This window comes from Prunus dulcis, chromosome 6, assembly GCF_902201215.1.
Source record: "Prunus dulcis chromosome 6, ALMONDv2, whole genome shotgun sequence".
NCBI lineage: Eukaryota > Viridiplantae > Streptophyta > Magnoliopsida > Rosales > Rosaceae > Prunus > Prunus dulcis.
This window is the reverse complement of record NC_047655.1, coordinates 23,769,828-23,836,314: the sequence shown is the minus strand read 5'-3', so window position 1 is coordinate 23,836,314 and position 66,487 is coordinate 23,769,828. Positions and strand designations below refer to the sequence as shown.

Below are 66,487 nucleotides of genomic sequence, written 5' to 3'. Positions count from 1 at the left end.
AGGGTCCTAAACCTACTTCATTATAGTATACGTATGAGTCCGAATCTGCATGATTTAGGCAACTTTAATACTAATTAAGCAGACTAGTTTACAAATTTCTCTCTAATTAGTACTGCCCCATGAATCCAACCGCCCTAATCAACACCTTAAGCAGGTAGATTATCCTTAAATATGTCTACCTATGCAAGTAGCTTGACCTAAATGAGGTCCAAGCCTAGGCCTAGGTCTAGGCCACACTATCAACCCTGACAATAAATTAAAACAAAGTTTGACACAGTGCTACAATCATGCAATTAAAGTATATCTCAAATTCTTTTTTTCTTTTTTTGAATTATTTATTTCCATTTTCTTACCAAGCTTTTTTTTGGGTTGTGTTGATTAAAAAATTTTGAAAAATAGGAGCTATTACAGGTGCACAAACCCAAGGTGCAGTGCTAAGAAGCAAGTTGAGAGGTCCAGTGAGGACCCAGACACACTCATCATCACCTATGAAGGGCTCCACTTACACTTTGCCTACCCATTTTTCCCACTCAACAACCAGGCCCAGAACACCAGCCCACCTATGAAGAAGCCTAGGAACAAAACCTCACAGCCACGCACAGAAGACCGTGAACATGAAGCCCAAGAGAGCCCGCGAAGCATTACCCCTGACCCGGACCCGGATCTGCAGCCCGGCCCATTCCCCGACCAACATCAAGAATTTGTTGAAAAAGAGCCGAGCACACAAGGGTTGCTTCAAGATGTGGTGCCATTTATGATTAGGAACCCTAATCCATCAAGTGCTTCTTCAAATTCTTCTTGTTCCTCCTACCAGTCGTCTCCAACATCTCCTTCTTCTCTATCATGGGCTACTTCGTATTTCGATGTTGGTTTTAATCATAGCTGTGGATGAATGAATTCATATTGTTATAGTCTAATCATCGTAGTTAATTATTATATATGTGAAATATACAAGGAGGTACAATAATGATATGTATGTTAAAGTCCCATGTAGATTTTATTGTCGATATCATAAGGCAATAAAGAATGTTTCAAACTACAAGTAGTAGATAAGTATTGATTAAGTTAATTTTGTGTTATGTTATGTAACTTATGCTATTTGAAGCCCAAAAAAAAAAAAAAAAATAACTTAAGTAACCACACCAAATTTGTCTATTCATGTTTAAAGTACGACAAGGGTGAGAAGCTAGTTTTGAAGTGCATTTTCTATATAGCCACATTTTTTATTTTGGCACCCCTTCATGTATTGTGAGATGAGGGTGTAAAGGAGTCGAGAGAGTTATTTTAGGAGTGGCAAAATCTAAATATATTTTTCTATTTTTGAAAATTATAATACCATCTTCAGGCTCCAAAACTCGAAGAAGCACTACATATTGACAAAAGTAACCTCACTAATTTCATACCCCATGTCCCATAACCAAGGGCGAATTGGTAATTCAATAATAAAGAAGGCGGTTTCTGATTCTGGGCACGAAATCATTCCCTTTCTCCGCCTCTGCTCCTTCAGTCCCACACCATCCTAATTCCGGTAACCCCTCGTTCGCTCTCTCTTTCTTTCCAGCCCTATCAAATTTTCGCACCTGAATTTTTTCTCGGAAACCAAACAGACCCGCAAAGCTCTCTCTAGGGTTTCAAAAGCACCGTTTTCTACCCGATACGATCCTCAAGGCTCGATACAATGGTTTTCTCAAGCATCGGACGCTCGCTTTCCCACTCGGCTCGTTCTAAATTCAAAAGAGTGATAATATCACAAAAAACCTTATTTTTAAATCTCTTCTCTAAATTTATTTCTTGTTGGTTGATGAAGTTTGATATTTTGCTGTGTAGAACGTGATTTCGGGTACTTACAACGGAAGGACTACATTTCTGCACGAAACGGTGCCACTCGGAAATGCGTGCATTTCAGGCGTTGATGGCGAGCTAGGGCTTCTGAGGGGATATTTGACTTATAATGGAGCTGGGAAGCAGCTCGTCTCTAATACGTACTTGTCGAATTTTAAGTCTTTTCTCACAAACCCTAGAATTCGTCGCTTCTTCTCCAGCCGAGGGCACGAGAAGAAAAGTAAGGTTCTATGCCCAAACGTTAAAGAAAAATGTTTGATTCGTAATGTATTTATGTATGGATTTTACAGTTGTTTATTCTTTCAGATTATGAAAATTATTATCCAAAAAATAAGAAGGAAATTCCAAAAGGGGATGGGCAGAAATCCGGGTCCAAAGGTGTGTCACATATTTAGTAATTGTAGGTTTTTTTTTTTTTTTTTTTTTTTCCAATTAATGTGTTTTGAGTGAGTGCAACATTATTTTACTGTACTCATTAGTTTCAGTTTTCTTCAGAGGGCTCAAATGCAGGTGATCAGGGGAATCCCCGGGAATTTTTTATTCCTTGGCATCAGATTATCGGTCCCATTATGTTCCTTGGCTTTGTTTTCACATCAATATTACTTAATCCTCAACAAGCGAAGGAGGTAATCAATATGATTACAGCAACTAGTTGTTGAATAGATGGATAGGTTGGTTAAGGTCGCTGTGTATGTGAATTGCAATCTATTTTCTTGTGCTAGATAACATTTGTTTTGTTGGCATCTTCATGCATTCTTCTTGTTGGTGCTAACGAAATGTTGTTGCATTATGTTCACCTTTATATACTGTTGAGGATTTCTGCACTTGGGACTTAGAAAGATTCATATGGTTTGCGGGCTTCCGTGCATTTTAGATAAATTCTATTCTGTTGCATTCATGTCAGAAAGCATAAGTATTATGCATATAGTATTTCTTCAACACAGTGAGTATGAAGTAGCATCTTGTAGGCCATCTGCCAAACAAGTTCTAGTAACCTAGCCATTTCATGCTGTTATGTTATCCGAAAAACTGCTTGGAGGATCATTTGATTCTATAGTTTGTTAAAGATTAAGGATTTATGATATTAATACTTGTGGTTTTGCATTTCTCCCTACAACTATGGAGAAATTTTTTATCTGATTTTCTTTAATTATTTCTGTCTAAGCTGATTGGTATATTTCCCAGATAAGTTTCCAAGAATTTAAAAACAAACTACTTGAACCTGGGTTGGTGGATCACATTGAAGTTGCAAACAAATCAGTTGCGAAAGTGTATGTAAGGAGCTCCCCACATGATAGGAAACAGAGTGGCGATGATGCTGTAAAGGGACCTGCTGATGGTTCTTCCACAGGAGGAAATACAACCCAGTATAAATATTATTTTAACATAGGGAGTGTTGAATCTTTTGAGGAAAAGTTGGAGGAAGCCCAAGAAGCTTTAGGGTTTGACCGTCATGATTTTGTTCCTGTAATTTATGTATCCCAAATAAATTGGTTCCAAGAGTTGATGAGGTATGGGCCAACGGCGTTGCTTCTGGGAGCCCTTTGGTTTATGAGCCGAAAAATGCCTAGCATTGGTGGTCCAGGTGGAAAAGGTGGCCGAGGAATATTCAATATAGGGAAAGCGCAGATCACAAAATTGGATAAGAATGCCAAAAACAAGGTTAAGTATGCATTTCATTTACTTGTGTTTTCCTTCATCATATTTATTGTCTTAGTATTAAAATGAAACCTAAACTGAATTATTTACAACAATTACATTCATGCCCACATTATGATTCAGGTTTTTTTTAAAGATGTAGCTGGCTGTGATGAGGCTAAGCAAGAAATAATGGAGTTTGTGCACTTTCTAAAGAATCCTAAGAAATACGAGGAGTTGGGAGCAAAAATTCCAAAAGGTGCTCTTCTTGTTGGCCCTCCTGGAACAGGAAAGACGCTTCTTGCAAAGGCAACTGCAGGTGAATCTAGGGTGCCTTTTCTATCTATATCTGGTTCAGATTTTATGGAAATGTTTGTTGGTGTTGGGCCATCAAGGGTTCGAAGCTTATTTCAAGAGGCAAGACAGTGCGCACCCAGTATAATATTTATTGATGAGATTGATGCAATTGGCCGAGCTAGAGGGCGTGGAGGCTTTTCAGGTGGCCATGACGAGCGTGAAAGTACTCTCAATCAATTACTTGTGGAAATGGATGGATTTGGAACCACTGCTGGAGTTGTTGTACTTGCTGGCACCAATAGGCCAGATATTCTAGATAAAGCACTCTTGAGGCCTGGTCGGTTTGACCGTCAAATTACTATTGATAAACCAGACATCAAAGGTCGTAACCAGATTTTTCAAATATATCTGAACAAGCTCAAGTTGGATTTGGAACCATCATATTACTCAGAGAGACTTGCTGCTCTCACTCCTGGATTTGCTGGAGCAGACATAGCAAATGTCTGCAACGAAGCTGCCTTGATTGCTGCAAGGAATGAGAGCCCAAAGATCACCATGAAACATTTTGAGGCAGCTATAGACAGGGTGATAGGTGGTCTAGAGAAGAAGAACAAGGTATCTGTTGCCACTGCATGACATTCTGCGTAGTTGTTGACTTCTTTATGACTCAAAGATTACTGAGTATTAGAAAGGTTTTGTATGGAGCTACCGAGATATTTAAAGCTTTACTGGTTTCTTTATGCAGGTAGTAAGCAAGCTGGAAAGACGGACTGTTGCTTACCATGAATCTGGTCATGCTGTTGCTGGTTGGTTCCTGGAACATGCAGAACCTTTGCTTAAAGTAACTATTGTTCCGCGTGGTACTGCAGCACTGGGGTTTGCTCAGTATGTTCCCAATGAAAATCTTCTTATGACCAAAGAGCAGCTCTTTGACATGACATGCATGACCCTTGGTGGTCGAGCTGCTGAGCAGGTAAAGCTCTCTTTCTTTCCCAAAGTTTCTGAATGAGTAAGTCGGGATATGAATCATATGATTAGATTTATTAAAGAATGAGGCTTATATGCTCCCACCATCCCTCCTTCCTCATTGAGACTGACTTATTTATGGTTTAGCTTCAACTCTAGAAAGTTACAAAGGCACTTTAGCATGGTATATCACTCGTTCAATTCAAATATGGCGAATGCAACTGAAACATGAAGTTGTTTAAATTTCTGAGAATGCCATCTTGGCAACCAAGCAACCATAAACTTTTAATAGTGAATGCCGAAAGTATGTGATGTATTTTGTTATTTAAATCTTTTGCATGAAATGATTCATAAGTAATGACTCCAGTTGTGTTGTAATGTTCAAGTAGTTTGTGACTGCAGACTTGTTTTATTTAACAATAATTATCATAAAATGATCAAGCACAATGCTGTAGACTCAAAAGGTGACGTTTACAAAATCTCATTGAGGGACCTTTTGTAGCTCTCAAAACCGAGGGGTCAAAGCTTCTCTGTTCTTGAACTTATTTCCTTTTGAATCTTTACATAGAAAGGTGTTCACATTCTCGAATCGTCAACAACTCTTCCATTAGTGTGCATGTATGTGTATGTTGTGCAATAATCTGTTTGTGGATGCCATCAGTTATTAAGTAAGATTTGTTAATATAGAAAACATGCCTAAAATCTTTGACTATACATCTTAGTCTGCGATTTGATAGAGACAAAAAAATTGTGGCTGGTTTTGCATGATGAGGCTCCTGTAGCTAGAAAGTTGAAGTCGTGGCATTGCTATGATGGCACAACATTTTAATTATAAAACGAAGGGCATCTTTGCAACATTTGAGAATTTATCAGCTGACTTTTATTGAGTCACTAACTGTTGCGATACTCTTGGAGTAGGTATTGTTGGGGAAGATTTCTACTGGAGCACAGAATGACTTGGAGAAAGTGACCAAAATGACTTATGCCCAAGTTGCAGTGTATGGCTTCAGCGACAAGGTGGGTCTTCTTTCTTTTCCTCAAAGGGATGATGCATTTGAGATGGCCAAGCCCTACAGCAGCAAGACCGGTGCAATAATCGACAGTGAAGTTAGAGAATGGGTGGCCAAAGCATATGTCCGCACCATTGAGCTGATAGAGGAGCACAAAGAGCAAATAGGACAGATCGCAGAGCTGTTGCTGGAAAAGGAGGTCCTTCACCAAGATGACTTGGTTCGAGTATTGGGAGAGCGCCCATTTAAGTCAAACGAGCCCACAAACTATGACAGATTCAAGGAAGGGTTCCAAGAAGAAGATAAGGAGCCTAAAGAGACCACTGAGGGTGGGAATGTGGACGATGGTCGGTCGCCACCCATTCAACCAGATGTTGTGCCTGCATAGTTGATTGATTTCATGGGGATTTTTGTTCATATAAAATGATATTTGTTGAAAGACTGGCTTCTTTGTTAGAACTGATTGTGAACTTCTTTGTATATCCAAATAACATATTAGGTACGTTTATCATCTGTTTCCCACATACAATTTCTTACTTGTTTTCTTTTTAAAGCCGTACTCTAGAGATGCATAGTATTAATCCCGCACTCAATACTCAATACTCTCAGTCTCTTTTTTTGGGGTCTCGTTTGTACAACAATAAAAATATAAATCTAAAGAGAAGGCATTCAAACTCTAGCGATCCTAGGAATAATTAAAATCAAAAGAAAAGTTTCTTCAACCCTAAGCTTCACATCAAGTCTCGATGACTCAACCTCGATCACCACGACTCAATGCCTTATATACTCGTGGTTCGTGGAAGGCCTGAATATCGACCTATAGTCCTCGGCTAAAAACCTTGGGCCTCGAAGAAGCTCGTAGTTTAAAGCTTATGACGTGAGATACTTAAGACCTAAGGTTTAAGACATGACACAGAATCTAGGCATGGTCTTAGGTCATTGAAGAAATTGGTGTCATGTTTCATGGAGGAGGAGCGACAGGCGGTAGTACACTTTGTTTGGTTTAGTTTTGTTCTTTTCTTTGGAATGAAAGGTCAGTCATTTTCGAAGCATCTTTCATTGTGAATACATGATGATTCTGACCATATAGGACTTTGTTGCTTTCTCCTTTATTTAGTGGGAAATGGACGAATGCTCTTTTTTAAATTACTTGGGTTGGGGGAACCGACTTTACATCTAGATTGTGATGTTCAGCTCACATACAAAACCAACTGCCTCCCCATACAGCTGTTTTACCCTTTTACTTTGGACCTCTCAACAGTAAAAAAAATAAAAATTACCAAGTTTCAATTCAAATTAATTGATTAATTAGTTTCCTAAGTGTGATTATGATTTGGATCATTAACAACTAACACGCACATTTGCCAGTAGGCAGCCACATTTGACCTCAGTAAAAATATATAAAATCGATGAGGGATCAAAAGTACTGCATTTGTTTTTCTGAGAACCACCCAACTAGAACTAGTACATATGCATGAATCATGATAGCTGTTGTGTGGGGCTTCCATTTTCTTGGGATTTTGAAGATCGATAGTAGGCCGTTGATTGGCTACCTAGAGATAGAGAATCATAATGGACAAGACTAGTTTCCCTTTGTGCCTAAGAAAGGCCTCGTTGAAATCCAAACACTAATGGCCTCCTTGTTGGAAAGCAAACAAGGCTGCTTATATAATTCATCACCAATAATGGGCTGGTAATGTCTTATCCCACAATTTGACATCACATGGTACTTTATGCATCAACGTGTACCTAACTCTTCGCCTATTTATTACATCAATTATTGTAACCAATTTAGATGACTAATATATGATGCATCGACGCATATATAATTTATTGTGTACTTATTACATTAATTATTATAGTGGATTTAGCTGGTCAATTTTGTGACGTGAAATCACACTATTAACCTTATTAGAGAGCATCTATATGAAAGATAATCACATCTAGGACTAAATGATGGCTGTGTTGAGGGAAATGGAATGGTTCAAATCCTTATAGCCATTATCTTGTCGAAGCACATCCTATGGTTTGCGACGTCCACAACATTATGCTCGAAATTGCCCAACATATATTTGACTATATGATCTACCAAACCCCAACTATCAAAGTTGGGCACTTCTCTCAAATTCCCAACAATTATTGGAGGATTAAATAAATGGGTTTTTCTTCTTATTTGATAGTTTTTTTTTTTTAATGTTTAAAACTTTCATTGTTTATTAGAGGAGAAAGTTTCTTCTTATTAATAATTTTTTGGTGGAACCAATCCTACCTCAACTGAATTTATTTTGTTATTATATGGTGAATTGGTCATACAAAACCAATCACATGTTTGAGTTTGTTTTCACGTTCGGATCTCTATATCATCATGAATTCTTATAATGCGTCTAGTTATATATAATATTTCTCTAAAACCCAACATTTTAATTTTTTATATATTAAGATAATACGACTCTGTATGATATGAGAGAAAACTAGGTACGCATATCGCTTTGAAATGAAGTAGGCTAGTTGTCTACGTCTAGCTCCGTTCATCTAATGGAGAAAGAGACAATAATTAGCCTATTCAAGAGCAAAATATAATAAAAACACACCATCCAGATTGGTTGTGATTATGCAAAGCTGCTCTTCCAATTGCCTAAATATATTAGGTAAAAGCTTGACCCCGATGTCACCTCTCAAATATTAAAATCTTTGTTTTTTTAATTTTATTTCATACTTTAAACAAAACAATAAACTGTTTTGGAAATGGGAGGCCTTTCGCTATTGATTTTGCCGTACAAAACTTTGCATGTGAATCTATGATGGATGTATAAGGCCAATTAATCTAAGAGCTAGACCCAGATATTTTGCAGATGCTACCATTATTGAGTTTGTACGTTCATACACTGTACCAATCTCAATGTATGGAGATAAATTAGTGTGCGGAAATATTATTGTGCTCTTCAACATTGTCACGCTTGTCACGAGAGAGGAAGCTAATTTTTTTTATTTTTAATGTACACTAGTACACATAAAGTATCCGAACTCTAATTATATGTCAAGGAACAAAACACCCTCTAAACCATGTTTGACTTTATGCAAAAAAAAAAATCTGAAAATCCCAACAACTCCTAGATCGACTGCATAAAAACCAATGCAACAGTAAAATATTGACTGCCAGATCATGATTCTTACAACTCTCCGTTGCTGTTGCTTTCTCCTAAACAACCTCACCAACTGGAGGCTAGGGGTCCAAATAATAATACTATTATAAATCATAGTATATTAGCAGTAATAACAACAATACAAGGGTCTTGGTCACGGCCAGCCCAGGTAGTTCAAATAATTGAGGGGAAAGAGTCAGAAATGGTTCTTTCATAAGACCCATCTAGGGCTAGCCACCGCCATTGTTATTTTAGCATTGCTAGCATATCTGTCGTTCTTTAAAAAATTATGCGCCCTAAACGACCAATGCTAGCATAATTTTTATTTTTTCTTCGTATACGTTGCTATCTTACACTTTATTTTAAGGATATGGTGAATCTATATATATAGCAAAAGACAAAGAATGGTAAGATATTCAAAATATCAAAAAATATCATTGTTAATGCAAACATTAAGAATTAAAATTATTAATTAAATGAGGATAATATGATAAATTCACACTTTTTCATATTTAAAAAAATAAAAAATAAAATAAAAATTATATAATTGATCTTATTTTTATGAAACACAATTACTCATTATATATATTTTTTTCTAAAATAAATTTAATTTTTTTAAAAAAAATTATATCACAGACGCGGAAGCGCGTGTGAGAGGCTAGTGGGAAGGAATGACTAAACAACCGTCTACCCATTTTCCTTTTCCAGCCCTTTTCATCTAATTCTCTTGTACTTTTCCCTATTCTGTAATATTTGGCCTCCAATCATTTACTCACAGAACAATAAATAAAACAAGGCTCATGTGTCATTTGCACTTTAATTGTATAGTGGCGGCACGGGCTTCAATTATAAGCCCTTCAATTATAATCTTAGATATCTGTCTATACACACACACACATCACATTACATTAAAAAAATTCCAATAAGGCCAATTTAGAAAACGTTTTATTGATGTCATGCATCATAGATTTTTTTATGTACTAATTTTGATGAATTTGATGGAAGCAAAAGATTAGCTAGATCACCAAGTCATCCAATATATATTGCGTTGGCAAGTAGGCAAGGTGCATGTAAAGTATTCTAAATTGATCACGTATATCTTCTATATTCTAGTGACACCTGTATTATTTAAAGGGTCCTCAACAATTATTCAGACAATTATGTATATTATGGATAGGAATGATAAATATCCTTTTTATTGAGAATTTTTTAAATAATTTTATTTGAGAAATACCATTTAGGGTATTTAATGAATTTTTTTTTACGATTCAAATCGTTTATTTTTCAAGTCTTCATTTATAGATCATTAGTGCAAAAAATCAAACAAATTGAAAATGATTAAGACATCTAATTAAGACCAACAAAATCAATGAAGTTATTTGACGGGATCTCTACAAAGATGTCTTTCAAATAAATTTATTTGAGGAATCTCTCAACGGAATTTTTATGTATATATATAAATTATTAAAAATTGGATCTGACTATATAGCTTCCCCAATTATGTAGGTTAGGCCCTCAAAAGCTTCTGTTTACAATTCATATACAATCAATCAACGAGACAGGCTTCTCTTCCAAAGTCCACTGAATTTGCTGCTATTGAATTGTTTATATTTATATGCTGTGCGAGACTAAGTGGGTGCGAGACTAAGTGGGTGTTCATCATCTGGTTTGCTTCAAACTTTAAAGTTAGCTAGGCCTATGGAGGAGAGGAGGTTCAATACATTAATATTTCCGGGCCATGGAAAATGTTACTTTATAACTACACAATGGTGAAAGTTTAGCTAGCTTCTCTCATTAGCAGTGAATTAACACTCTCAATCATTGTTTTAAAAAATAATAATTAGAAATTCATTAATAACAGAGAAAAAATACAAGAGTTTGACACTAAGAACACACCCTCAATCATTGTTGACATGCATAAAATATCAGTTTTATGATTGACCTAAAGTTATCTTTACACTTCCTTGGTGCTTTGATTTGCCTTCTTGAACTTTGCTTTCTGTTTTCCACAGAAAAGAAAAGATAAAAGTTATCTTTACACTTCCTTGGTGCTTTGATTTGCCTTCTTGAACTTTGCTTTCTGTTTTCCACAGAAAAGAAAAGTAATTAAAGTAAGAAAAGTAAGATTAAAATCAATATGCCATGACATGTGTCCAGGCTCATTATTGTTAGACCAGTTTGATAAGGTGAAAGCTTTGCTGTGATGAGTTTAAGTGGAGAATGAAAGAGACCATCCCATATGCTGATTTTTGTCCTTACTTACGAGAGCTCATTTTAGCTGGTCCTAGTTATAAGAATGCATATCCTTCCACCTAGATGCAACTTGTGTGCGTCTAGAAGAGTCTAGATTATTTAAAACACTTGCATGAAACGGGGATAATAATGTTTTGTTATTTTTGATTAATAATGTTATGACACGCGTGATAACTTTTTTACATGATATATCATTATTGGCATGAAATAGTAAAATGACGATATTCCCATTGCAACCAAGTTTTTCTCATAGATTATTGGGTCAGGAATTAACGCATATCAAACATGTCCTAAATCAAGAACCTCGAAGTCGGATGTAGGAATAAATACTCTTAACCAACTGAGCTACAAACCCCTTGTAATACCAATAATATGTTATAGATATTACACAACTTAACTCTCAAGCATTTATATTAGTTATAAATTTGTATATATATTACCATAAAGAGGGAAAAAAAATAAAAAAATCAGATAACGATAATTATGATCCTATTGAGTAGAGTTGTAAGTTGTTCTCCACAAGCATAAGCGTAGCATCTTAGCATATTACCATATATGTACCCCTCCCTTGTCATAATGGCTGGCACCAATTTTTGGCATCCACTTGTTTTCAAAACAAACAACTTAACACGGGATTTCAAAATCAGGGGTATTTGTGGAATTTAGAAAATACTATGAGGGTAAACTTGGACCATGAAAGAAAGGGATGGAGAGGTTGTGGCAAAACTGGAAATTTCTGGACAAAGAGAGTCCACATAATACAACACTTGGTTCAACCTTGGAAACCAGGTTGGCATTTTCCTGTTACCTTCTCCTCTCATTTCCTGTAATTTTTTAATGAGTTTTTAAAATTAACTGGACGTGATTGAGATTAAAAATATGGTTTAAAATCATTTTAAAATATTGAAACTCGTGGGAAATTAAACAACGGTTTGCCTATTTAAACCCACCTCTGCTTCTCTCATTCCTCCTCCCACTCCATTGTTCAACACCTTTAGCATTTCTTTCTCTCCCAGAGTTCTCTCCTTGCAAGAAAGAAACTCTCTCTCTTTTTTTCTTTCTTTCCTCCCTTCTGCTTCTCTCTCTTAATCAGTCAATTTGGTTTTGGCATTTTATTCTGGTAAGTCAAATGTTAAATCTTTTGATCCAATGGTATCTTCAAATGTTATTGCTTCTGGCTTTCTCTTGCATTTCCAATCTTTGTTATGAAGATTTGGGTTTTCATCAATCATCATCTTAATTCTTTGATGATCATCATCCAATGGACGCAAATACTGTTGTTTCTTGATCCAAATTAAACATATGATTCTTTATAGTTCTACTTGGAAAGCTTTTCCAATGAGTTGTTCTTGTTCCCTAAAGTTAAGATACAGTGTGGAAACTGCTTCATATATCACATGAAACTTTGCTTAACTTAACTTTGATTGTAGCTTTATGCATTAATCTATGCATTATATGTGGACAGCTGATCTTATAAAGTAAATACACCTTTTAGTAGGTTTATATGTCTAAATTTAAAACCCCACAAAGCCATTGGTCCCCCTCTTCATCATTCAATTTATAGTAGGGGTTGTGGATTGTCCATTCAGAAAACTAAGAGCCTTATCCAACCAAGATTCTTGGTATTGGCCTCAGATGGTTCCCTTTCTGAAACCCTTTTCTTCTTTTGGTGGTAATCTGAGTCAATAGGGGCCACTAATTATTATTATTATTTTTTTATATCAGCCATGAAAAAGTTCAGTTTGAGAATCAAAATGAAATTTGATATAAGCTTGTGTGGGTTTAAGCTATCATGGAACTTAGTGTTCGCTTCTTTTTGTCGTCTGCTGAAGGTTTCTTGATCGAAATGGAATTCGACGACCGATACAGCCAAGCTCAGAGGACCAAATACGATTGCCTTCTGTTTGGTAAGCCTTTTGCTTTTCGAAATTTTTGTGTCAATCTCAGTTGCCTTGTAAAGCAATCATCCTGACCACTTGTTTGAACTTTTTCAGATCTAGATGACACACTATATCCCTACAGTACTGGGATTGCTACAGCATGCAGAAACAATATAGAAGGTAAATTTGTATTCTTGTTAGGCCCTGAAATTCACATTTATTTTTCTCATTTTGCATTTATCATATCAGTAAATTTATATTTTTGGTGCCCTGTTTCTTTTCAGATTATATGGTTGAAAAGCTTGGCATTGAGAGGAGCATAATCCCTGAATTGGGTAACCTGCTGTACAAGAATTATGGAACTACAATGGCTGGTCTCAGGGTACTTTTTTTATACTTCCCCATGTTTTTTGCATTTTTATTTACTGCTAAACTTGTTGAATTATGTATAACTTTGGGGTTTCTCCTTTTCAGGCAATTGGCTATGACTTTGACTATGATGAATATCACAGGTACTGGAAACACTTCGATCTCTTCATTCTTTTATATTTTGTTGTATTATTGGTCTTGAAGGATTATTAACCTCTTGCTTTCCTATGTAACAGTTTTGTCCATGGAAGATTACCTTATGAGAACATAAAACCCGACCCGGTTTTAAGGAACCTTCTGCTGAACCTGCCTTATCGGAAAATCGTAAGCATCTTGTTACCAGATGATAGCCTAGTAAAGGCCAAAGGTTATAAACTTTCTTCTTTATGCTAACTCTTTCTGTTCATTTTTGTTTATGTGAAACAGATATTCACAAATGCAGACAAGGTCCATGCTGCTAAAGCACTAAGCAGGCTTGGATTGGAAGACTGTTTTGAAGGGATTATTTGCTTTGAGACCCTCAATCCTACTCACAAAAGCATTGTCTCTGATGATGAAGATGACATTGAGTTTGTGGGACCTGCAGCCGAAGTTCCTGCAACAACAACTAGCAGCTCTCAAATTTTTGACATCATTGGCCATTTTGCTCAACAAAACCCCACTTCCAAATTACCCAAAACACCAATTGTGTGCAAACCATCAGAAGCCGCCATAGAACGGGCTCTCAAGATAGCCAACATTGATCCTCAGAGAACAGTAAGATAACAAACTCTCTCTAAGGTCCTGAAAATCTGCAGGGTTTTTAGATTTAGTTACTTATGTTTATTTTTGGCTCTGGCAGCTGTTCTTTGAAGATAGTGTCCGCAACATACAAGCTGGCAAAAGAGTGGGACTTCAAACTGTGCTGGTAAGATATTGGAAACTTTTTTATACCACAAATAATGGTCCTTATTCATTGCAAGCAAAGACCAACAGACAATCTAAATTACTAATAATGCCATTCGTTTTGTCACTATTGAATATGTACAGATTGGGACATCCCAGAGAGTTAAAGGCGCAGATTATGCACTAGAAAGCATTCACAACCTCAGGGAAGCACTGCCAGAGCTTTGGGAGGTTGAAATGAAATCTGAAGTTCGTTACTCTGGGAAGGTTGCAGTGGAGACATCAGTCACAGCTTAGGTTTTGTGCCAGCAAGCACTAGTTTGTATGAGGAAAGAAATCATGTTTGGGGGATCTTACCATCCCATTTTCCTCATCATTTAAAAATTAAAAAAAAAATTCCCATTTTCCTTGTCTCATTGTGATCCCCTCTTATTCATAATAAAATATATATTTTATGTTTTCACACTGTAAATGTAAACGAATATTCATGTAACAATCCTCCTAATCAATCAATTTAATAAAATAACATTAACGTATATCGAACCGTCATGACTAGGAACATTCAAATAACAATTTGCATAATCAATCAATTTAATAACATAACATTAACGTATACCAGACCGTCGTGATTTTTCTAATCACGTACCTCTTACTCTTCTGCCTTTGTCAAGGGAGTCAGAATATGATGGCGATTGAAATTATTAATAGGGAACTTCATGCTAATCACGCGAGGTATATAATAATAATAATAATATTAAGGTGTGTGTGTACGTAATTAAGTCGACATTTGTAATGAAAGGGACATACTGGAAGTTGGAACACATAAAATTAAGAATTCAATGCGTAGCATGATTGATGCGCAAGAAACAGTGGGAAAATGATATGTCCAAGGTCATAGGTGATTATAATATGCCCTTTACTGTTTTAGGCCTAGTGATATCATAGTCTAGAAGAGTCTCGAGACACTAGCAGGCACTTGCTTTGGCATCATTGACTCCAAATCACATGAATCCCAATTAACCCAAGTAGTAAGAAAAGGCGATTGGCTGTCCTTTTGTCATGTATAGCTGTGAACAGTTTGAAAAAAAAAAAAAAGCATCCTTTTTTATCAGCTAGCCTTCGTTTCGTTACTTGCTAGGTTGGAAAGCAACCCAGTTCTTGTTTTTTGTTATTTGCTTTTTTAAAAGAGAAATAAACAGATCCATTCAGATCCAATCATAACAGAGGCAATTAGATTGTGTGGCTATAATTTACTGCAGCAAATTAGATTGTAATAGTTAGAGCTGTGTGAAACACGAGCCATACAAACAGACAGAACTGTGACCTGTGGACATGGTTTTTTTTGGGGAAGTTTGTAACTTTCAAATTCTGCCATTTGATCATTCGATCATTTTTCTCTAACGTAAGTTAAATTATGCGATATGGGTTATGGGCTATGGCCATACAGACAGAGCTATGAGCTGTGGACATGGTTGTTTTTGGTAAAGTTTGTAACTTTTATCTTCTGCTAAGAAAGTAAATAAAACCCATTGATCATTTGATTATTATTTCTCTAAACATAACTTAAATTATGGATAATGGGCTATGGCCCTGTCATGACTCATATCCAGTTGCAAAGAGATAAGGCATTAAGTAGAATTGTAGAAGAGAAAACCAACCAACCAACTAAAGCCGGTGCATTAACGGCTACCAGCGAAGAACGAAGCCCTCTGTCAGTCTCGCTGAGCTGGTTGCAAAATTGCAATTGTGACTGGGGGGGTGTATGGAAACTGGTCCGTACAACTAAGTTTTGGTCTCATCAGAAATGGCAACGGTGGCAGTGGCACCACGTGTCCCCTTGGTGATCTCAAATAATAATTGTAGATTTAGCAACAGTCGCAGCGTCCGTCAATGTCATAAATGTAGTTGGGTGGCACATCCACAAAGTTCGAGCCTTTCTTTTCATTATTCGACTTCATTTTCTGCTTCATCCGTGTTTGTCCAGAGAAGGGTGAGAAAGGGTTTTAGGAGTGTAGGAGTGATCACAAAGGCGATGGCGGATTCGGGTCCAAGCACAGTCCTTGTCACTGGAGCTGGTGGTAGAACTGGTACTCCCTCTCTCTCTTTCCCTCCCTATTTTTTGTTAATTGTTGAAAGTGAAGTTTTGTTGGGGGTTGGGTTCACTTGTTTATATGGATTTGGTCTGAATTTTGGATGGTTTATTGTTTGTCTTTACTGGATTATTGGGCTCAGTGAGTCATAGACTCAATAAATTAGAGAGCTTTTTGGTAAAAAGCATTAGAAGATGTGTATTTAGTATTTAGGGTGTGAGATTTGTGGTGGGTCAATGAGAGTGGGCAGAAATGTAAGTATAATAGATAATTGGGGGTGTTTATGTGGAGAAGCATGTGTGATTGAGTGAGATGATGCCCGTGTGTTTTATTGTTGTGAATGTGTTTATTTTAAGTTGTCACTCAGCATCTATGGCGTTGACAAAAAAAAAAAAAAAACTCAGCATCTATGGTGATGAAAGTGTGTTTTGTGATTGGGGATGCGTTTATTTTGAGTTGTTACTCGACATCTATGGCAATGAATGTCGGAGAGGACTTTTCATGCCCTTATGTTAAAGGAAGAGTTTGTAATTGAAATGCATTATTGGGGGATTCTTGGCAGGTAAAATAGTTTATAAGAAGTTAAGGGAGGCAGACCAGTATGTTGCTAGGGGTCTGGTTAGGACAGAAGAGAGCAAGGAGAGCATTGGTGGAGCAGATGATATTTTTATTGGAGATATAAGGGATGCCAACAGCATTCTACCTGCAATTCAAGGCATTGATGCTCTCGTTATCCTTACAAGTGCTGTGCCAAAGATGAAACCTGGATTTGATCCAACCAAAGGTGGGAGGCCTGAATTCTATTTTGAAGATGGGTCATATCCTGAACAGGTATGTGCCTTCATTTTTATGATTTTTAGAATCACAGTTTTATATGTGGTTGTAGAAAAATATTTATTTTTGTAGTTGTAATTTTTCCTCCTTGTTTTAATATATCGTTTTGCATCTTAGGTTGATTGGATTGGACAGAAAAACCAAATAGATGCTGGTGAGAATTTTTATCCTTTTTTCCATTTACTCAAAACATGGTCTATTTGGCTTGTACTTTGTGAATTGTATGGTAAATCCCATTTTGATTTATATGATGAATGTTAACAGCTAAGGCTGCGGGAGTGAAGCAAATTGTGTTAGTTGGGTCTATGGGTGGAACAGATATTAATAATCCCCTCAATAGCTTGGGTAATGGGAATATATTGGTCAGTAATTCCTTTCTACATTTGAGTTACCTCCTTTTCTGCTAGCTTTTCAGCGTTCTGTTTGTAGAAATGGAATTTCACTCTGATTTATTCCTTCTTATAAGTTAATTATAAAAGTGATATGCAATATGTTCGCTATACAGGTTTGGAAGAGGAAGGCTGAGCAGTATTTGGCTGACTCTGGTGTTCCATACACAATCATAAGGTTGGTCTAGTTATATTCATACTTATTTTAATGGACTTTGTAACATCATTGGCTGGTTTCCTTACTACTGTTACAGAAAATTTGAAGTATTTATATGACCGTAAACCTCACAAATGAAAAAGTAGGAAGCCTAAGCGTTGTTTATGCTACTTAGCATTTGGTTTTTATTCTTCAACAAAATGGCACTTTTAACCCACACAATCCTTTCTTTATGTGACCCCTCATAGCTGCAGATACTAAAACTTATAGAACTAGTTGTGTGGTATGTGCATCAGTCAAGTGTACAATAGAAATTCAAATCACTATATTGTTGAACCTAGCAATGCTGGAAACTAGTCATTATACAACTGATACTTCTTGTTATTCTCTTTAACTATCCAATTAATCTAGACCACTATTAATGAATTAGGGCTGGAGGCTTGCAAGATAAAGAAGGCGGTATCCGTGAACTACTGATTGGAAAGGATGATGAGCTTCTGAAGACAGAAACAAGAACCATTGCCAGAGCTGATGTTGCAGAAGTCTGCATTCAGGTATTGTGTGTAGGGGCTGTGCAAATAAACAGTTTCCTAGTTTCATTTTCTCTACTTACCTCGAAGCTTGCATGGGTGGGTCTTCTGGTTGTGCAGTATCTGTTTTTTGGTCAATGGTGGTGCATTCTACTAATTTGCTTGCTTTTTGTATGCCCCTTTAATTTGATCAGGCACTACAGTTCGAGGAGGCCAAGTTTAAAGCATTTGATTTGGCCTCAAAGCCTGAGGGAACTGGGACACCAACCAAGGATTTCAAGGCTCTATTTTCCCAGATCACTACTCGGTTCTGATTTTCTGCAGATACCTTGTTGGTCTGGGAACAATATTATATCCTATCAAGTTTTATTTTAGAACATCTACTTTCAGTTTTGGATTGTAATGCCAAAGAGAAGATATCCCTTTATGGGTGTGTTTTTTAAAAAAAAAAACTGGGAAAGAACGGCAGAAAATAAACTAGCATATTGAGATGTTTATCAGTGAAACAATGTTAAAGAGTATGCATCCCCTAGTTTTATATGGTCGTCTAGCATCTTATTTGGGTTGCCTGAGCTTGTCTGTTAATAATTCAAATGCTCATTATCGTGAATGGAGTGTAAGATCAAGTGGCGGTGTTATGGTCTCACCTGAAAATTACTCAAAAGGTTTGTATTCAAATAAAGAAAAGAAAAAGAACATTGGAGGATAAAACCCATTATATTTTCCTTTATTATTGTTTCTTTTTCCTCTTTAGTTTTTCAGTAATGGATTGGAAGTTTACTCTGCATCGGCTAGGCGCTAGTAAATTGATAAATTGCTTTTTGGGCCACTTATGTGGGCTCTGGGTCGATGCCTGGCTTGAGCAGCTCAAAGGTTCGAAAAATTGGCTTAGGCGCTGGGCGCTAGTGAATGGGGATATGATAAAGTGGTGCAAAAAGGAAATGTGGTGCAAATAATAATTGAGATAGTCGGTCATATATTCATTTTTAGTAATAAAATTATAAATAATTCCTACATTATTTAATTTTTATAAACAAGCTCAAAAAATGAAATCTGGTTTTATTGAATTTAATTTTGATTATTAAATTACTTTAATATCCTATTGAGTGTTTTGGACTTTTTTATGAGGTTTTGGAATTGTATTTGTTTTAAGAAATCAATGGCAGTTTTGTAATTTAAAAGAAGTTAAAAGTCTTTTTATTATGTTGTAAATGAGTTTTGAGTGTGTTTTTTTTTTTTTTTTTTTTTTTTTGAGAAATACTTTGAGTGTGTTTTTAAAGTCTATTTTATATAAGATATTTTTATAATTTGGACTCCTTAATAAGTATAATAGTGAATCTCCCATAATAATTTAATAAACATGCAAAACGACGCCGTAGCCGCCAGCGATATAGTAAAGTGGTGCAAATATTTCAAACAAAGAAAAAGAAAAAGGAAATGTGGTGCAAATAATAAACATGCAAAACGACGCCGTAGCCGGAACAAAAAGGGGGAGAAAATATCATAAGGCGCGCTCGAGTCGAAGCGCAGCTGAAGATGGCGGTTGTTATGTTGGTTAACCACCATAAACCTCTGGCTATAACTGTCCAATCCCAATCGCAAAACCCTAGCTTCAATTCCCGCAAAATTAACCCCAATCAATCCCATGCCTGGGGGGCTCGCCGTCGCCCCATAATCAATGGACTGAATGGAGACACAGAATCCGACCCGAACAATCCACAAGGTACTCTCTCTCTCTCTCTCTCTCTCTCTCTCTCTCTCTCTCAATTTCCGTACATACTGAAAATGCTCACCAAGCAGTTCGCTTGTAAGCAGATAAGGAAGTGGACAATTTGGGAGTTAAAGCTGCATTATGTGTGCTCAAATTCTACAAAAGTAAGCATCTTTTTTTCTTCTTCTTTCTCTGGGAGTTGCTTTTAATTTTTACTTATCGTCAATTTAAACGTGATTAAGAAAGTCATTGACTGTTAATTAGTAATAATAATGGTGGGTTATGACTAAATTAAGCAAATTTGTGAAAGTGCAGGGGAAATCTCACCTCTCTTACTGAATAGTTGCCGGTATGTCCCAACCTGCAGTGAGTACTCAATGCAAGCTTACAAGAAATATGGATTTGCAAAAGGTTCAGTCTTGACAGCTTGGCGAATCTGTCGTTGTAATCCCCTTGGTAATTAAACACATTCTTAATTTTGCTGGGTTTCTTTTTATTCCTTTAAATTCTTTTGGGTCTTTAAATTTATGTGAATTGTTCGTTTCTCGTTTTTAGGTGGCACTGGATATGATCCTCCTCGATGGTTCGAAGAGACAAGTTTGCCTGAAGAAGAATAGATGAATTATGCCATATTCCCTGTATAAGATTAAAAGTTCTTTCGTTTTTTTAATACAAACGATATTGAGAGGAAAAATCGAACTAAAACTTCGGTATTGTTCGGTACATGAATGAATGCTCTTAACCGCTACAAGCCTTATGAGACGTTGAGCCGACATTACATTATTTTATGGTTCTGCTGCCCCACAACATGATTAAAGTCGTTAAGTACCTGTTTATCATCCATAAAATATGATTTTGCTCCCACAATTTAGTACCAGGTTGAAGTATGTATTAAATGGGCATAAATTAATAGTTAGTGGGACTCGTGTACTGGTCCTTCCAATCCAATGATGAAGCAGCTTTGCATTTATCCCAAAGACCTGTTTCTTTTGTGCTTTGTCCTGTATTGCCTTGTCTGGCGAATCAAATTCCATTTCTATGGTGGTAGTCAGACTCAGATACCAAATTCCATAAGCAGGCCAACTCCAGATGCCTCTGGCGGAGTATGACTTGAGCAAAAAAGAATATGGTATTTCAGAAAAGTTTAAATCTTTTAAGGAAGTGGCTAAGATTGTTTTTAAAAAGCCACTTATGCTAATAAACAAGGGAAATCCCAATTACAACGAATAGTATAATTGTGTTAGAGAGAGAGAGAGAGAGAGAGAGAGAGAGAGAGAGAGAGAGAGAGAGAGAATTTCTTTCATAGAAAGTTTAGAAACACAACTGGTATGAAACTGCACAGTTTTCTGTTCTGCTTCTTAAATTGAACAAAGATTGTGAACATGGTGACAAACTTTTACCTTGCTAAAGGGAAGTGTTACAAAATTCTTCAAGACTTCAAGACTCTCTACAGGGAGACAAAGCACCACACCAATGACCATCTCTTATAATGCATGATCCATAATTAACCATCAACAGTGAAAGTCAGCTACGCCTTTTACCTGCCAGATTATCAACAAATGTGAGGAGGGCAATAACAAGAAGAGAGAGAGAGAGAGGATAAAACATAACAAAAACTTAAATCAAGCAACACAATTACCTTGAATCGCTCCAGTATCTTTGTTGAATGCCGAAGGGCTAAGAAGCAGATTACAAGCACTAATAACTATGCCTTTTGAAGTTTCTTAAGCAGGTTTCCAAGTAGAAAGGGCATAGACAGTTCGTCCCTTCCATCCCTGCAACAGCCAGCGGCTATCTTCATCAATGACAAAATCCTTGTGGTAACCAGATCTCACTTTCTCACCTGCCCTCTTCACAAGCCCTCGGTCTAAAGGTAGTTGCACAAACCCAGCCCTCAAGTTACGGACTTGCCATTGTTTGTATGTTTCTGGCCTTTCCACCCGCTCCCATCCTTCACAAGCTATAACATTTAATGCCTCCCTGCCAAAGATCTCTGTCTCAATTAACATCCTCTCCCGGTCCTCTCGGGGTACAACAGTTTCAAGCATATCAAACAGTGAAGAAAAATGAAACATTGCCTCTCGGAACCTGGTAACAAAGAAGGGGGCATTGAACGCCCCGTTAACAATTCCATGGATGAAAAGGTCTGGATTAATTCTCCTTATCAAATCAAGAACCCTGTTTCTTGGACTGTCCACAGCCACACTTTCATCAAGCAAGTTCTTGCCCCGATATAAAAAGTTCACAACAAGAACCTCATCCCTGTCAATCTTGAGTTCCTCAAGTTTAATGGTATCCCAGTTCTTTGCAATAGCATTGTACTCAAATGGCACGTTGAACTTCTCAGCATAAGCTGCCAAACGACGTCCTGTTTCCTCAACTCGCTCAGCTGGCCGAAATCCTGGTTGGGGAAATTCAATTCCAGTAATCCGAAGCCTTGGAGGTCCACCATCCCTCCAGGAAATACGTTGAATAAGGGTGGGCCATTGGAAACCATAAAGGATACCGAAATCTATGACATGGACCCTTGTCGCATTTTGTGCTAGATTCATTATTGTCTTGTTTGAAACAAAATTAGATATCTTCTTAAATGGGGATGCAGCAAGGTATAGATGGTAAGCTTTCAAGAAATCAGCAGCAGAGGTTCTTTTGCTAACAAGGGCTTTACAAATCTGGCTACCAGTACCAGCCAAGCGTGCCTCAAGGCCATCAGCAAGGCAATGAGCAAGTCTCTGAGTCCCATCTCCAAAAGGAGAAGAATGCTGTCTGACCTTTTTTAGCAGTTCATTTGCGCTTCTATGATCATCAGCTGCAACTGCTTGTGCACAACTGATTAGGAGGGTTCTCAAATCCACCACCTCCTTTTTACCAGTTTGTTTCTTACCGCGACCTTTCCCTCCATTTGATCCTTTGGATTGCCCATTCTGTGCCACGCTTTTGCTCATTCCATTCTGCAAGGCCTCGCGAAGAGATTCCAAGCGCTCCAGACCCTCCCCGGTGCTAGAAAGCAATACAGTATCGAACAGCTCCGACCGCAGAGTAGATTCAGTAGAAACAGCTGCTTGCTTGCTACTCCTTGATTCCTCTACATCGTCATCCTCCCTATACAGATTCTTCCTTCCCCTTGATCCACTAGGAGAATATTCTCCTTCATCCTTTTTCTCCACCTTGACAACTTCACCATTGGTCCCGACCTTTGGCGCTTGAGCCGACAGCCCATTTGCCTCCAGGTTAACAACCAACTTAGTCTCACCAGGAAGAAATCTACTAGCCTCCTCAACCCCCTTCTTGAACTGCCAAACAGATTGGCTCTCGGTATTCAAATCTGGCATATGAAAACTACTAGGAGAGTCCACCTGCCCATCCAGGCTACTGACCCTAGTTGAAGAGCCATAACGTGATTGGGAAATGCTATAAGCTGGAAGACCCTTTAACTGAGACAAATATCCATCTGGACTTTGAATCAAGGTATTGTCACCGAAATAGCCACCACTGTTACAAGTACTCGTGATATAGTTGCTCCCAGTTCCAGAAAAACTATCCCCTGGGCTCTCACCATATTGAATGGCATAATCCTGGTGTAGTTCTGGAGAAGGGGGATATTTCTTTCCAAGGACCTCATAGAATGACTTCTCAGCCGCTTGAAGTTCCAAAGACTCTTGAAGCATGCAAGTCTTGTCCTCCATGTCTTCTTCCATAAGCATCTGGTTTATGTACTTCAAGACTACATCTGAAAAGTCACAATCTTCCTGAGAATCGTCCTCAGGGCTCACACTTGCGTATGAAGATACATTATTTGGGGTAAGAACGGGTTGAGGGTAATTAAATTCCTTATAATTATTATCTAAGAAGGTATTACTATCGAATTGGGATCGGGCCACGATGTTCGGATGTGAAAGAAAGGGTAAAACTTGGTTCCCTAATTGGACTCCATTGAAAGAATCAGAGAAAGCCCTAAGACGACGATCCATTGTCATGAACTTTGTAATTACTCTACAGTCTCTATAAAAACCCAACTAGGAGAGAGAACCAAAATCCAAAAAAGCTGCAGAATTTCCTTCCAAATTAGTTTCCTTCTTCAACCTAAAAAACCATTAAAATACCAAAATGAAAATGGAAACCTCCACAAGTACATCTACAAACTTTCAAACTTCAAAAATTCACAAACTAAAGCATCTTAAACAACAAGAAACACCAAAAATTCACAGCATATTCACAGAAAAATCACTGAAACAGGTAGCTTTTCTCAATTATAAAAATATAATTAGTTAATTCAATATGAAGGTCAACTATGAACAGAAATAACTTCAAAAATCCAGGAATGCTACAACAAACAAAACCTCTAATCTACTTGGGTTATGTCAAACCACAAAATATCCAAAGCTTACCTCTGAGTAGAGCTAAGCCTGAAGCTCACAGAGAGATTGCAGCAGAGAGAAGCAGAGCGAGCAGAGAGACGGAACACTCAAAGGAGAGCTCACGTTGTTCTTTCAAGTTTTTAAGGTTGTCTTTCTGGGTTATTAGACGAACACCAGCCGTTGATATCAAGTTTTCACCGGGTATAGCCTGTCCATATCATGAGACGAACCGGTTTCATCTTGTCTTCCCATGTATCATGACCCTCTGGACGAAGTTGCCTATTCCTGATTGCCACGTGTCCATCAGAAAACGAAATGTTGTCCCACGTGGCTCATTTCTCTTTCCACTTTTGCAGAACAAGCTAGTCACTTCACCCCACTTTCACTTTGTTCAGATTTACAGAAATGCCCTTGTATTGTCAAGATTTTAGAACCTCATAATGAATGCAACGTCTCCATTTGAATGACCCAAATTTTTTGTTTTTTTAATATAAATGATATTAAAAACGGGGAGTTCTAATAGAAAATCTCTTCGGACCAACCAAAAAAAAACAGAAAACCTCGGGGGTATAGGTAGTATTCGATGGGTTATAAATTTGTTACAATGAAGTTGGTGTAAACTTAATTTGTCATTTAATCTTTCTATATGAGTTTCGAAAATAACGATGAATCGTCTCTCATTTGAGTCATGCTATAAATAATCGCTTAAGAACAATTCCTCTTGTTTTATAGGAATGCAAAACGTTTATTTTGTTTTGTGAGTTCATTTGCCAAATATGAAAATGAATCCCACTCTCATCTTCAAGTCCATTGTCAAATTTTGGAAAAATAGTTTACTAAAAGGCTCTTGATTTTAAGAGAAATATTTTCTAACTGACATGTTTTTTTGGTCAAGTCATAATGATTTTATGTTGAAATAACTTTCACTGATAGTGATTTTCTTTTGTTAATGATAGTGCTTTAAAAACATTTAAAATGTTTGACATAATTATTCTAATATAAAAAAAAAGTTTGACAAGAATAACAAGAGAAAGGAGTGTGACACATGAGCATGGGAGTGGGGAGGCATATTTCTGATGGCAGAAAGAGGCAAGGACGAAATTTCAGTTCTTATTAAGAAGGACAGAAAGTGCTTTTGCTCATTAAAAAAAGTGCTTCCATCGTAGGTTGACTCCTTCAATTGGTTGCCATCCGATTTGCCATGTGTGATTTGTGTGGCTTTGTGCTGTCTTTGATTTTTGTTATGCCACTAACAACAATTAACAATTAAATAATAACCCAAGTTGAAGACTAATGTTCGATGGTCATTGGTCAAAAAACATAATTTAGCCCTGTTTCTGGTAACGATTCGATGAATTACTCATAAGTTGCGAGTACATAGTACTCAGTTTTTTAAGCAGAAAACGAGTCCTCACCACTGTGTTTGAATGGAAAAGCAAATTGCCCCTTTGACTATGGTGGGCATGTTTAAGGTACTTTAAAACAATTTTATTTAGTTTTTTATACTAGAGATATTTTAGGGGAGGGAGGGGTGTTTTCTCACGTATATACATTCTCAACGTATTATGGGAGTTCGAACTTGAGATCACTTATTTGCAAATCAAGCTCCTTTTCAAGGGTTGGCTTAAACAATTTTAATTATAAATTAAGATTAAAGCTTAAAAAAATTGATCAACCCAAGTTAAGCACATGCCACACCAAGGACCACCAATTAGAAACAAACCAATTGGAATTCCTTCACATGCTCCATTGTCTTTATAGAAATCAGTAAACCATGTGTTGAGTGCAGTGAGGCTTCAAGTTTATAGATCTTAGTTATGTATATGATATAGTGGGTTCTGTTGTTGATCAGGGCATACTAATACTCTTTTATGCTGTCAGATTGCAATTAAGATCATTGATTAAGATAAATAGTGCTAAAGACTTATAGTGCAGTCTGCATCATCAATGACGGCAATTGCAAACCGATTAGTATAAGATACACAAACCCAAAATAAAAAACTTAACCAACGCAGAAAAATAACAAAATACTATTTGAATGACAGATATAAAAACTCAGAAAAAAGATCGACAAAATTGATTTCAAGGGGAGAGAGAGAGAGAGAGAGAGGATAGGAAACATAAGTATCTTCATGCACTGGCATAAAATCTTGGCAGAGAATCAAACAATTTGTCATATTATATAAATTCCATGTGATGTCTGGTGGATTTAATTCTCAGAGCATACTCCAGTTGCTGCATAAACAATCATTTACATATCACAAGACTCTTCTTAACTGGGAAAGGATAGATTGGTGTCTTGTGGATCAAGTGAGAGAAATAGCATATTACATCAAGTCTCATTTACATGACAATTTTCTAGCTGTAACATTTACATACAGATACCCTCTTCTTCCCAGATCTTTTTTTACAAAGCCTAGGCCTCAGACTGCTGCTTTGACCTGTTGCTTGGCGCGCCGCTGAGACCAGCAGGCATGGGCAGCTAGGACCCTGTCCAGAAGCTCCTGCGGAACGGGCTCTCCCCTCCTTTGCTGGGGGGAGATTCTTGCTGTGTGTACCAATGTTTTCCACTTGTCCTGCACCACTCCCAATTTTCCACATTTTGTTAGGAGGGCAACAATGTAGTACATTTTCTAAGGCCATGGGCTATCATAAAGACGACGCTGATATAAGGCAGCAGCTTAACTGCTTTAAACCTCAAAACTGAATATTCAAAGTGTAAAAGGGTGTTTAACACTATTCAAACTACATGAGGTTGAAAAACGAACTATAGATGAATTCAGGGAAAAAATACTAACCCCAAAAATCCATTTAACCTTATACTCAAATTAATTACTCACCTTCAAATCCACATAAGTTCGATGTTTTGCACCATCAAAAGCACGCAACTTAACGTCACGCCACCTGCAACCCAAGAAAACTGTCACATAGTCTGCATCATGGTACTAATATTCCTTGACCATAGCGAAGCGATAATGATCAAACCAACCTTCCTGTTCCGAGTTTCTCAACAGCTTGAACCAATGCTTCTACTTCTGGAACAGAGAAAGGTCTCCTGATCCGGCGCTGTACATACTCTGGATGCCCAGATTTCCGATGAAAAGGAACCACAGCCAATGCATTCATGCTAATTGGTGGAACTGCAGCCAGAGCTTGGGATGCTTGTGGGGTTTTTTCAATAGAGGTACTGGGAAGAGAGGGAAGTGCGTTGAGGTCTCTTTTAACACAACCACCAAAATTAATTACTGGAGGATTTGGGGAGACATTTGAAGTCCCCGGTTGTGACACCAAAGATGCACAATGCCTGACAACAAAACATACCCTCATGAATATAAGGCAAACAGATTAACTCTTAGATACCGAAACTAGGAATAATGAGAGTATGAGCTGCAAGAGTGGGGAAAGAACCACTACAAGATGTTCCAATTCATAAGCTAACACTTACTAAACCGTTACCTGGTTAACTCCCGAGATCTGCCAGATGGCAAAGAAGGATCTTTGCTGCGTGGAGAATATGTAAGCTTTGCACGTTTTGGCTCCAACATAAAGCCCAAATTACGACTCTTCTCATCCTGAGAAATCCCAGTCTGAAGTAGAGTTTTGTTGTCATCTCTGACCTTTTTTCCCCGGACCAGGATGCCAACATGTAATCCATCTCCAAGTATGGATGTTACTGCCTCCATTACTGTCCTCTACAGAAAAAACATCAGATATTACCAATTAAATCTAAACAAAATAATAGCGTGAGATTTCTTGAACCGTATTTGGATCCATTTTTCTTCCCAACATAATTAAGAGGTCAAATGAAATACGCAAAAATGGAAAAAGACTGTATGATAGAGAAAGATTGCATACCTTCAGCATATTCTTAATTGTAATTGATAGTCTAATTTCCAGCTATGAACTACCTAGAAAGCAAAATGCCTCCTTATTCCTGACGCCCCAAAAGTACAAACGCAGGGATGAAACTTAACATTCCACCCAACCAACCTTGATTGGTCTAAGGAATTGCAATCGCCCAATCATCTATGTCAGCCAGGCTAAGTTTTCCAGCTTAAAAAGTATCGAAATAATGTCAAGAACTACTTATTTGATAAGTTGAAGTAACCTGCAATGGCTTTGGTGAAACACATTTGATTTGACTAAATGTTTCATATGACATTCTAAAATCCACACCATACCTTTATACCCCACCACCACACCACATCAAAAAATAGAGTTAGGCTTAAATGTTAATTGTTTCTTGAAACCTAGGGAAACAATATGGAAGCAAAGTTAACATATCAACAGCTCGGAAAAAGGTAATAACACAAACCTTCAATGAACCAACAGTTGCAGTTGCAGGAATTTCAATAAAGAGATCAGGAACCTTGAAGGATTTAATACTAAGCTTCACTGATTAACAAAAGGAAGAGTGTGTAAGAAAATTATAAAGTAAAATGGCAATGTGTAGTAGAATTCCAGACAACGTCAATAGATATTCTTACCATTGCAATCACTGGACTTGAGTGGTACTTGCCCACCTGTTGTTGAGGATGATGGTCCAATTTCTGCATTTAGGAGCTAGGATTGTTAAGCCAAACTTGATACATCCCTAAAACCTAAACCTTCAATGTAAATGGAGAGTATAATGTGCACTGTGCACATGTGTAGAAAATGAAAAGCGGACAGTATGCATCATTGAACCTGCGCAGTAGTTGTCACTATTTACTCTCTTATCAGGAGAATTAAATATGCTTTCACAGTTAAACCCTCTATCAGGTGTAGCAAGTGGCATCCGATTAAAGAACTTTCTCTTTTTAAAAGGATAAATCTTCTGTGATCTTTGATGTGTATAACAATTTCTCCCGTGGCGGTAAACTTGCCTGATCTTCCCATCTGAAAGCATCAAACCACCATCAAAGCATATTTATCATAAGGAACATAAAATCCAGAAAGGTTTAGTCAATACACCAAAAAGGGCACAAGAGAAAATGTTTCTATCCTAAGCCAAGGATATTGATAGGAAACTAATATCAATTGCACGGTTGATGAAATCCAACAGACTAATCATAACACCTACAACTTACTTTACATTCAAAACAAGAGTGCATTACAAAGCCAATTACCATTTCTAGAATAACCCCCAATCCTCCTCTCAGGAGCTACTCCCCAGTGCCTGGACGCAGCAAGATTATTTATTTTCTCATCACCGGCGTCTGGTGGCTGCTCAAATTCTTTTACCACGCTGAGGGGTTGGGCATACCTAACACAGTTTTCGTCATCATCTTTACTATCTACTTTAATATTAGCACAATGGCAGAGTAAAGGATCATGATTTTTGCAGTCCCCTGAAAAGGAAGTCTTTACATCATGCCCACAACTGACCAGTTCAGAAGGCATCCCTTCCACTTTCATTATATCCTCAGAATTGCCTAAAATCTGGATTCTTTCATCCTTTATGCTCGTATCCTTTGATGGTCCAGTCTCTAGCTTCCTCTTGAGTACACCCCGTGGCTTCTCTTCAACAGAATCTCCAGATAAGGGAGAGTCACTGAATACTTTGTTAGAATATATACTCTCTGAATGATCAAAACTTTTTGATGCTCGGTTGATCTCATAACTAAAATTTTCCTGAGAATGTGAAACCCCATTCAATGTATAACTTTGTTGGCACTCTTGCATCCTGCCCACACATAAAAGGGTTTGCTCATCACAGCTTCCACGCTCACATGGGTCTTCCTTTGAGAAGTTTCCTTTCTCCTGTTTGCTCTTAGTGGTATCATCAAAAATGAAATGCACATCCTTTCCACAAGAATCATTTGTTGGCAGAGGATGTTCGCTCTCCTGCAATAACTTACCAGCTACACTGGCCAAAATCTCAAAAGCACGAATTTGATTGGCCTCTAGTTTCTTCTTGATAGGTCCCCTTCCCTGAACCAAAAATATTAATAGATCACAAGATCAGGACTCCTTGTACACACAAAATAGAATGTCAACAGGCAACCCATAAGATTGGTCATGGGAGCCTTTACCCTGGCTGATCTAGAAGCTCGAGGAACCTCAGGCACCTGGTAGCCATTGAAGCCATAGTCCAACCTCCGCTGCAATACCATATCTCAGACTTTCATCGCAAGTAGAAAAAGTCATCTGCTAAAAGTAACAAGCTTCTTTAATCTCAAGGCCTACAGAACAAGACCCTGTTAGCTAACCAAAATTAATGCAATCAGTTCAACATCACAAGATAAAAACAATGACATGAAATTCACTTACGCGTTGAGGAATGGAAAATATAGAAATTTGTGAAAAACAAGTAGCAGAATTGGCAGCCAGGAAATTCTTGCATCGAATGCATGTGAAGAAAGAAAAAAGGTAAAAGACCACTGCATGGGGTGAAGCTGGGCTGTATGATGTAAATAATAGACTAATACTGATGAAACTAGAACAAAACTTGTACTTCAACCAAATAAATATCGCATCAAGGTTAACAGGCCGGATCAACAAAAAAGGAACATATATGAAACAAATTGTTGGGTGGTTGATAACTTAATACGAAAACGAATTTATGTGTCCTAATCCCATGAATAAAAGAACACCGACCAAGAACACTAGGACACAAAAACATCAAACAAATCGTACACTTTCTTTAACAACGAGTACATAATGCAGATAAGATCTTATATGCTTTTAAGTGGTCTTGTACCAATTGCTGCAAAACCCAAAGTTCTAAAGTCAAAATGAGATCTGCAGTAAGAGAAGACCAACTTTGGGACCAAATTTAATTCAGTGAAGTACAACTCAAAAAACGGAACAACAGAAGATCATAATCAAAATAAATTCCAAAAACTCTGCGCAACCAAATGTAGCTTTCCTGCTTTCCTGCTTTCCTTCCCTTTCCCCTGGGAAATTCATTTTTCAGTTTCATTTCTGACCAATCATCTTCATGACTACTTCCAGATAGCCAAAATCTAAGAAGTGAACAAAAATATATATAGGCCTACATATTCTCCTATATAAAATAAATAAAACAAAGGAAAATCAAATGCAGAAATTACTAGAATAGTATATGTGTGAGGCAATGCAGACAAGAAGGCTTACAGTTAAAAGGGTAAAGTACAGACAAAAGGGTAGTTAGAAAACCTTGAAATCATCCCATTGCAGAATACAATATATGTCAACTTGTTCCTAAATAAGACCCCTCAATTTCTACTAATCATAACAAAGTTAACACCTTTTTTATGTCACGAAGGCATAACTTAACATATGTATTAGTACATAAAAGAACAGGAAGCCAACGTTAAACCCTCTGACAGAATGTAAAACGGCAGATCATCATATAGTTCACTGGTTCAAACATCATATTTATATTTGAGAGAGAGAGAGAGAGAGAGAGAGAGAGAGAGAGAGAGAGAGAGAGAGAGAAAGGAATTACAATTCCACCAGAAAGTGAGTACATACGACGGGAATTTGGAAGACAAAAATTCGAAGAAATTCAAATGTGCAAACACACAAAAACACATCAGGGCAAGCATATTAAACAGAAAAATATGAGATTTTAGAAAAATACATGCAAAATTTGATCTGGGTTCTCATTTTCATGGATGAAAATATAAATCCCTGCCTGAAAAGAGAGAATTACTCTTGTTTTTTCTTATAAGGGACACAGAAAGCAGTGTCTAAAATACACATAATATTCTCACCTCACCTATGAAAGTGGGTTCTGTCTGATCACCAAAAACCCCCTGAAAACCACCCAACTTGTTTCTTAAACCCCCCAACTGTTTATAAAGTTTGAACTTCATCCCCATAATTGAGCTAACCGGTAACTGGTGGGAGTTTACCGGCTACAGCAGTTAACAAAAACCTCTTGGACCAGTTCCTACGTTTGAGCCGCATCACTTCTGTTCTTGACACGTGTAAGTCTCTCCATAATTCTGGGTTGAATCTTATCTCGTTCACATAAAAACAATGCACTTTTCTGTACGTACGGGAGAGGTTCAATCATCTTTGCTGCTCTTCCTAGGCCCTTCCACCGTGTTCCACGTTCCTTGTCTTCTATTTTTTGACCAACGCATACCAAGGCTTTTGTGTGTATAAAAATACTTGAATTATTTGCTCATGTAAGAACTTGTCCCAAAGTAATAAAAATCTGCACAACTCCAACTTATAACTTGTTGATTCCTCAACAAATGTGTCCTCTCTTGAATTATGAGTCAATATGTTCTCATTATTGATGTTTATAGTCGACAACCTTGTTGATCAAATTTGATTTGAACTCAGAATTTTTTTCAACAAAATTAAATTAACGCGTTTCAACAAAATTAAATTAGTGCGTTTTAAACATAATTGTGGACTACCCCACACATACACGCATGGGTGTGTAAGCTGGTGAAGTGTGGAGTCCAATTAAAGGGGCAATGAGAGCTTGCCAAAATTATCAAAACTCAAACGAATTATATGGACACTGATTGTCTCTCTAAGATGAAAAAGTTGTAGACATGTGTCTCTCTCGTTGGGGTAGTTGGGCAAAATTTATGACATGAAAGATGAAGTAGCATCCAATTTTTGACGGAAAACAAATATCCAATCACTTCGTATAAACCCAAAAGGCAAACCCACATTACAATGGCATGAGGTCCATAAATTCACGAGATGGGATTTCATTGGAAGAGGTAAAGCTAGCATTCCAACATGCTAAGTGACGCAAAGAACGATAAGTTAGGGGATAATGACGCAAAGAACGATAAGTTAGGGGATAAGGGTGGCATATTTTTTGTGGTGAGAGAGAGAATGGATAAGGGAGGACCAAGTGAAAAAGGTCTGAAATGGTCCTGAGAGTACGGACAGGAAGGAAATTGGAAGAGAACGCAGGCCACAATGTGACCTTTTTTTCGCATCGGTTTACATCAGCCAACTGAAAGACAAACCCATGTTTCTCTGAAAAAGAGGCTCGCCAAGAACTTTGGAAGCAGCCAACAGCCTTTACACGTGCGAGCCACCACCACCATCACAACAGCACATAATCATGCGTGCCTGTCTCAGTACCACCATCACTACCATCTCTTTCATTGTATTCTAAACCCTAACTCACAGATACCTCATTAACAGAGCCATTCGGTACATTCGTAGAAATTGTCACACAAGAACGAGTCAGATTTCCAACCTTTAATTGCTTTTCATAATAAAAGATTGCAAAAGATCTAACACCACAACACATCAATGTCATAGCTAGGAAAGCCTATCCGTCTTATAATTCCATCATGATACTGACTCCCAAGGGGAGCGAGCAAAGGTAAGAATAACAAATAAATATGCAAAACTATTATACAAGCAAAACAATCACATGATACACCTCAAGCAGCAGCCAAATTCTCATATTGCCAGGGGTTGAACTCTATTGATTTGACGTCAATCGCTTCAACGCTGTCTGAGTTATCTACTGCAGCCCGATGTTCAGTGTATTTTCCATTGTAACGGTACACTTCCAAGTCATCCCACGTTGTAGGACAGATTTCATCTGTTTTGTCAAACCATCTTGGAGTAAACTCCTGTCCCTTTGCCACTCGATTTTTCTTCTCATCTCTCTGTCTCTCCTCCAGACTGACAAAAAAGTAGGTAGACATATTTAAGATGTCAGTTTTTACCAATGATTTTCATATTTCAATTCAATCTTCTTACTGTATTTTGTGTGTGTGTGTGTGTGTGTGTGTGTGTGTGTGTGTGTGTGTGAGAGAGAGAGAGAGAGAGAGAGAGAGAGAGAGAGAGAGAGACCTGCTCTTTTCAAAACCCGCTTTGGATAAGTCACCTTGCTCCAGTGCGTATCTATCAGGACGCAAGCGAGAGTCTGATGCCAATAACTTCTTAGGAGCAGTGTCAAAGCTATTTATCTTATGAGCAAAATGTGTGTACTGGAATTTATCATTTTCTGGAACATCAGCAACTCTCCACACCTGCAATGAAACAATGAATAATTTCCTATGAGTTTACTGAAAGGAACAAACAAAGAAAAAAGTTTGTTTGCTAGGTCACCAGAAATGGACAAAAAAGAAGTTCTCAACTAGTACGCTAGTCCTCTGATATGACAAAAAGGAAGGAACAAAATAAAATAGTTACCAATCTTCTCAGTCTTTGGGGAGATAAATAACATGGCATCATGATCATGAGAATGCACTCAATACAAAATTCAAAACTGGCCATGAAAACAATAGGAGTGCCTATGAACTATAAAGATTAGTTGGTTTCTACAACTTCATACACCAACTGGACACCAGATATGTAAAGGGCAAATATAGCTATCAATGACCTCAGGTCTGAACCTGCAATTCCACTTTGCAAGAACCAGACAGAAGTCCACTCCAGGTTTTCCTAAGCAAGATTCAAGTTACAAGGTGTAGCTGGTAAAACCTAACCTCTTTCAGTTCAGTGCCAGGAAGTGGTTCCCCTTCTGAGTCACAGGGTTGATAACTCATTGACTCGTTCCATTTTCCAGTCATCAATATTTTAGGTTCCTCGGCAGAATTATAAACATACCCATCTACTTCATAGCGACCAGATCTGCAAGCACAATATTTTATCAGTGTGAAATCAACATAGAGCATACACTAGGATAACTAAAGGTTAAAAAAACCTTGAACCCAAACCAAGTCATTATCCCAAAAGACTGGAGTTGACTACATATATCTCTTTCCACATTAGTTTTGGCCCTCCATTTGGGGTTTTTCCCCTGGCCACTCAGTCTGGTCTAAAATCTTGGTGTTATCAATTTTTGTTTCGGATCACCACATCCCATGAGTATATTGTGCCCAATCAGGAGTAGGTAACTAATAAAACAACAAGAAGGTAGGTTCACAATGTTACAGTTTTTTTTTTTTAATAGAAGCCTAGAAGATTGTTTTAGACCTGAAACTTCGATTGTATGACCAAAATACCATCCACAAGATGTTACTCAATAAGCAGTCACGTGATGCAAACAATGCTACAAGTGATGAGCAGTGAACACTACAATAGAAAGGTAGTCATACCCAAACCAGCCGCATGGTTGAAAATATAGCACAACTTTGTCTCCCGTGGTCAAATTGGTCAGAACCATATCTCCTGGTGAATCAACCCATGTTCGTCCAAAAATTAAGTTGTTAACTTTTGTTGGAGGGGGTGCCAAATCAAGGACTACGCCATCTTTTTTTAGGGTCAAACGCGTTCTGCGTAAAAAACAATTAAAGGTTACACAAGTTGTTAATAAAGAGTACAATGCAATTTCATCTCTTGCTTAAACACAAATCATTAGATGAGGAAAATGTTTTCATTTTCAAATCTCATGATAAAAGGTTACCATTACAATTTCAAAGGAGTTAAGAAGATACAAAATCACTTAGTAACAAAATTATAGCCACAGAGAAAGATCAAATTATGTTACCTTCCGACTGGATAGATATCAATTGAGTTCCCTAGAAATTTGGTTTTCACCTTCGAAGTTATGTCGTAAATGAAATGCTCATTTTCAGCATGACCAGCACTCATAGGAGGGTGATGACTGACCTGGAAGGAATACAAGACCATAAACTCATTTAAATATGATAATGATAAGCATCCCAGTATATGCCAAACAACTTGAGATTCATGCAAATAAATAAAAAGTGCTTTTATTTTCATCCCAAAGCACCATAAATTATAACTAAACAAAGAATTGCTAGTTTTGGTGCTTGGTACTTACTTGTTCTGATATAAACGTAATGCCACCATGGTTAACCATCTCATAAGTCTCACCAAGTATTGGATTGAATGGCTTCCAGGTTCGTTGAAAGGCAAAGTAAACAGATATAAAAAATGAGGCTGAAACCAGCAACTGTAAGTTAGTCATCATACAGTGCATGCACAAACAGAAAAGGAGAGGGAAATGAAGTGGAAACAGCGATGCCTATACAGAGCAGAGATGCAGAAAATACTTACATGCATACACCAATCTCATGTATGGATCCTCACATTCATCTGCCAGATCTAACAGATGGGAGTATTCCATCAGCTGTAACATAATTGGGCAATTGTAAGATTCACTGAGGAGAACAGGATCGGATTGAACAAAGCTTCTTATAATGCCATTCAATTACAAATAACACAAACCTCTGCCATTTTCTGTAGCATAGTCATTGGCTCAAAAATAAGCACTGGAAGGGTCACCAATGATGTGACGTCAGAGCCTATATACTTCTGCATCACCTTCCAGTAACCATCCCGATCCTAAAAAAGAAAGAGGAAGAACTTCTGAATTGAGCATGCATGAAAGCATTAGAAAGTTTTGAAAAGAAAAAAAAAAGTAGTTTTTATAAATACAAAAATAGATTGTCTTATTATCCCTATAGGAAAAGCATCAGTTTCTGTTTATAAGATCAACACAAGGCATGCACAGAAGCTGCCATACAAGGAATAAAGGAAGAAAAGGTTTCATTTTAGTCAACTAAGAATGAACTGATCCAGCTTGTCCAAAGAAAAATTAGAAATGACATGATGCCTGATTCTAGGTGTGTATTATATCACCTACGTGATAATTACAGTGCACCATATGGTACTCTATGATGCCTGCCTTCAAAGGCCATCAGACACACACGAGCTAATATAAGGGCTGATCACCATGCGAGAAATGCAATCTTGACAATGTTTTGCAACCCTAACAACTATATTGGGAACAAAACCAATATGGAAACGTTTTCTCCATTGTCATATAGGGGAGTTGGGTATTTCCATGGCGGAAAAGTAGTGTACCTCCTGCTTCCACCTTCCTTTCCTTGCTTCGTCTTCGAGATCTTCTGAGCTTCCATCTGGGTTGATAACCTCCAGCCCCTCATAACCCACTATGCTGTACAGCGAAAATACCAAGAATTGTCACAACCGGATTCTTCAAAACATAGAAAACTAGCTTCTCAGCATGCAGACATTAGATTCAGAACTTGGCAGTACTTCTAAGTAATTAAACACCAAGTAAATGCCACAACCATCAAAAAACCACTTAAATTAATCCACATCAACAGAAATTCCAAATTAGTAAGCGATTCATTTCAAACCCAATAGAACATAGAAGCCAGATTTAAAGCTTTTACAGTAACAGCTAGCACCAGCAGTGCTTCAATTGACACCAAGAGCAAGAGAATTGAACAGACACAAATCAAAATCCGATCTCCATGAAACCAAAAACTGTAAACGAATTACAGAACCAGCTCGAAAGATGAAATTAAAGAGGGATTTGACTGATACCCGTTGACGGATTTGGTCATGGCGCTGCCAAGATTGGTCAAAGTGGAAGCCATCGAGGCGAAGAAACCTCCACTCTGCTTCGGATCCTTGGGAGCCATCTCCGATGTAAGCTAACCCTAGTTTCTGATTTTGCTCGCACAGCAGCTTCTGAAGAACAATAACAAAGCGAGCGATCAAGCAAAAGAGAGAGAGAGGGAGAGAGAAAGAGGCACAGAGGTTAATTTAGAGAGAGACTTGACGAGGGTGAGGTGGAAAATTTGGATTTAAATCTTTATTTTAAATAAGACCAAAGCGATTAACAGCGAAGATTAGCAACGAGTCGTTGGCGCTAGTTCTGTTTGAAGTCAACAACGGAAGGATATTTTCTCTTTTTTTAAAAAAAAAAATTATGTTTTGAATTATTTTGAATGTTGTGGAGGAAACGCGTTTGGGAGAGAGAGTGGGGACTGAGAAAAATCCATAAAGGCGGCGAAGGCAGGCATCGAATCCGACGCCGGCAATACAAGCAAAAAGCAACGAGGCGCAAATGCGTTTCTTGGACCCGTAACGCGTTTGAGAAGAATCGCTAGAATCGCTGGCCTCGTTGTCCATTATTATCACGGTAACGTGTGTATTTGGCCACGTGGGGGCCACTACCACTTGGTTCTTCATTTTTTTAAAAAACTTGGCGAAAAAGAGAGTTTTGATCATCATCAGATTCATCATCACTAAAAACTATTTTTTTTAAACTTTGTGATCTGCCAATTTGATTTCTTAACCACATGGTTAATGTCAATTTGCCTCATGAAATTTTAAAAAAATTTGGAATTTATTCCTTATCGTTGTTGTCCAATAATGTTACATACTACGCACCTGTAATATTTTAAAAAGAAATTTATTTTATTTGTAATTCGAGTTTATGCTTGAAACTTTCTTTTAAAATCTAATTTATAAAGAAAATGCGCTAAAAAAACTCATATACCGTCCCGGATTCCTGTCATAAGCTATTCTTCTGATATGTGACGTTGGGTTCTAACAGCTTGTTATGTAATACAAAGCCACCTAGGTTTTCACATGCCAATATTCCATTTGAATCAAAAGGCTTAAGCTTCAAGAAAGAAAGAAAGAACGTATCCAAAAAAAATGAACATAATTGTACTATCTCACAACTATAAAATATAAAATAAAATAAAAACCCTAGGTATGAAGGTTATAAACTCATATACAATCATATATGTATCGATAGGAAATTTCCTCTCCACAAGTAGGCATTGTATGTTTTTCTCGTACAATTTTTCTTGATTGTGTGCTTTCTACTTTTGCTATTGTACAACTTGGAATGGATGACCAAGTTTTATTTGATCTCATTGGCATCGGGCTGGGCTGGAGAGTTGGATTGAATTTGGGCTGGGAAAACAAAAAATTAGGCCGGGCTTCAAATTGATTAATGTTGAATATTAGCCCAATGTTGGCCCACTTAGTATAATTTTGGGTCAAACTGAAACTCTGACATCATCTGACACCTATAATATTTGTTAGGGTTGGTTTGGTTTGGTGGCTCATATAAAACACACACTTCCTTCTGCTTGGGTTTATGCTTTCTCAAAACTCAAACCTCAATTTGAAGCAATACATGTGTCTCCTCTTCTTCCCTATTGCTTTTAATTGTATTTTCTCCAAATGGTTGGTGAGCAGCAAATGACCGATTGAGACATGTAGCATATTTAATAATTCTGCAATTGAACCATTATGCTATTAAATTAGTAAAATATAAAGTAATAATTAGCGGTGGATTAAATTGACATGTATGAAGAATTTGCTTGAAATAAATAAAGAGGTGTATTGTTATTTTAATTTACATGTTTGTAGCAGCACGATTGGGTTCCTCACATGCCTGCATACTTTATAATTACGTTGTGGCATCAAGCAATTGCGGTTTGTCAATTAATTAAATTGAAAAAATTAATTTAGCAATGTCAATTTTTTGAATTTCCATGCATGTGCAAGTTACGTGACAAAAAAATAGATGGATATATAAAAAATCAACAAGTCTTAGGATCGAAACCCCAACTCTAAGGTTTTGATCCTAAGTGCCATGGGGGAGGGGAAGTCACCATTATTATGGTGGGAACCAATTTGCGGCAAAAGAACAGTTACACATAGAGAGATGATGTTTTTTATCCTAAAAAATGTTTGATTATGAAGATTTTCTACCTAATCAATTACAAGAGGGAAAAAAAAAAAAGAAGTGAATTTTCTAATCACCGTCTGTCACGCTTTCACACTAGATACAGCAAAAGTAAAGAATCGTATTAAAATCATGCTCTCCATATACAACGCATATGATTAAATATTCAATCATTACTTTTTTGCATGGAATTATTCAATCACTGACAGCTGCAACAATAATTTTCATATACGACAACGAAATGAAAGTAAGAAGAAGAAGGCTATGTTTGCTTGTGATCAAAATGCAATTATATTTTATTTATTTTTTCAGAAATCAAAATGCAATTTTCTCATTCAAAAAATGTTTAATCTGTTCTAATTTTATTTTAATTTTTCCATTTTTGTAACGCGACGTCAAAAGTCCGAACGAACAGTGCCTTAAAGCTAAAGAATTGGGTAGGAGCCACGTACGTGTCGGCCAGATGAAGCGGAGCAGTTCAATTCAGGCCAACAGCTTCTCAACTGATGAAAGTTGACTAAAGGCAGCCTCTTTTCCTGACTTTGTGCTCCTAAAGCTCTCACCTTTGTCACCGTCGCTTCACATTCATATCCTCTGCATCAAAAACCTTCATCAATTTTAGCTTTCAACCCAATTCTTTGATACTTTGCCCACTTCAATGGCGGCAGAGCCTGCATCTTCAGGACCCCAAATGAGAGTGAACTCCAGGCGGAGTTACAACGTGGTGCACCCAGTGGACATAGAGACACCTCCACTAGCTTCTCCGGCTCCAGCTTCATCCCCTGATGTGTATCGAGAGGTCAAGCATTTCAAGAAGTGGGTTGTTTGGCTGATACCTGTTTTTGTTGTTGCCAATGTTATTATGTTCATCATCACCATGTATGTCAACAACTGCCCCAAGAACTCGATCAATTGCATTGCCACGTTCTTGGGTAGGTTCTCCTTTCAGCCGTTTAAGGAGAACCCTCTTCTTGGACCATCATCTTCCACGTGAGTTCTTAGTTTTTGATGATCCTGTTGGTTTTCAGATTTTCAATTGGTTCTGCAAATTTTGATCTCAAATGCTGCTTTAGCTGGTTTTGTGTTTTTATTATTTATAAATTGGTGATTTGATGGGTTTTATGAGTTTATAATTGGGTATTTTGCTGAATGTTGATTGCTATAGGCTACAGAAGATGGGGGCTTTAGATGTAAATAAGGTGGTTCACAGACACCAGGGGTGGCTTCTCATCACTTGCAATTGGTTACATGGTGGTGTTTTCCATTTATTGGCTAATATGTTGAGCCTTTTGGTTATTGGGTATCGGCTAGAGCAAGAATTTGGCTTCGGTATGTATTTTGAAAATCAGTTTTCGATCTAATTTTTGTGATGAAATTTTTTCTGCAAATTCAGAGAACTTTCTGATGATTAAAAGCATTGTCATCATTCAAAGGCAAATGGTTCTTCTTTCACAAGGAAACTTTGGGTATATAAGACAAGTTAGGCTTTTTCATTGTGATTGAGCCAAATCTATTCGATGATATAGCTCTTCTTATTTTCTTGTTCATGTCAGTATACAAAACTTTAGCTCATGCCCTTTGTCCAATTCTTGTGTGTTTCTCTTGCAGTCCGGATCGGGTTGATATATGTCATCTCTGGACTTGGTGGGAGTTTGTTGTCATCGCTTTTCATCCAAACAAACATCTCTGTTGGTGCTTCTGGTGCTCTTTTTGGATTGCTGGGAGCCATGCTTTCCGAACTTGTCACTAATTGGACAATATATGCTAGTAAGGTAATTGTCAAACTGCTTGTTAAAGGAGCTTCATCATACTTCAAAAACTTAGATCGGTCACCTTCAGGATCCAATATCTAATTCCTCATTATTGTGCAGTTTGGAGCACTTTTCACCCTCCTGATCGTCATAGCAATCAATTTGGCAGTGGGAATTCTCCCACACGTTGACAACTTTGCTCACATTGGAGGATTTCTTTCGGGTTTTTTTCTCGGGTTTGTATTTCTTATCCGCCCCCAGTTCGGATGGGTTAACCAAAGATATGGTCCTCCAGGATACGCATCATCTGAAGCTAAATCGAAGTTCAAGACCTATCAGTGCATTTTGTGGGTCCTTTCTGTGATCATTTTAATTGTTGGGTAAGTCAAGCCGTTTCATCTGAAGTTAAATCGAAGTTCAAGACATATCAGTACTTGTAAAAGTATATATGAAAACAAATCTGCTTACAAAGAGTATATAACATGCTGACCTTTTTCATTAAACACAATTTGCTCCTCAGATGAACTAGCTCAACAGTGACATATCACACTCTTCTACCCAATTTAAGTTCTTTTTAGGCAAGATAAAGCTCCTATAGAACATCAATTTTTTCTAACTTACCAGCTACAGCCCAAACTTTTGTTGTGCTTGTATTGAAAATGAGTTCTTACATGTCCATCTACGTTGTTGAAACCTAGGTTGTAGGTGCTCAACCTATCGTGAAACAATGTTTTATCTACTTCAAATATCAGATTCGATGTAGAGATTCCCATTCATCGCAGAAGCTCTTTCTTAATTTGTTCTACCTAGGAATGAACCCTAAAGCAACCAAAAGTAACAAAGAAACTTGGTCAATGTCGAAGATGCCTACACAGAGAAAGATATAGAAACTTTCCAGAATGTGGCTATTTCCCTAAAATTTATCTAGAATTACTTATCTAGGATCCTAATTTTTATCCTTGTTTTTCCTCTTGGTTATATGTTCTCCTTCTGTTAGTTCATGTTATAAATGGCACAACCAGGGATGTCGTGCAAACTTGAGTAAATTGGATTTAGGCCTGCCTGAGAAAGTTTCTGTTAACTTGAAAATTTGTTAAATGAATAAACTAAACACTCTTTTGCTGATATGACAGGTTTACTGTTGGCCTGGTTATGCTTCTTCGGGGAGTTGATGCAAATAAACATTGCTCTTGGTGTCATTATTTGTCCTGTGTCCCTACTTCAAGATGGAGTTGCAAGACAGAGCCTGCATACTGCACGGTAACTAATTCCGAAAACTCCCTCCATTTCCCCCTTGCATACTATTTAGGATTTGCATTCAATTTTACAAGACAGATCACTCTTCTCATATTGCATCACTTTATGACTGGGTAAAAAGGCTTCATGTGCTGAATATATGATCACCTGAATCTTCATCTAACTAGTTGTTAAAATTTTCGGAAAGAATACGTGACGGCAAGTTTCTGTTTGTCAAGGGGAACTGGTTTTATTAGCAAAGAGTCATTTGTACTCGTGATTAAGAACAGTATGTCTGATATTTTCTTGTGATAATCGCATGAATCTGACTCTCCTCTGTGCCATGACCTCATTGCAGTCAAGCCAGACGGGCAATCAGCTCTTGTTAACATGCTCAAGCAATGGTAAGAACAGCACGTATACATTGGCAAATGCAAGCAGTTCTCAGATCCAGGGGCTGTGTTCTCAGCTTTGCAGTTGATTTTTGCGGTAGGGATGAGGGGGCTTAAGGCGGCACGAGCTGCTCGCATGTATAAAGATACTATTTACGGATTTGTTTTGTTATGATACCCTTGTTATACATGTATTCGTTTCATTCTGTAATCTTTGATTCTTTATCTTTACCATGAAATACGATTGATTGCTCTGTTTTCTTTACAACATATGGATGTAGGAAGTACTAAGTGCATGTGAAAATATGTAGCCGTACGTGTAAACTCTCACACTTTGTTAAACTGCAGAGTTGCCAAAATATGTGTGTTTCATCTCAGATTTTAGCAGGCATACCATTTTTCTCGAGTTGTATCACTTTTTGACTGCGAAAAAAGGCTTGATGAGATGACACAAGTTAATTAATAATTTTGGAAAAAAATAATTAAGACAACCATGATCCAACTGCATCAATATCATCATGACTTGTGTGTGTCATGGTAAGTCATCGAAAATTTGCAGTCAAACGGATAGGTAAACCAGTATGTAATGTAACATGCTCTAGCAATGGTAAGAATGGCCACACGCATACCTTCCAAGACGCAAGCAGTTCTCAGACATCCAGGCTCTTATGTTATCAGCTTTGCAGTTATGTTATCTGAATTATTGAGAAATCACGTGGTGTTACCAATTTACTTATGTTATAACAAGTATATTTATTTATCATTTATTTATTATTGTATTATAGTTTCATAACATATCAACTATGTCGTTCACTTATATTATAACATTTGAATTAATAACACCACATATCAATATAACTTGCTTGCTCGACGTAAAAGTTAACACCAAAATCAACTACAACATTTAGATAAAAACACGTTTTCACTAGTAAAAATCCTCGAAAAAAAATATGATTTTATTGTTTAATGTGAGTTCATGACTTTTTCTATTAAATTAATGACAAAAAATAAATAAAAATTTCGTTACATATTGTGCGTGACAAAAAAGAAAAGGGCGGGTGTTAGAAAACAAGCTTTCGCAGTCACAGGATAGCCATTATCAACAAACAAGCAGAGTAACAAAAACTCTCCCTCCCATTCCCCTAAACCTTTCATTTCGTTCGCCGGACGGTGATGGCGGTTCGAGCCGTCGGCAGCTGTTCAATCTTTCGCTCCGCTTCCACTTCCTCTTCGTCCCCTACTCTCTTCGCCTTCCGCTGCTCCCCATGCCACTTCAGTCGCCGCTTCTCCCAATTTAGCATTCGCTTCCCGATATTTCGATCCGATAAGTTAGTTCCTGGCCATGGCGGCCTTCAAAGCAGCTCCGTTCACAGCCTCGTCGACAGCGTCATGGAAGAGCTCGGTGCCTTGCGCCGACGGAGACGAGTTCGCGCTGCCGCCAAGTAGCTTCCCTCTCTCTCCCCCTCTCAGAATCACATTTCTTCGAATTTTTTTTTTGATCATCCTTAATTACGAATTTAGAGACTTAAATTAATGTAATTTATGCGCTGTTTGGTTGCTGAGAAAGAAAAAAGGCATATATATAATGCAAGTATAATGAGATTATTTAGTAACTATTTTGCAGGGTGGAGCTGACAAGCAGTGGAGGGATTGTAGAAGATAAGCTTGTGAACCGAACGCTGCACCAAGGGTTGCTGCTCGAGTTCAAGAAGGATTCAGAGAGAGTATTGCTTGCTGTTGCCCAGAGACCCGATGGCAAGAAGAATTGGATGGTTTCTGATCAGGTTCTACTAGAAAAACAACTAATGCGGCTTATTAATAGGCTGCTAGGTGTTGAAAGCTCACTAATAATAAAAACTATGCACGGGATGTTATTGTTTTCCTGCTAGTCTAACATTTTTATTTTTATGGTGGTTGTTCTTATGCTATGTCAGAATGGTGTTACATCATCCATTAAACCACAACAAATCACATATATTGTTCCTGGTGTTGAAAATTTCGACCACGCAGAGATTTCAAAGTTTGTTCAGAGAGCTCAGGAAAACTCGGTTGGTTTTTGCCCAAAAATAGTCGCAGATATGAATTTTCTTTTTATATTCTGGTGGTTTGTGTTTTTTGGTAAAAAATATTTTTTTAATCTGGTGCAGGACTCTGCACTTCTAGAATTTGCTTGGGTTGAACTCCTTGAAAAGAATAAGCGTGTGACAGCAGAAGAATTAGCTGAGGTACTATACTTTTCAAGTTAAATATATATGTATGGCTGTTCCTTCAATGATCCTAGCTCATTCCACAGATGATCTTTGGTAGTGTGGAGCCTCTTGAATGCTACTGTGCTCATGTGATGCTTTCAGAAGATGAAGTATACTTCACTGTGCTAGAGACAAGAGGTTCTCGCTCTATATATGGACCTCGACCTGCTGTGCAGGTACAGCTATGCTTTTGGTTTAACATCTTCCCTTCTTACAGTTGGCTCGCCTTGTTTGAAATTGCTTATCTTTATGGCTCCTAATGTGGAGATGTGTTTCAAGAAAGGATATTATGTTTGAAGGAAGAGTGATTCTCCTCAGATGATGTTAATTCCACTCTATATTGATAGTTTTGTATTAGATGGTGAAGAAAATTTATAACAATTGAATTTTTTGTAGTCTATTGGTACGTTGAAGTTGATTGGCATAAGATGGTTTGGGTCGTATGTTGGCAGATACCAATAGGACTTACCACTCTAAATTAAAAAATCTTTTGTTTTACTGTTTAGGCATCTCCACACACACACACACACACACACACATATATATATATATATCTATTTATATAAGAAAAAGAAAGAAAAGATATTCTTGACATGTATTAGAAGTTAATGCAAGTTTGATTAGTAAGTGAGTAATCCATGATAGCATTCATCTTGATTGTCTTCTTGCTTTTCCAATAATTTTGACGTGAATTTTTTTTTGTTTGAGAAACTAGGTTGAGGAACTTCTCCGTAGGAAGCTCGCAAAGGAGGCAGCTGAGAAAGAACTGCAGGAGTTTGTACAATTACTGAAATCTGCTAAGGCAATGCCTTTAGATGCTAAACCTCCCAAATCTTCTTGGATGGTTGAAGAGAAAATCAGACAGAAAATTAAGTCTCTTGAATCTTATGCTATTGATGCCTGCACAAATGATGACCAAAGGAAAACGGCTGGAATGGTAACCAAGTCTGACTTAAATGATAGTGTTTAAGCTTACTGTGATAATTGGTACTTCTAAGCTCCGAAAATGTATGGGTCATCGTAAGAGAAGATCTTATTGATGATGTTATGCCCTATTTCTCTTTGTGTGATACATCATATTCATACATGCATATCAGCTTTGTTCCTAATTTGTTTATCCTTTTGTACATACCTTCTTGTCAGATCCTAAGGGCAATGGGGATGGTGAAAACAGCATCATCAGCTCTAAATCTCCTCATAAATATTGGGTTTTTTCCTGTACATGTGAATCTTGACCTGTTGAAGTTCAATACCCGTACTGATCACTCAGATGAAGTTATATCAGCTGCAGAAAGTCTTCTGTCAGATTCATATGATCCAGATGAGGTTAGCCTGCTCTCTGTTATGAACATAGTTTTACCCATGGGGAAAGATGTGATTCAGTATTAAGATTTCGGCTTGCATCCTTAATTTTATAGGAAACCTTGTATTATTATTGTAATGAAACTTTTAATGGTTTATATGAAAAATTACACAGACACACATCTATAAAAATGAAAGTATAAGGTTAGCCTGCTTCCTGTATTATAGTACATACAGGGCAAAATTTAGTTTAAAAACCTTACAAAAATTCTGCAAATGTTCTTGTTTTAGATTGAAAGGAAAGATCTCACTCACTTGAAGGTCTATGCTATTGATGTGGACGAGGCTGATGAGGTATGTTTTACACATGCCTAGTGATGTTATCTTCTGCTGTCAAAACTGTAAATTTTTGCCGCATCAAAATTTGATAGCTCTTCGTATGAAATTTTTAATTGTAACATGTTAGCTTGATGATGCTCTGAGTGCAACGAGGCTGCAAGATGGACGCATTAAAATATGGATTCATGTTGCAGATGCAACTAGGTTTGTTCAACCCGGGAGCATAGTAGACAGGTAGCTTGTGGAACACTACAAGCCTTATTGATATGTGTTTATGTTTCACTCTTTTCTGATAAATTCATGATGTATAGGGAAGCAATGAGAAGAGGAACTTCTGTTTTCTTGCCCACTGCCACTTATCCTATGTTCCCAGAGAAACTTGCCATGGAGGGAATGAGTTTGCAACAAGGAGAGAATTGCAATGCAGTTACAGTATCTGTTGTGCTGCATTCTGATGGCAGGTAAAACAATTTTTTTTCTTTATATGTTTGGTCCCCCCTTGAGATCTCATCCGAATCGGTGCTGTTTTATAGTTTAATGGAGTTACACAGAGCTGTAATACCCTTTTTTAGGGCTTGTAGACCATTACTTCCCTCCTAGATTTGTATATTATGAATTCAGAATTATCTTGGTTTTGAAGGTGGTGGATAGATTTTTGAATTAAAATGATTCCATATTATTCTACAGACTGAAATAATTAAATCATTGTGGCTTAAAACAAGATCTTTCTAACTGAAAGAGGGGGCGTCACAACAGACTCATGTGGGCATTTCTTTGAAGCATTTTAGCTTTTGCTAACTTAAAGGTTAATTTTCTCCAAATAAGATAATTCTACAGACTATGATTCAAAGATTATATAATAATCTAGAACAAGTGGGGTGGATATTTCTTTGAAGCATTTTAGGTTTTGCTAACTCATTGGTTAGTTTTCTCCTTTCCAACCAAATTTTACTAATGAACTCTATTTTACTCTCTGTGTGGTTCAATAGTATTGCAGAATATTCGGTGGACAACTCAATCATTAGACCAACTTACATGTTGACGTATGAGAGTGCATCGGAGCTTCTTCATTTAAACCTGGAAGAAGAGACTGAACTGAAAATCCTGTCTGAGGCTGCAACTCTCCGTTCAATATGGCGTCGCCAACAGGTTGGAGTTAATTAATTAGACCAAAATTAATTCTGAAACGTTCTTGGTTGTGTGATTCAAAGTTCCAGTAGCTTTCTTTGGTGCGTCGTGATCCTGTTAGTCGACAATTATTTTCGTGGTTGTACTATCCATAACCTGGACCCTATGGATATTCTACTATTGATATGGATCCTGCTGTGCGCAAAATCCTTAAGATCATGAAAGATCGAAAAAATCCAAACCCTTGTCATAACAATTTCATTCATAAAACAAACATGTATTTACTTTTTAAATAGGAAATGTTGATCTAAGGTCTCAAAAGAAAAAAGGGTTTGTAGGCATGATTAATCAATAACCCTCCAAAATTCTTCTGTGACAATAACTATATGCTCATTTTTCAGGGTGCAATTGACACAGCCACATTGGAAGCACGTATCAAAGTGGTTAATCCAGAGGATCCAGAGCCTATTATTAATCTGTATGTTGAAAACCAGGCAGACCCTGCAATGCGACTTGTCACCGAGATGATGATACTCTGTGGAGAAGTTGTGGCCACATTTGGTTCTAGCAATAACATTCCTTTACCCTACAGAGGACAGCCCCAATCCAACATCGACACATCTGCATTTGCACATCTTCCGGAAGGACCTGTTAGAAGCTCTGCTCTTGTTAAACTAATGCGTGCTGCTGAAATTGATTTCAGGAAACCTATACGCCATGGAATTTTAGGACTTCCGGGTTATGTTCAGTTTACATCTCCCATCCGTAGATATATGGATTTACTAGCTCACTATCAGGTGAGTTTCTTCCATGCAAGTATAGTTCTTAATAAACTACAATCTCAAATGTTGACCTTGTCCTTCTGCTGTCAACAAAATCATATAATGATCTTGATCTCGTCTGCGGTTTGCAAGCAGACAAAGCTATGTGCTTCATGAATGAAGGGTAATGAATTAAGGTATCACTGCTATGTGGAGTCTTTTCTTCAAAAATGAAGAACGAGACTTTTTGAAAGAAAGAAAAAAAAAAAAAAAAAACAGATGTGTTATCAAATCATATTTATGTCTATGTCGCTCGTGTGAAGTTTAATCTGGAGGGACAATTGGTGCTTCACCATATCTTATGAACAGATTTATATAAACTAGGGTCTTGCTTAATTGAGCACATGGTTAATTAACTTTAATAATTAAATCTTATGAATTCCAAAATACCAAGGTCAGAAAGTTAAGCTAAGCTGGCAGGCTTAAGTGCAATGACTTCTGCATGTTATATAACTACTAATACGTTGCTGAGAATTGTGTTTTAATGCGGTATTCAGCCAAATTGTTGAGCTAATGTTGCTAAGCGTTGATGAAGGTATCTGTTATGTAGGTTAAAGCATTTCTCATCAGGAAATCTCCTCCTTTCTCAGCTGGTCAGTTGGAAGGGATGGCATCTATAGTGAATATGAATGCTAGAGTAGCAAAGAAGCTCTTTAGCAGCAGTCTTCGGTATTGGATATTAGAATTTCTGAGAAGGCAGTCAAAAGAAAAAAGATATCGTGCGTTGATTCTTAGATTCATTAAGGATCGGATTGCAGCCATATTGTTAGTTGAGGTAAACATGTAATTATATCTGTTTAATTGTAAATGCTGCTAGTTATGTCATGCATTATTTGTAGCACAAAACTTTTAGGATTGTAAGACAAAACTAAAACTGTAGACAATGTCAACCACACTTGCTATTAATGAGATATTAAAATAAGCATCCCATATAGTCTATGCAGATCAATTGTGAACGTATATGGTACATGTCAGTTGATGAGCCTCTGTCTTTTGATTCTCTACCAATTCTAAGATGTGTGGTAGCTATAGTAAGTCTGTAGCTGGATCTGTATTGTCATTCTGGATCTGTATTGTCATTTTCTTTTATGTTTACCCTTCTCTCCTGCTCTCAACCCTTCTTTTATTTGGGATGAGTATGCCATTATTAAGCTTTATGGGTTGCGCCATTATTAAGCTTTATGGCTTGCACTTACGTCGATTATGTCAAACATGAATTTTTCAGGTGGGACTTCAATCTTCCGTGTGGGTATCTGTGGGAGCAGATGTTGGAGATGAAGTTCTAGTTCGGGTAGAAGAAGCTCATCCACGTGATGATGTGCTTTTCCTTAAAGAGATTGTCATTGAGAGATAAAGATAGATTCGTTTAACTGGATCTTGTCATTAAGAGACATTTTGTTGCGGGTATGACAATGATCTCTATGGGTAAGCAATGCCCTCTTGTTACACCTGCTGTATAATTATGTTTCTGTATAGGTGACTGGGCTCTTACTAACATTCCCCTTTTGTGTGACAGAATATTTACCACCACGTCATATTGTCTGCAACCTTCGGGAACCTGAAAGCAAAGCTCACAGAGTCATAATTCAAATTAGATCAAATATCAGTGAGGAATTATTGTAAGTATTGTCGCCTGCAGCATTTGATTCCCGAGCTGTATTGCATGTCAAATACGAGGAATAGGAATTGCTTCAAGACCTTCGCTCCAGTTGTGGCCTTCACTCCACTTGTTTTTCTGTGGACTATTTGGCATCCAAGTTGTTCCGTCTTTATTGCTCAATATGGTGCTGAAATGGTAGGTCACACCATTTCAAGGGGGTTTGTGTATTTCCAATAGCAAATTTTGGTGAATTTTAGAAGTTAGCATTTGTATATCATGTGTTCAATCAGAAACTATCTCGCGGACTAAATCAGGTACCGAACCTCGTGACATGTTAACATGAAAAATGATTAGTAAACAAGGGAATTTTCACTTTGTGGAATATGAATCGGAAGTTTTGAAAATGAGCAGGGCAGACACAATTATGTAAATTTGAATAGATGAAATGCTGAGAAATTTTGACATACTTTCGGATCCTTGTAATATTGAATGCCGAAAAAGTGGTGCACTGTATTGTTTGTGGAATGGTGATGAATTGTCAATTTGCAAAGTGCCATGATTTTGCTATCTATCTTTTTTTTCTTTTCATTTTTTATATCAATTTTACTTGTCGTGGAAACAATAGCTGGTTAGTTTTACAGTCAAGTCACGTGATAAGACAAAAGGAAATTTACCTTCTAACTGCGTACGGCAGGGGAGACATGCTCGTAAACTTCTGTGCTGCACAATGTTCAGTCGAAGATTGAATTACTTTTTATTGGGAAATTGCAAAAAATGCATTGAATTTCCCATTATTTTCACGAGACTCGCTCCACATGATCCTTGTTAATAGTTTGTCTGTGGGTTTCACATGTTTTAGAGGCTGCACTTGATCGGCACTGAAAGGTGCAAGATAGTGAAAAATTAATTGAACTAGAGTTTTTTTGTTTTGTGCTCAACATGCCCAATTCATGTGGAGAGTTTGCTTGCAATAATACCTTTTTCTTGTTTTTAACAATGTGATATTCTAAACTACTCCAACGTACTTGAAAGAGAATTAAGCTCGAGTGTAAAGTAACAAACACACTACTTTGACCAACTAATATAACCCAGCAATAATACTTGGCATGAAATATTAGTGCACTAACACTAACATGGTCCCACTGGCCACCAAATATAAAACACTTCTTGTTGTAGTTGTGTTGTTCCCCGATTTTGTGAGGCTTTACCTTACCTGTTTTGACTCCTTTTAGATGGGGCGGTTGATGCGTCTTCGGTCCCCAAACTAGGGCATGATGAGTTAGCTAGCTAGCAAGCTACTAATACAGTTAAGAGGAGAGGAGGACCCTCTCATTTCCCAAGGTGTCCATTAACTATAGGGGATGTCATGGCTTTTTCAGCACTAATAACTGGGTCTTTCTATGTAGCCAATAGTTCGACAGAAAGTAAAACAACTGCAACACATGGCTTAAATATCAGAGTGGACCGATGGATGGGTGCAAGAATCGAAAGAAAAAGGGCTGGCAAGATGTTTGATGGGACTTGATAATAGTGATATGGGGGCTAAGGGGCCAGAAACACTGGTCCACAAAATTAAAGTTCCTAGAATTAAGCACATCTAAAAGGGCCAACATAAAATTGACATCCTTTTATTTTTAATTAATTTGTTTGTAAAATCACATCAGAAGATGACATGCGCATAATTAATCTAGTAAATTCTTGAAATTAAACTCATATTGGTGTGAATATTGTTGATTTATTTCGCCATTATAATTTCAATAATTGTCTGACTGGTACAAGCCAAGCCAGAAACACTTGTGGCACACCTTACTTGTAAATTGCAATACAATTTGATCAAAACGAACTTCATATGCATGCATTTCAAAAAGGAAATAAATAATAAATATAAAAAGGTGCAATTGGCAGAGGTTTGCGAGATTGGACGAATTAAGTGATGCAGAGAAGTGAGAGATCACATGGGGATGCAGAAATCTGCAGAATTATGATGGATGATAGGTCAGGGGAAAGGTTGGTTGCAGAGGACCCCTTGCACACTCTCCATTGGCGCCTATTGTCCCCTTCCTCGAGTCGTGAACTTTCCACCCACATGACATGCTCCTATCGATCTTTCTTGTCACACCCCGCCCACTCTTTTGTTCTTGGTTTCATTTCACACTCTCTCATATGCAATGATTTGATCAATTTCTTCAAGATTTTAATGATACAAGTTTAGACCTCAGTGATTATTCTTTTGGCGACATTGTAATTGGTTCTTAACCATTAAATTAATTAGAAACTCAAGCATTTATATATGCTTTAATTGCAAGTTTCGATTTTCCAATGATACATCATATATGAGAGTAGTCTAGCTAAACTTGAGTATGGCAAAGCTAGGAAGCAATCATATGTTAACTTCATATACAATACTCACTCATCTTTTAACAACTTAATAAGCTTTTGGAGTTTAATTAGTGTTTATCTAACATAATATCATAACTTTGATTCTAAGAATTGTACGTGAGGGAGAATGTTAACTTGACATACATTATTAATTCTTTTCGTAGCAATATGTGATAGACGTAAACTAGAATTGCCAACATAAGTAAAAAAAAACATATAACTAACTACCATTGAATTAATCAGTTATCAATCTCTCTCGACAAAGTAAAATTTGGCTACGCTTTGTATATCTTCTTGTGAAGATTATTGTGTTGAGTAGTGCTATATGGTGCACTTACATAATTGATATAATACTCAAGCATCATCATGATATGGGCGACATATGCACGCATGAGATGATCGTGAAGAAAACACATGACATTTCATGTAAGTAATCACATACGTCATATAGATATGGTAAACGCATGAGGAGTAGAATCATCTGAAAAAATAAAAAAGGAAAAGAGAAAATCTACCATGATATGAGCCGACAGATCATGAGAAATTCCCGTGTTAAATGTCTACATGTATTCTTCCATTCCATCAACTAGCTAGTTCGATAAGAAAGGCATTATTCTCGATTAAAAATGTCAAATGATGTTCCAACAACATGCAATGCAAGTGAGAAAGAGTGGTCAATAAGAAATTCTTGAGTTATTTTTTTACATTAATACAACTCACAATATAGAATTAGCCGTACGCATTGTGTATTGTACAAGTATTTTTAAAAATTCATACGATCACAAAGTCAAAAATTCGAGAAAGTCAACAGATGAAGCCAAATGCATGTTACTATGTTCTCTATATACCGATTAGGAAAATACTAAAATGTTGTTTAATTAATGTCGTTTAATGATAAGGTGATAGCTAACGTGGGAGTCGATCGACCCTTTGCTTATCAAAGGGTACGGACTAAATTAGAGGACTGTCCTTTGCTTAAAAAACAGCAGAATTAATTTCAACATGCTCACTCTGCTCCAGATGATACGTCAAAGCTCCAATAATCTACGTGAGGACTTCATCTTTTATATGGCCCTTGGCCAACCCATTTCCTCCTGTATTAAATATATATAATAATTGAATTCCAGCCATGGTTGGGACCCCTATTTCTCTGCCAGTCGTGCCTCTGGGTTTTTTCAGAAATAATTGTATTGGTACTACGGATCATATTGTTGGTTGCATGCATTTAGAATTCCTTACTGTATTTTAATCATTTTTTTCATGAGCTTATGTATATCATAGAGGAAGAGGTGCCAGACCTCAGATGTTTTTTTCAATGCAAGTCATAGCCTAAATTACTATCGGTAGGAAGGTTTCTCTCACACACACTATTAAGGTGTCATGAGGGTTCGAATATTTGGACGTCAAACTCTTTTCCATCAAACTAGACTCCGTTAGTAGGTCATAAGGTTTTTTATTGTTAAAAAGGCCTGAAACTGGAAATAAATATAAATAAAATAAGATTGTTCGGTGCATACTTACTTATCAATAAACAACCCATTAATGTTATTAAATTATTTGATCCTTATACTAAGAACAAAGCCCATTAACCCCGAAAACAAAATAAAAAGATAGATTATAAGTTAAATTAATTGTAGGAACGTATTCATTAGTTTAATCTTTTGTTTGACTTTGATATGATGGGATTATACAAAGATAATTAATTTGAAAACCAAGTTTCGAAGCAAAGTAGATGCAAAGCCCCATGAATCAATATTCGATAGACATGATTGGAGTCTTAGGCAGATAAATAATGTAATCACTTGTATATATGCAAGTAGGTAAAATGTTGGTGTACGAAGAGAAAGCTCATGATTAGGGTTATCTTATAGTGGAGTGCAATTATTCTCAAATCCATAAAAATACAATTGCCCCAAGATCAAATAATATTTTCTTAATCTTATGTGAAAAGATATAATCATTCAATTCCAAAGTAAGCATAGTCAACCCTTTTAGGAACTACCCACCATCTACTTGATAGATGAGACCCAAAAAAACAAAGAAGTTTTCAGAACCCTAAACTGTGCTTTGATTTATTCATCCATGGTCTTTTCAATATGCATGGTGATAGTTTTTAGCTGTAATGGTCTTTATACTCGAGTTTTATTTTGGTCTTTTAATTCTGGCACGTATTCTAATGTTGTTCATCTGTGAATAATTTAGATGCAAAATTAATGAAAAATGATACGGAATGACTAAATTAGAACACATACAAGAATTTACCAAAAAAAAACTCGAATATAATTTTAAGGACCATTGCGATTAAAATCTCTTATATGTAATTATGTCTTAAAGCAAATCTCAAATAGCCATAACCAAATGAGTTTGAATGCCGATTTGCTATGAACACATCCAATTAGTCTGTATAAATTAAGGGAAACTTAATTAATGATGGTAATCATTTTAAACGGGGTTGTACAAATTAAGCAAAGCCGATCAATGAGACGTGCATTTGAATGTTTAGAACACCGTACACACAAACTTAAGGGCATATGGGGACCCAAAGTTGTACCGTAGCTGAGTACGTAATAAGCTAAATCAACACCATACACATTCACATGCCTCATTAATCCCCATCACAAATTCATCTTCAACAACGTGGAAATTTTAGAACATGTATATAAATAAATAAATACATATATTTATTTATTTATATAACTGGGGTAGGGATCAAGGCGATCTCGGTGCCACGTTCACATGTCTTGCCATGCATGGCATGGGGTTGGTGCTGTTTGGTTGAACTTGAGGCACCTGAACTTGTGAAAAATCAGCAATAAAGGTACAATCATTTTATATTTATAGGTGATAGTTCCAAATTTTTTAAAAAAGGGTGGTATTTTCAGTTAGAATTATGAAAATGGTGGCATTTTGGGCTATTTCCCAAAAAGAAAAGGGCAAAAAAGAAAAGGGCGGGTGTTAGAAAACAAGCTTTCGCAGTCACAGGATAGCCATTATCAACAAACAAGCAGAGTAACAAAAACTCTCCCTCCCATTCCCCTAAACCTTTCATTTCGTTCGCCGGACGGTGATGGCGGTTCGAGCCGTCGGCAGCTGTTCAATCTTTCGCTCCGCTTCCACTTCCTCTTCGTCCCCTACTCTCTTCGCCTTCCGCTGCTCCCCATGCCACTTCAGTCGCCGCTTCTCCCAATTTAGCATTCGCTTCCCGATATTTCGATCCGATAAGTTAGTTCCTGGCCATGGCGGCCTTCAAAGCAGCTCCGTTCACAGCCTCGTCGACAGCGTCATGGAAGAGCTCGGTGCCTTGCGCCGACGGAGACGAGTTCGCGCTGCCGCCAAGTAGCTTCCCTCTCTCTCCCCCTCTCAGAATCACATTTCTTCGAATTTTTTTTTTGATCATCCTTAATTACGAATTTAGAGACTTAAATTAATGTAATTTATGCGCTGTTTGGTTGCTGAGAAAGAAAAAAGGCATATATATAATGCAAGTATAATGAGATTATTTAGTAACTATTTTGCAGGGTGGAGCTGACAAGCAGTGGAGGGATTGTAGAAGATAAGCTTGTGAACCGAACGCTGCACCAAGGGTTGCTGCTCGAGTTCAAGAAGGATTCAGAGAGAGTATTGCTTGCTGTTGCCCAGAGACCCGATGGCAAGAAGAATTGGATGGTTTCTGATCAGGTTCTACTAGAAAAACAACTAATGCGGCTTATTAATAGGCTGCTAGGTGTTGAAAGCTCACTAATAATAAAAACTATGCACGGGATGTTATTGTTTTCCTGCTAGTCTAACATTTTTATTTTTATGGTGGTTGTTCTTATGCTATGTCAGAATGGTGTTACATCATCCATTAAACCACAACAAATCACATATATTGTTCCTGGTGTTGAAAATTTCGACCACGCAGAGATTTCAAAGTTTGTTCAGAGAGCTCAGGAAAACTCGGTTGGTTTTTGCCCAAAAATAGTCGCAGATATGAATTTTCTTTTTATATTCTGGTGGTTTGTGTTTTTTGGTAAAAAATATTTTTTTAATCTGGTGCAGGACTCTGCACTTCTAGAATTTGCTTGGGTTGAACTCCTTGAAAAGAATAAGCGTGTGACAGCAGAAGAATTAGCTGAGGTACTATACTTTTCAAGTTAAATATATATGTATGGCTGTTCCTTCAATGATCCTAGCTCATTCCACAGATGATCTTTGGTAGTGTGGAGCCTCTTGAATGCTACTGTGCTCATGTGATGCTTTCAGAAGATGAAGTATACTTCACTGTGCTAGAGACAAGAGGTTCTCGCTCTATATATGGACCTCGACCTGCTGTGCAGGTACAGCTATGCTTTTGGTTTAACATCTTCCCTTCTTACAGTTGGCTCGCCTTGTTTGAAATTGCTTATCTTTATGGCTCCTAATGTGGAGATGTGTTTCAAGAAAGGATATTATGTTTGAAGGAAGAGTGATTCTCCTCAGATGATGTTAATTCCACTCTATATTGATAGTTTTGTATTAGATGGTGAAGAAAATTTATAACAATTGAATTTTTTGTAGTCTATTGGTACGTTGAAGTTGATTGGCATAAGATGGTTTGGGTCGTATGTTGGCAGATACCAATAGGACTTACCACTCTAAATTAAAAAATCTTTTGTTTTACTGTTTAGGCATCTCCACACACACACACACACACACATATATATATATATATATATATATATCTATTTATATAAGAAAAAGAAAGAAAAGATATTCTTGACATGTATTAGAAGTTAATGCAAGTTTGATTAGTAAGTGAGTAATCCATGATAGCATTCATCTTGATTGTCTTCTTGCTTTTCCAATAATTTTGACGTGAATTTTTTTTTGTTTGAGAAACTAGGTTGAGGAACTTCTCCGTAGGAAGCTCGCAAAGGAGGCAGCTGAGAAAGAACTGCAGGAGTTTGTACAATTACTGAAATCTGCTAAGGCAATGCCTTTAGATGCTAAACCTCCCAAATCTTCTTGGATGGTTGAAGAGAAAATCAGACAGAAAATTAAGTCTCTTGAATCTTATGCTATTGATGCCTGCACAAATGATGACCAAAGGAAAACGGCTGGAATGGTAACCAAGTCTGACTTAAATGATAGTGTTTAAGCTTACTGTGATAATTGGTACTTCTAAGCTCCGAAAATGTATGGGTCATCGTAAGAGAAGATCTTATTGATGATGTTATGCCCTATTTCTCTTTGTGTGATACATCATATTCATACATGCATATCAGCTTTGTTCCTAATTTGTTTATCCTTTTGTACATACCTTCTTGTCAGATCCTAAGGGCAATGGGGATGGTGAAAACAGCATCATCAGCTCTAAATCTCCTCATAAATATTGGGTTTTTTCCTGTACATGTGAATCTTGACCTGTTGAAGTTCAATACCCGTACTGATCACTCAGATGAAGTTATATCAGCTGCAGAAAGTCTTCTGTCAGATTCATATGATCCAGATGAGGTTAGCCTGCTCTCTGTTATGAACATAGTTTTACCCATGGGGAAAGATGTGATTCAGTATTAAGATTTCGGCTTGCATCCTTAATTTTATAGGAAACCTTGTATTATTATTGTAATGAAACTTTTAATGGTTTATATGAAAAATTACACAGACACACATCTATAAAAATGAAAGTATAAGGTTAGCCTGCTTCCTGTATTATAGTACATACAGGGCAAAATTTAGTTTAAAAACCTTACAAAAATTCTGCAAATGTTCTTGTTTTAGATTGAAAGGAAAGATCTCACTCACTTGAAGGTCTATGCTATTGATGTGGACGAGGCTGATGAGGTATGTTTTACACATGCCTAGTGATGTTATCTTCTGCTGTCAAAACTGTAAATTTTTGCCGCATCAAAATTTGATAGCTCTTCGTATGAAATTTTTAATTGTAACATGTTAGCTTGATGATGCTCTGAGTGCAACGAGGCTGCAAGATGGACGCATTAAAATATGGATTCATGTTGCAGATGCAACTAGGTTTGTTCAACCCGGGAGCATAGTAGACAGGTAGCTTGTGGAACACTACAAGCCTTATTGATATGTGTTTATGTTTCACTCTTTTCTGATAAATTCATGATGTATAGGGAAGCAATGAGAAGAGGAACTTCTGTTTTCTTGCCCACTGCCACTTATCCTATGTTCCCAGAGAAACTTGCCATGGAGGGAATGAGTTTGCAACAAGGAGAGAATTGCAATGCAGTTACAGTATCTGTTGTGCTGCATTCTGATGGCAGGTAAAACAATTTTTTTTCTTTATATGTTTGGTCCCCCCTTGAGATCTCATCCGAATCGGTGCTGTTTTATAGTTTAATGGAGTTACACAGAGCTGTAATACCCTTTTTTAGGGCTTGTAGACCATTACTTCCCTCCTAGATTTGTATATTATGAATTCAGAATTATCTTGGTTTTGAAGGTGGTGGATAGATTTTTGAATTAAAATGATTCCATATTATTCTACAGACTGAAATAATTAAATCATTGTGGCTTAAAACAAGATCTTTCTAACTGAAAGAGGGGGCGTCACAACAGACTCATGTGGGCATTTCTTTGAAGCATTTTAGCTTTTGCTAACTTAAAGGTTAATTTTCTCCAAATAAGATAATTCTACAGACTATGATTCAAAGATTATATAATAATCTAGAACAAGTGGGGTGGATATTTCTTTGAAGCATTTTAGGTTTTGCTAACTCATTGGTTAGTTTTCTCCTTTCCAACCAAATTTTACTAATGAACTCTATTTTACTCTCTGTGTGGTTCAATAGTATTGCAGAATATTCGGTGGACAACTCAATCATTAGACCAACTTACATGTTGACGTATGAGAGTGCATCGGAGCTTCTTCATTTAAACCTGGAAGAAGAGACTGAACTGAAAATCCTGTCTGAGGCTGCAACTCTCCGTTCAATATGGCGTCGCCAACAGGTTGGAGTTAATTAATTAGACCAAAATTAATTCTGAAACGTTCTTGGTTGTGTGATTCAAAGTTCCAGTAGCTTTCTTTGGTGCGTCGTGATCCTGTTAGTCGACAATTATTTTCGTGGTTGTACTATCCATAACCTGGACCCTATGGATATTCTACTATTGATATGGATCCTGCTGTGCGCAAAATCCTTAAGATCATGAAAGATCGAAAAAATCCAAACCCTTGTCATAACAATTTCATTCATAAAACAAACATGTATTTACTTTTTAAATAGGAAATGTTGATCTAAGGTCTCAAAAGAAAAAAGGGTTTGTAGGCATGATTAATCAATAACCCTCCAAAATTCTTCTGTGACAATAACTATATGCTCATTTTTCAGGGTGCAATTGACACAGCCACATTGGAAGCACGTATCAAAGTGGTTAATCCAGAGGATCCAGAGCCTATTATTAATCTGTATGTTGAAAACCAGGCAGACCCTGCAATGCGACTTGTCACCGAGATGATGATACTCTGTGGAGAAGTTGTGGCCACATTTGGTTCTAGCAATAACATTCCTTTACCCTACAGAGGACAGCCCCAATCCAACATCGACACATCTGCATTTGCACATCTTCCGGAAGGACCTGTTAGAAGCTCTGCTCTTGTTAAACTAATGCGTGCTGCTGAAATTGATTTCAGGAAACCTATACGCCATGGAATTTTAGGACTTCCGGGTTATGTTCAGTTTACATCTCCCATCCGTAGATATATGGATTTACTAGCTCACTATCAGGTGAGTTTCTTCCATGCAAGTATAGTTCTTAATAAACTACAATCTCAAATGTTGACCTTGTCCTTCTGCTGTCAACAAAATCATATAATGATCTTGATCTCGTCTGCGGTTTGCAAGCAGACAAAGCTATGTGCTTCATGAATGAAGGGTAATGAATTAAGGTATCACTGCTATGTGGAGTCTTTTCTTCAAAAATGAAGAACGAGACTTTTTGAAAGAAAGAAAAAAAAAAAAAAAAAACAGATGTGTTATCAAATCATATTTATGTCTATGTCGCTCGTGTGAAGTTTAATCTGGAGGGACAATTGGTGCTTCACCATATCTTATGAACAGATTTATATAAACTAGGGTCTTGCTTAATTGAGCACATGGTTAATTAACTTTAATAATTAAATCTTATGAATTCCAAAATACCAAGGTCAGAAAGTTAAGCTAAGCTGGCAGGCTTAAGTGCAATGACTTCTGCATGTTATATAACTACTAATACGTTGCTGAGAATTGTGTTTTAATGCGGTATTCAGCCAAATTGTTGAGCTAATGTTGCTAAGCGTTGATGAAGGTATCTGTTATGTAGGTTAAAGCATTTCTCATCAGGAAATCTCCTCCTTTCTCAGCTGGTCAGTTGGAAGGGATGGCATCTATAGTGAATATGAATGCTAGAGTAGCAAAGAAGCTCTTTAGCAGCAGTCTTCGGTATTGGATATTAGAATTTCTGAGAAGGCAGTCAAAAGAAAAAAGATATCGTGCGTTGATTCTTAGATTCATTAAGGATCGGATTGCAGCCATATTGTTAGTTGAGGTAAACATGTAATTATATCTGTTTAATTGTAAATGCTGCTAGTTATGTCATGCATTATTTGTAGCACAAAACTTTTAGGATTGTAAGACAAAACTAAAACTGTAGACAATGTCAACCACACTTGCTATTAATGAGATATTAAAATAAGCATCCCATATAGTCTATGCAGATCAATTGTGAACGTATATGGTACATGTCAGTTGATGAGCCTCTGTCTTTTGATTCTCTACCAATTCTAAGATGTGTGGTAGCTATAGTAAGTCTGTAGCTGGATCTGTATTGTCATTCTGGATCTGTATTGTCATTTTCTTTTATGTTTACCCTTCTCTCCTGCTCTCAACCCTTCTTTTATTTGGGATGAGTATGCCATTATTAAGCTTTATGGGTTGCGCCATTATTAAGCTTTATGGCTTGCACTTACGTCGATTATGTCAAACATGAATTTTTCAGGTGGGACTTCAATCTTCCGTGTGGGTATCTGTGGGAGCAGATGTTGGAGATGAAGTTCTAGTTCGGGTAGAAGAAGCTCATCCACGTGATGATGTGCTTTTCCTTAAAGAGATTGTCATTGAGAGATAAAGATAGATTCGTTTAACTGGATCTTGTCATTAAGAGACATTTTGTTGCGGGTATGACAATGATCTCTATGGGTAAGCAATGCCCTCTTGTTACACCTGCTGTATAATTATGTTTCTGTATAGGTGACTGGGCTCTTACTAACATTCCCCTTTTGTGTGACAGAATATTTACCACCACGTCATATTGTCTGCAACCTTCGGGAACCTGAAAGCAAAGCTCACAGAGTCATAATTCAAATTAGATCAAATATCAGTGAGGAATTATTGTAAGTATTGTCGCCTGCAGCATTTGATTCCCGAGCTGTATTGCATGTCAAATACGAGGAATAGGAATTGCTTCAAGACCTTCGCTCCAGTTGTGGCCTTCACTCCACTTGTTTTTCTGTGGACTATTTGGCATCCAAGTTGTTCCGTCTTTATTGCTCAATATGGTGCTGAAATGGTAGGTCACACCATTTCAAGGGGGTTTGTGTATTTCCAATAGCAAATTTTGGTGAATTTTAGAAGTTAGCATTTGTATATCATGTGTTCAATCAGAAACTATCTCGCGGACTAAATCAGGTACCGAACCTCGTGACATGTTAACATGAAAAATGATTAGTAAACAAGGGAATTTTCACTTTGTGGAATATGAATCGGAAGTTTTGAAAATGAGCAGGGCAGACACAATTATGTAAATTTGAATAGATGAAATGCTGAGAAATTTTGACATACTTTCGGATCCTTGTAATATTGAATGCCGAAAAAGTGGTGCACTGTATTGTTTGTGGAATGGTGATGAATTGTCAATTTGCAAAGTGCCATGATTTTGCTATCTATCTTTTTTTTCTTTTCATTTTTTATATCAATTTTACTTGTCGTGGAAACAATAGCTGGTTAGTTTTACAGTCAAGTCACGTGATAAGACAAAAGGAAATTTACCTTCTAACTGCGTACGGCAGGGGAGACATGCTCGTAAACTTCTGTGCTGCACAATGTTCAGTCGAAGATTGAATTACTTTTTATTGGGAAATTGCAAAAAATGCATTGAATTTCCCATTATTTTCACGAGACTCGCTCCACATGATCCTTGTTAATAGTTTGTCTGTGGGTTTCACATGTTTTAGAGGCTGCACTTGATCGGCACTGAAAGGTGCAAGATAGTGAAAAATTAATTGAACTAGAGTTTTTTTGTTTTGTGCTCAACATGCCCAATTCATGTGGAGAGTTTGCTTGCAATAATACCTTTTTCTTGTTTTTAACAATGTGATATTCTAAACTACTCCAACGTACTTGAAAGAGAATTAAGCTCGAGTGTAAAGTAACAAACACACTACTTTGACCAACTAATATAACCCAGCAATAATACTTGGCATGAAATATTAGTGCACTAACACTAACATGGTCCCACTGGCCACCAAATATAAAACACTTCTTGTTGTAGTTGTGTTGTTCCCCGATTTTGTGAGGCTTTACCTTACCTGTTTTGACTCCTTTTAGATGGGGCGGTTGATGCGTCTTCGGTCCCCAAACTAGGGCATGATGAGTTAGCTAGCTAGCAAGCTACTAATACAGTTAAGAGGAGAGGAGGACCCTCTCATTTCCCAAGGTGTCCATTAACTATAGGGGATGTCATGGCTTTTTCAGCACTAATAACTGGGTCTTTCTATGTAGCCAATAGTTCGACAGAAAGTAAAACAACTGCAACACATGGCTTAAATATCAGAGTGGACCGATGGATGGGTGCAAGAATCGAAAGAAAAAGGGCTGGCAAGATGTTTGATGGGACTTGATAATAGTGATATGGGGGCTAAGGGGCCAGAAACACTGGTCCACAAAATTAAAGTTCCTAGAATTAAGCACATCTAAAAGGGCCAACATAAAATTGACATCCTTTTATTTTTAATTAATTTGTTTGTAAAATCACATCAGAAGATGACATGCGCATAATTAATCTAGTAAATTCTTGAAATTAAACTCATATTGGTGTGAATATTGTTGATTTATTTCGCCATTATAATTTCAATAATTGTCTGACTGGTACAAGCCAAGCCAGAAACACTTGTGGCACACCTTACTTGTAAATTGCAATACAATTTGATCAAAACGAACTTCATATGCATGCATTTCAAAAAGGAAATAAATAATAAATATAAAAAGGTGCAATTGGCAGAGGTTTGCGAGATTGGACGAATTAAGTGATGCAGAGAAGTGAGAGATCACATGGGGATGCAGAAATCTGCAGAATTATGATGGATGATAGGTCAGGGGAAAGGTTGGTTGCAGAGGACCCCTTGCACACTCTCCATTGGCGCCTATTGTCCCCTTCCTCGAGTCGTGAACTTTCCACCCACATGACATGCTCCTATCGATCTTTCTTGTCACACCCCGCCCACTCTTTTGTTCTTGGTTTCATTTCACACTCTCTCATATGCAATGATTTGATCAATTTCTTCAAGATTTTAATGATACAAGTTTAGACCTCAGTGATTATTCTTTTGGCGACATTGTAATTGGTTCTTAACCATTAAATTAATTAGAAACTCAAGCATTTATATATGCTTTAATTGCAAGTTTCGATTTTCCAATGATACATCATATATGAGAGTAGTCTAGCTAAACTTGAGTATGGCAAAGCTAGGAAGCAATCATATGTTAACTTCATATACAATACTCACTCATCTTTTAACAACTTAATAAGCTTTTGGAGTTTAATTAGTGTTTATCTAACATAATATCATAACTTTGATTCTAAGAATTGTACGTGAGGGAGAATGTTAACTTGACATACATTATTAATTCTTTTCGTAGCAATATGTGATAGACGTAAACTAGAATTGCCAACATAAGTAAAAAAAAAAACATATAACTAACTACCATTGAATTAATCAGTTATCAATCTCTCTCGACAAAGTAAAATTTGGCTACGCTTTGTATATCTTCTTGTGAAGATTATTGTGTTGAGTAGTGCTATATGGTGCACTTACATAATTGATATAATACTCAAGCATCATCATGATATGGGCGACATATGCACGCATGAGATGATCGTGAAGAAAACACATGACATTTCATGTAAGTAATCACATACGTCATATAGATATGGTAAACGCATGAGGAGTAGAATCATCTGAAAAAATAAAAAAGGAAAAGAGAAAATCTACCATGATATGAGCCGACAGATCATGAGAAATTCCCGTGTTAAATGTCTACATGTATTCTTCCATTCCATCAACTAGCTAGTTCGATAAGAAAGGCATTATTCTCGATTAAAAATGTCAAATGATGTTCCAACAACATGCAATGCAAGTGAGAAAGAGTGGTCAATAAGAAATTCTTGAGTTATTTTTTTACATTAATACAACTCACAATATAGAATTAGCCGTACGCATTGTGTATTGTACAAGTATTTTTAAAAATTCATACGATCACAAAGTCAAAAATTCGAGAAAGTCAACAGATGAAGCCAAATGCATGTTACTATGTTCTCTATATACCGATTAGGAAAATACTAAAATGTTGTTTAATTAATGTCGTTTAATGATAAGGTGATAGCTAACGTGGGAGTCGATCGACCCTTTGCTTATCAAAGGGTACGGACTAAATTAGAGGACTGTCCTTTGCTTAAAAAACAGCAGAATTAATTTCAACATGCTCACTCTGCTCCAGATGATACGTCAAAGCTCCAATAATCTACGTGAGGACTTCATCTTTTATATGGCCCTTGGCCAACCCATTTCCTCCTGTATTAAATATATATAATAATTGAATTCCAGCCATGGTTGGGACCCCTATTTCTCTGCCAGTCGTGCCTCTGGGTTTTTTCAGAAATAATTGTATTGGTACTACGGATCATATTGTTGGTTGCATGCATTTAGAATTCCTTACTGTATTTTAATCATTTTTTTCATGAGCTTATGTATATCATAGAGGAAGAGGTGCCAGACCTCAGATGTTTTTTTCAATGCAAGTCATAGCCTAAATTACTATCGGTAGGAAGGTTTCTCTCACACACACTATTAAGGTGTCATGAGGGTTCGAATATTTGGACGTCAAACTCTTTTCCATCAAACTAGACTCCGTTAGTAGGTCATAAGGTTTTTTATTGTTAAAAAGGCCTGAAACTGGAAATAAATATAAATAAAATAAGATTGTTCGGTGCATACTTACTTATCAATAAACAACCCATTAATGTTATTAAATTATTTGATCCTTATACTAAGAACAAAGCCCATTAACCCCGAAAACAAAATAAAAAGATAGATTATAAGTTAAATTAATTGTAGGAACGTATTCATTAGTTTAATCTTTTGTTTGACTTTGATATGATGGGATTATACAAAGATAATTAATTTGAAAACCAAGTTTCGAAGCAAAGTAGATGCAAAGCCCCATGAATCAATATTCGATAGACATGATTGGAGTCTTAGGCAGATAAATAATGTAATCACTTGTATATATGCAAGTAGGTAAAAT

General features: G+C 37.1%; 11 protein-coding genes across 25 annotated transcripts in view; 8 read left to right on the top strand and 3 right to left on the bottom strand.

Moving 5' to 3' along the window:
- The window catches only part of LOC117632142 (probable WRKY transcription factor 49), a 2,119-nt gene extending 1,097 nt beyond the window's left edge, over positions 1–1,022 (top strand). The window contains exon 3 of one of the 2 annotated variants that reach the window (XM_034365561.1): positions 400–1,022. In XM_034365561.1, the coding sequence (XP_034221452.1) occupies positions 400–892 (493 nt within the window). In that variant the 3' untranslated portion in view covers positions 893–1,022. The remainder of the gene's footprint in view (positions 1–399) is intronic. The other variant, XM_034365562.1, reaches the window with a different exon arrangement.
- A 401-nt stretch (positions 1,023–1,423) lies between these two features.
- LOC117630995 (ATP-dependent zinc metalloprotease FTSH 10, mitochondrial-like) lies at positions 1,424–6,282 on the top strand. 2 transcript variants are annotated; one of them, XM_034363900.1, is made up of 9 exons: positions 1,424–1,738; positions 1,828–2,062; positions 2,149–2,220; positions 2,338–2,468; positions 3,028–3,504; positions 3,625–4,392; positions 4,523–4,750; positions 5,662–5,878; positions 6,112–6,282. In XM_034363900.1, exons 1-9 carry the CDS (start codon positions 1,679–1,681, stop codon positions 6,147–6,149), a joined length of 2,226 nt encoding a protein of 741 aa, XP_034219791.1. In that variant the 5' UTR covers positions 1,424–1,678; the 3' UTR covers positions 6,150–6,282. The 2 variants fall into 2 exon arrangements, with proteins under 2 accessions (XP_034219791.1, XP_034219789.1); XM_034363898.1 differs by having other exon boundaries at positions 5,662–6,282.
- Positions 6,283–12,104: 5,822 nt separating this feature from the next.
- On the top strand, positions 12,105–14,748 carry LOC117632817. The gene is made up of 9 exons (XM_034366409.1): positions 12,105–12,269; positions 12,982–13,056; positions 13,144–13,209; positions 13,314–13,411; positions 13,504–13,541; positions 13,635–13,722; positions 13,825–14,154; positions 14,240–14,305; positions 14,428–14,748. Exons 2-9 carry the CDS (start codon positions 12,996–12,998, stop codon positions 14,578–14,580), a joined length of 900 nt encoding a protein of 299 aa, XP_034222300.1. The 5' UTR covers positions 12,105–12,269; positions 12,982–12,995; the 3' UTR covers positions 14,581–14,748.
- Positions 14,749–15,662: 914 nt separating this feature from the next.
- LOC117632818 (uncharacterized protein At5g02240) lies at positions 15,663–18,830 on the top strand. Its single transcript, XM_034366410.1, has 7 exons — positions 15,663–16,370; positions 16,936–17,204; positions 17,325–17,361; positions 17,472–17,569; positions 17,713–17,774; positions 18,184–18,307; positions 18,478–18,830. Exons 1-7 carry the CDS (start codon positions 16,088–16,090, stop codon positions 18,595–18,597), a joined length of 993 nt encoding a protein of 330 aa, XP_034222301.1. The 5' UTR covers positions 15,663–16,087; the 3' UTR covers positions 18,598–18,830.
- A 776-nt stretch (positions 18,831–19,606) lies between these two features.
- Positions 19,607–20,707, top strand: LOC117631104 (UPF0161 protein At3g09310). Its single transcript, XM_034364057.1, has 4 exons — positions 19,607–20,006; positions 20,099–20,158; positions 20,310–20,450; positions 20,550–20,707. Exons 1-4 carry the CDS (start codon positions 19,820–19,822, stop codon positions 20,609–20,611), a joined length of 450 nt encoding a protein of 149 aa, XP_034219948.1. The 5' UTR covers positions 19,607–19,819; the 3' UTR covers positions 20,612–20,707.
- LOC117631103 (scarecrow-like protein 9) lies at positions 20,620–24,494 on the bottom strand. Of its 3 annotated transcripts, XM_034364055.1 has the most exons (4): positions 24,383–24,494; positions 21,634–24,077; positions 21,395–21,535; positions 20,620–21,103 (listed from the first exon to the last, which is right to left on the bottom strand). In XM_034364055.1, exon 2 carries the CDS (start codon positions 23,969–23,971, stop codon positions 21,719–21,721), a length of 2,253 nt encoding a protein of 750 aa, XP_034219946.1. In that variant the 5' UTR covers positions 23,972–24,077; positions 24,383–24,494; the 3' UTR covers positions 20,620–21,103; positions 21,395–21,535; positions 21,634–21,718. The 3 variants fall into 3 exon arrangements, with proteins under 3 accessions (XP_034219946.1, XP_034219944.1, XP_034219947.1); XM_034364053.1 differs by lacking the exon at positions 20,620–21,103 and having other exon boundaries at positions 21,272–21,535; XM_034364056.1 differs by lacking the exon at positions 20,620–21,103 and having other exon boundaries at positions 21,272–21,535; positions 21,634–23,724.
- Positions 24,495–26,500: 2,006 nt separating this feature from the next.
- LOC117630684 (telomere repeat-binding protein 5-like) lies at positions 26,501–32,471 on the bottom strand. Of its 4 annotated transcripts, none has more exons than XM_034363396.1 (10): positions 32,032–32,471; positions 30,367–30,516; positions 29,461–30,265; positions 29,039–29,230; positions 28,840–28,902; positions 28,668–28,747; positions 27,809–28,044; positions 27,342–27,656; positions 27,193–27,256; positions 26,501–26,928 (listed from the first exon to the last, which is right to left on the bottom strand). In XM_034363396.1, exons 2-10 carry the CDS (start codon positions 30,445–30,447, stop codon positions 26,776–26,778), a joined length of 1,989 nt encoding a protein of 662 aa, XP_034219287.1. In that variant the 5' UTR covers positions 30,448–30,516; positions 32,032–32,471; the 3' UTR covers positions 26,501–26,775. The 4 variants fall into 4 exon arrangements, with proteins under 4 accessions (XP_034219287.1, XP_034219288.1, XP_034219290.1 ...); XM_034363397.1 differs by having other exon boundaries at positions 32,037–32,471; XM_034363399.1 differs by lacking the exon at positions 32,032–32,471 and adding an exon at positions 30,605–32,016.
- Positions 32,472–33,484: 1,013 nt separating this feature from the next.
- Positions 33,485–38,075, bottom strand: LOC117630113 (oxysterol-binding protein-related protein 3A). 2 transcript variants are annotated; one of them, XM_034362861.1, is made up of 10 exons: positions 37,577–37,949; positions 37,088–37,181; positions 36,449–36,565; positions 36,278–36,350; positions 36,042–36,160; positions 35,745–35,866; positions 35,353–35,529; positions 34,741–34,885; positions 34,103–34,281; positions 33,485–33,931 (listed from the first exon to the last, which is right to left on the bottom strand). In XM_034362861.1, exons 1-10 carry the CDS (start codon positions 37,672–37,674, stop codon positions 33,685–33,687), a joined length of 1,371 nt encoding a protein of 456 aa, XP_034218752.1. In that variant the 5' UTR covers positions 37,675–37,949; the 3' UTR covers positions 33,485–33,684. The 2 variants fall into 2 exon arrangements, with proteins under 2 accessions (XP_034218752.1, XP_034218753.1); XM_034362862.1 differs by lacking the exon at positions 33,485–33,931 and adding an exon at positions 33,991–34,040 and having other exon boundaries at positions 34,083–34,281; positions 37,577–38,075.
- A 2,038-nt stretch (positions 38,076–40,113) lies between these two features.
- On the top strand, positions 40,114–43,499 carry LOC117632044 (RHOMBOID-like protein 1). Its single transcript, XM_034365416.1, has 6 exons — positions 40,114–40,733; positions 40,909–41,072; positions 41,352–41,515; positions 41,615–41,874; positions 42,628–42,754; positions 43,089–43,499. The coding sequence occupies exons 1-6, from the start codon at positions 40,402–40,404 to the stop codon at positions 43,209–43,211; spliced, it is 1,170 nt and encodes a 389-aa protein (XP_034221307.1). The 5' UTR covers positions 40,114–40,401; the 3' UTR covers positions 43,212–43,499.
- Positions 43,500–44,193: 694 nt separating this feature from the next.
- LOC117632910 (ribonuclease II, chloroplastic/mitochondrial-like) lies at positions 44,194–51,111 on the top strand. Of its 4 annotated transcripts, none has more exons than XM_034366541.1 (15): positions 44,194–44,564; positions 44,747–44,906; positions 45,057–45,170; positions 45,270–45,347; positions 45,416–45,547; positions 46,087–46,308; positions 46,515–46,697; positions 46,965–47,027; positions 47,140–47,246; positions 47,324–47,473; positions 48,002–48,161; positions 48,542–48,937; positions 49,512–49,736; positions 50,187–50,365; positions 50,478–51,111. In XM_034366541.1, exons 1-14 carry the CDS (start codon positions 44,296–44,298, stop codon positions 50,313–50,315), a joined length of 2,388 nt encoding a protein of 795 aa, XP_034222432.1. In that variant the 5' UTR covers positions 44,194–44,295; the 3' UTR covers positions 50,316–50,365; positions 50,478–51,111. The 4 variants fall into 4 exon arrangements, with proteins under 4 accessions (XP_034222432.1, XP_034222431.1, XP_034222433.1 ...); XM_034366540.1 differs by having other exon boundaries at positions 50,187–50,386; XM_034366543.1 differs by having other exon boundaries at positions 44,450–44,564; positions 44,733–45,170; positions 50,187–50,386.
- Positions 51,112–55,905: 4,794 nt separating this feature from the next.
- Positions 55,906–62,829, top strand: LOC117632886 (ribonuclease II, chloroplastic/mitochondrial). Of its 4 annotated transcripts, none has more exons than XM_034366498.1 (15): positions 55,906–56,276; positions 56,459–56,618; positions 56,769–56,882; positions 56,982–57,059; positions 57,128–57,259; positions 57,805–58,026; positions 58,233–58,415; positions 58,683–58,745; positions 58,858–58,964; positions 59,042–59,191; positions 59,720–59,879; positions 60,260–60,655; positions 61,230–61,454; positions 61,905–62,083; positions 62,196–62,829. In XM_034366498.1, the coding sequence occupies exons 1-14, from the start codon at positions 56,008–56,010 to the stop codon at positions 62,031–62,033; spliced, it is 2,388 nt and encodes a 795-aa protein (XP_034222389.1). In that variant the 5' UTR covers positions 55,906–56,007; the 3' UTR covers positions 62,034–62,083; positions 62,196–62,829. The 4 variants fall into 4 exon arrangements, with proteins under 4 accessions (XP_034222389.1, XP_034222388.1, XP_034222390.1 ...); XM_034366497.1 differs by having other exon boundaries at positions 61,905–62,104; XM_034366500.1 differs by having other exon boundaries at positions 56,162–56,276; positions 56,445–56,882; positions 61,905–62,104.
- Positions 62,830–66,487: the final 3,658 nt, after the last annotated feature.

Bases quoted from the DNA above. Each gene is read 5' to 3' on its own strand.
- LOC117630995 (XM_034363898.1), top strand. From the start codon at position 1,679: ATGGTTTTCTCAAGCATCGGACGCTCGCTTTCCCACTCGGCTCGTTCT. The intron at 1,739-1,827 runs GTGATAATATCA...TTTGCTGTGTAG, and splicing joins CTCGTTCTAAATTCAAAAGA to AACGTGATTTCGGGTACTTA. The intron at 2,063-2,148 runs GTAAGGTTCTAT...TTATTCTTTCAG, and splicing joins CCGAGGGCACGAGAAGAAAA to ATTATGAAAATTATTATCCA.
- LOC117632817 (XM_034366409.1), top strand. From the start codon at position 12,996: ATGGAATTCGACGACCGATACAGCCAAGCTCAGAGGACCAAATACGAT. The intron at 13,542-13,634 runs GTACTGGAAACA...CCTATGTAACAG, and splicing joins GACTATGATGAATATCACAG to TTTTGTCCATGGAAGATTAC. The intron at 14,155-14,239 runs GTAAGATAACAA...TGGCTCTGGCAG, and splicing joins ACATTGATCCTCAGAGAACA to CTGTTCTTTGAAGATAGTGT.
- LOC117632818 (XM_034366410.1), top strand. From the start codon at position 16,088: ATGGCAACGGTGGCAGTGGCACCACGTGTCCCCTTGGTGATCTCAAAT. The intron at 17,362-17,471 runs GTGAGAATTTTT...GAATGTTAACAG, and splicing joins GAAAAACCAAATAGATGCTG to CTAAGGCTGCGGGAGTGAAG. The intron at 18,308-18,477 runs GTATTGTGTGTA...TAATTTGATCAG, and splicing joins TTGCAGAAGTCTGCATTCAG to GCACTACAGTTCGAGGAGGC.
- LOC117631104 (XM_034364057.1), top strand. From the start codon at position 19,820: ATGGCGGTTGTTATGTTGGTTAACCACCATAAACCTCTGGCTATAACT. The intron at 20,159-20,309 runs GTAAGCATCTTT...GTGAAAGTGCAG, and splicing joins TGTGCTCAAATTCTACAAAA to GGGAAATCTCACCTCTCTTA. The intron at 20,451-20,549 runs GTAATTAAACAC...TCTCGTTTTTAG, and splicing joins CTGTCGTTGTAATCCCCTTG to GTGGCACTGGATATGATCCT.
- LOC117631103 (XM_034364055.1), bottom strand. From the start codon at position 23,971: ATGACAATGGATCGTCGTCTTAGGGCTTTCTCTGATTCTTTCAATGGA.
- LOC117630684 (XM_034363396.1), bottom strand. From the start codon at position 30,447: ATGGTATTGCAGCGGAGGTTGGACTATGGCTTCAATGGCTACCAGGTG. The intron at 28,045-28,667 runs GTTTGTGTTATT...TTTTTTCTGTAG, and splicing joins CAACTGTTGGTTCATTGAAG to AGGACAGTAATGGAGGCAGT. The intron at 27,257-27,341 runs GTTGGTTTGATC...CTTGGGTTGCAG, and splicing joins GAGAAACTCGGAACAGGAAG to GTGGCGTGACGTTAAGTTGC.
- LOC117630113 (XM_034362861.1), bottom strand. From the start codon at position 37,674: ATGGCTCCCAAGGATCCGAAGCAGAGTGGAGGTTTCTTCGCCTCGATG. The intron at 36,351-36,448 runs GTTTGTGTTATT...ATTATGTTACAG, and splicing joins TGCTACAGAAAATGGCAGAG to CTGATGGAATACTCCCATCT. The intron at 33,932-34,102 runs GTCTCTCTCTCT...CTTTTTTGTCAG, and splicing joins GCGGGTTTTGAAAAGAGCAG to TCTGGAGGAGAGACAGAGAG.
- LOC117632044 (XM_034365416.1), top strand. From the start codon at position 40,402: ATGGCGGCAGAGCCTGCATCTTCAGGACCCCAAATGAGAGTGAACTCC. The intron at 41,073-41,351 runs GTATGTATTTTG...TTTCTCTTGCAG, and splicing joins AGAGCAAGAATTTGGCTTCG to TCCGGATCGGGTTGATATAT. The intron at 41,875-42,627 runs GTAAGTCAAGCC...CTGATATGACAG, and splicing joins GTGATCATTTTAATTGTTGG to GTTTACTGTTGGCCTGGTTA.
- LOC117632910 (XM_034366541.1), top strand. From the start codon at position 44,296: ATGGCGGTTCGAGCCGTCGGCAGCTGTTCAATCTTTCGCTCCGCTTCC. The intron at 45,348-45,415 runs GTACTATACTTT...CTCATTCCACAG, and splicing joins CAGCAGAAGAATTAGCTGAG to ATGATCTTTGGTAGTGTGGA. The intron at 45,548-46,086 runs GTACAGCTATGC...TTGAGAAACTAG, and splicing joins GACCTCGACCTGCTGTGCAG to GTTGAGGAACTTCTCCGTAG.
- LOC117632886 (XM_034366498.1), top strand. From the start codon at position 56,008: ATGGCGGTTCGAGCCGTCGGCAGCTGTTCAATCTTTCGCTCCGCTTCC. The intron at 58,027-58,232 runs GTAACCAAGTCT...CCTTCTTGTCAG, and splicing joins AAAGGAAAACGGCTGGAATG to ATCCTAAGGGCAATGGGGAT. The intron at 58,416-58,682 runs GTTAGCCTGCTC...TTCTTGTTTTAG, and splicing joins ATTCATATGATCCAGATGAG to ATTGAAAGGAAAGATCTCAC.